At 32.2% G+C, this 72089-nt stretch overlaps 2 protein-coding genes across 3 annotated transcripts; one reads left to right on the top strand and one right to left on the bottom strand.

Moving 5' to 3' along the window:
* Nucleotides 1-22368: 22368 nt before the first annotated feature.
* Nucleotides 22369-50867, bottom strand: LOC127736074 (uncharacterized). Of its 2 annotated transcripts, none has more exons than XM_052246573.1 (6): nucleotides 50713-50867; nucleotides 27502-27611; nucleotides 26454-26751; nucleotides 25728-25916; nucleotides 24059-24504; nucleotides 22369-23272 (listed from the first exon to the last, which is right to left on the bottom strand). In XM_052246573.1, exons 2-6 carry the CDS (start codon nucleotides 27588-27590, stop codon nucleotides 22945-22947), a joined length of 1350 nt encoding a protein of 449 aa, XP_052102533.1. In that variant the 5' UTR covers nucleotides 27591-27611; nucleotides 50713-50867; the 3' UTR covers nucleotides 22369-22944. The 2 variants fall into 2 exon arrangements, with proteins under 2 accessions (XP_052102533.1, XP_052102534.1); XM_052246574.1 differs by lacking the exon at nucleotides 50713-50867 and adding an exon at nucleotides 50381-50616.
* A 254-nt stretch (nucleotides 50868-51121) lies between these two features.
* Nucleotides 51122-53987, top strand: LOC127733621 (small integral membrane protein 8-like). Its single transcript, XM_052242941.1, has 2 exons — nucleotides 51122-51329; nucleotides 53746-53987. Exons 1-2 carry the CDS (start codon nucleotides 51216-51218, stop codon nucleotides 53902-53904), a joined length of 273 nt encoding a protein of 90 aa, XP_052098901.1. The 5' UTR covers nucleotides 51122-51215; the 3' UTR covers nucleotides 53905-53987.
* Nucleotides 53988-72089: the final 18102 nt, after the last annotated feature.

Here is a 72089-nt window from a genome sequence, read left to right as displayed (position 1 = left end):
GTTATGTATATGATATGATATATTTGTCATTTGATTGTGATAGAACATTTGTGCAAGCATTTTTCTATCGTTGTAAATACTAAGAGACATTTTCTGTTTGATTTCTGCGTGAGGTCTTTGTGGTTTATTTGGATGACATATTATTTCGCTTTTCCCCTTTACATTCCGGTCCCGCTAGATTGTTTCTGTTCATTTAATTATTTTTTGTTTAATATCAGCCGTGACATATGCTTTTAAGATTAAAACATTGGGATTGATATTACGACTACTCAATCCGATCAAAGTTTCATAAAGAGATAACGGGCAAAATTATGTCGTGTGATTTTGATTATTAACTTATGAAAAAAAAACGGTTATATCATATTCAACCTTGTCATTTGTGCAAAATGGGTCAGGACAAAACAAGAAAATGTTCACACATGAAGTCCATGAGCTGTGTTTCTAAAAGCACTTCTTTGATCTATTTCTTTATACCATGCATTAGTTTTATAATCATTAAAAAAAATGCTATACCATGCATTAGTTTTATATTCATAAAAAAAAGCATCACGAGTATCAAAAATTTACCACAAATCCCCTCAGAAACCTTTAGAATTGTTAATTTCTACACATTATAAGGAATTGTTAGTAGATTATCATAGCTGATTATTGAAGGCTTTGGAATGGTCATCTTCCGAGATGATCGTGGATATTACGAGCGACAAAAGCCCAACCATCGTTTTTATTTAAAACAGAAAACTGCAATACAAAGACTATGCACTATTGAAGCATTTCAAAAATACAAAACAAATGTACCAATAAACAATGGCAGACGTATAACAATAAAGAATGCTCTAAACCTTAAGGGAGTTTGCTTGTCAGTTTCAAAATAATTAGCTTTTCAAAACACTAGTTTATTATGATAGGGTATTAATAAAGGAATCAAAGGAGCAAAAAAAATATATAGGTCAATGTGCTTGTTTTCGAGATATTAGCCACTGAAATTTTGGCGGGAAAATGTTCTCTCTTGACTTTTCATAGCTTTATCATTGACAAGTTTAAGTTCTCAAAAACTATTATAAATTAATTAAAATTTTATAAGACTTTTACAGATGGCTTATCATTATACATGTAAAAGATTTATAAAAAGAAAAATGGGGGTCAATGGGCATATTTTTTTTTAAGGCATTCAAATGGATAAAACCAGAGGATTCCGAAAATCTGACATAAATTCCAAAACATGACAAGCGAACATCCTTAACTTTGAGAAAAACAAAAATCTCATATAAAACTTGGAATTGAAATTGTGTATACAGACCCTTAATAAAATAAATTGGGATCAACTTATTGATTGGACTTGGATTTGATATGACTTTTGATGTGGATACTTCTCTAGTCTTAACCCCTGCCTTGGGTAGAATCGGGTATAGAAATTCATGCAAAAGAGGGACCTCTGTTTGGGATATATAAATACGCAGTCACGTCGGCTTGGAATGGGAACGTTAAATATTGAAGGACAGTAAACATACAGCATATCATCCTGCTTTGTAATACGCATAAGTTAATGCAATCTGAATAAAATCCGATGTTGTGATCGAGAGAATCGTAGCGAAAATTAACAGCTGATTTTAATGAGATTGAAGTTAATGAAACCAGATCGATGGACAGACGTAGTTAAACGAAGTTCTCCAGTCACAATCTTGGCAGAGCGTAAATATGGACTTGTCTTTACAATTTCGATACCAACATAAGAGTTGGGTGTACTCAGTCACAATGTATCAACCAGAATGAGAGTATTTATCAGCGATACCGCGATGTCGACTTTCTGCAGGTCTTTACTAAACGTTCGTATATAGACTTAGTTATCGAAAATTTGTTATATGAAACAAGTTTCTTGTAATTATAATGTTAAGGAAATTATTGAACCAAAACTTACATATATACTAAACTATACGTCCTCTATGGACGATTGTTTTACATTTATGTCGAACCTATAACGTATAATCGACAAAAAATATTTCATTTAGTGATTGTTGATCGCAAACTGATTGAATTTCGGGTTTGTTGCCGATGTTAAAAAGATCGTGTCATTGATAAACTATTAACTCAGAATACAGGAGCACGTAAAAAATACGTGAGTGGATAGAGCGATGTTTTTTTTTTAATTTTCCCTGCGTTTCCATTTGTTAATTAGACTTGCCTTAACAATTGTTAAATAATTTGGTGTATTAAACTGTTCATTCAGAATCAACCAACTCTATAAACCTTCAAGTGCACGTTTGTTTACAACAGAGAGGCGAAAGATACCAAGGGACATTCAAACTCATAAGTCGAAAAGAACTGACAACGTCATGGCAAAACAAAAGAACCAAAACATTAACAACAGTACACAAAACACAACATAGAAAACTAAAAACTGAGCAACATGAACCCCGCAAAAAACTGGGGGTTATCTCAGGTGCTCCGGAAGGGTAAGCAGATCCTGCTTTAATCACAATTTTTTTCCCTCGCACTTGCGCTGTGCGGTTGCCTAAGTTCTATCGAGAGGTCTCGTGGTCAAGGTCATTCCATAGGGAAAAGCTATCGGTAAATAAGAGTACGGGAAGACAATAATTTAATAGCAATAAAATTGAGAATGGAAATGGGGAATGTGTCAAAGAGACAACAACCCAACCATAGAACAGACAACAGCAGAAGGTCACCAACAGGTCTTCAATGCAGCTAGAAATTCCCGCACCCGGAGGCGTCCTTCAGCTGGCCCCTAAACAAATATATATACTAGTTCAGTGATAATGAACGCAATACTAAACTCCAAATTGTACACAAGAAACTAAAATTAAAAATAATACAAGACTAACAAAGGCTAGGGGCTCCTGACTTGGGACAGGCGCAAAAATGCGGCGGGGTTAAACATGTTTATGAGATCTCAACCCTCCCCCTATACCTCTAGCCAATGTAGAAAAGTAAACGCATAACAATACGCACATTAAAATTCAGTTCAAGAGAAGTCCGAGTCTGATGTCGGAAGATGTAACCAAAGAAAATAAACAAAATGACAATAATACATAAATAACAACAGACTACTAGCAGTTAACTGACATGCCAGCTCCAGACTTCAATTAAACTGATTGAAAGATTATGTCTTCATCATATGAATATCAGGCACAATCCTTCCCGTTAGGGGTTTAGTATCAGTACATTTCTGAAATTTGGACAAGATAGATTTTCTTTTACAAGAAAGTCTATGTATCCTTTTTTTGTATAGTATAACTTCAAAATTCAAGCATATACAACATATTCATCTTTTTTTTAAAACTTGAAGTGTCATATGACTAATATTTTCTAAATCATCATTCATTTGAATAAGTTTACCAGAGACATATATATGTTAGCGAGCGGCAATAAGTGAAATTAGGCATTAAGCTTAAATCCTAGGCAATAAGCTAACGCCTAGGCATTAAGTTATTGCCTGAAATTTCCAGGCATTAAGCTTATTTCCTGAAATCTAATGATGATTATTCAGCCTATTGCCAAACATCATTTCAGGCAATAAGTGAACTTTGAGAATTTGCTTATCTTCCAAATACATGTACATTCGTTGAAATATTCTTGATAAATAATATTTTAAAATTAAATTTCAAAAATTAATAAAAACTTATTTAAGAGAACTTCAATTTTAAGTATTATTTCGTATTCAAAACAGAATTACTCGTTTTTTTCTTTCTGATATTTTTCTTCAATGGTCAAGTTGGTTTAAGCTGGTCAAAAATACACAACTGAAGATATGAAATTTTGCAAGTCACATCATCTTTTCATCTGCTTTATTGAATATGTAAGTTTTCGTAAATATTCATCTAGTCTTTTCACTTCTTTATCTAGATTATTAGCATTTAAGCAACAACAAATTTCTTGAATCTTTGCGGAATATAAATTTGAATCAGGGAAAACAAAGATCATATATCTCAGGCAAAAGTACAATGACCATTTGGCAAAGATTAAACTTTCAAAAATCAGAAAATAAGGCAACTATAGACTATTACAATTTAAAATGATATGATATTTTTTACCATTGAAGGTTTGAAAGACTGTTAACTAAAGTAAAAGAGAATGGTTACGGAAATTTCAAAGTTAATATAAAAATAAGGAAATGTGGTATGATTGACATGAGACAAGTATCCACCAAAGTTCAAATGAAGTGGATGTAAGCAAATATAGGCAACCGTACGGCCTTCAACAATGAGAAAAACCCATACTGTATGGTCGGCTATATATAAAAGGCCCTGACGTGAAAAATATGAAACAATTCAATTGAGAAAACAAAACTGCCTAATTTATATAACAAAACAGTTTACGACAAACATGAACTACAGAAACTGTATGGTATATTGGGGAAAAAAATCACATAGAAATATGTCAAAGCTGCCTATTAATATTATAGACTGTAGATATTATAGACCGTAGATATTATAGACCGTAGATATTATAGACCGTAGATATTATAGACCGTAGATATTATAGACCGTAGATATTATAGACTGTAGATATTATAGACTGTAGATATTATAGACTGTAGATATTATAGACTGTAGATATTATAGACCGTAGATATTATAGACCGTAGATATTATAGACTGTAGATATTATAGACTGTAGATATTATAGACTGTAGATATTATAGACCGTAGACCGTAGATATTATAGACCGTAGATATTATAGACCGTAGATATTATAGACTGTAGATATTATAGACCGTAGATATTATAGACCGTAGATATTATAGACCGTAGATATTATAGACCGTAGATATTATAGACCGTAGATATTATAGACCGTAGATATTATAGACCGTAGATATTATAGACCGTAGATATTATAGACTGTAGATATTATAGACCGTAGATATTATAGACCGTAGATATTATAGACTGTAGATATTATAGACCGTAGATATTATAGACCGTAGATATTATAGACCGTAGATATTATAGACCGTAGATATTATAGACCGTAGATATTATAGACCGTAGATATTATAGACCGTAGATATTATAGACTGTAGATATTATAGACCGTAGATATTATAGACCGTAGATATTATAGACCGTAGACTGTAGATATTATAGACTGTAGATATTATAGACCGTAGAATTAAACAACCTAATGATGGCTTTGTAAACATTTCCCATGATTCCATTGTACTTTTACTTCCATTTTGTGGAAATTGTAACATGGGAAGGGAGTAGTAGTAAAACCTAGTTGTTTATCACTGGAAGCCAATACATCTCCAATCACAGGGTAGTACTGAGTGATCAAACTGAAATCTTTCATGACATGCTAACTACATGATGAGGAACAACGAATTAACAGTGGTCAATCTGTCTACTCAAAGGTATTAGACTATCACCAAGTACAAATGTTAGAACAAAAAATAAAACTGTAAAATAGTGTGTGCCATAGCTTTGCCCAATTGGTAACAAAAAAAATCAATAAAATAGTTTCTATCGATATAAAAACAAGGAGATGTAGTACGATTGCAAATGAGACAACTATCCAACAAGTTTACATGCATATATTTTAAGAGACTTATTTAATGATTTGTAACATCAATATTTTACTTATGATTTTATTTCATGTAACTGACATTCAAACTTCAGTTCTTATTATTTGATAATGTACAAAATGTTTTTTAACTTCGAATAAAATTCTTTTTATTTACTCTCATTTTCAGTTTAGGCATTAACATTAATGCCTGGACATAATTTTTAGGATTTAAGTCTAAATCCTAGGATTTAAGACTAATGCCTAACATTATTTAGGCAATAGGCTTACTGCCTAGGCGTTAGCTTATTGCCTAGGATTTAAGCTTAATGCCTAATTTCACTTATTGCCGCTAACATATATATATATGTCTCTGATTACACTTATCAATTATCTTAAATATCCAAATGATTTACAAGCTTGAAACTTACTTTTTGTGTGTAACGCTCAGGTGTAACACATGTCCATCTTCATCAACAATGTCCACACTATGTTCTTGTGCTTTAGACTTTGGATAGAAAAAAAAGTGTAACAGAAAGAAATGTTTTTCAATAAATATCCTTAGTTTGGATAATAGCTTTCTTGAAATAATACTAGTAATTGATAAAAAGTAATTTCGTATATAGAGAAAGTATATTTGAAATAATACTAGTAATTGATAAAAAGTAATTTCGTATATAGAGAAAGTATATTTGAAATAATACTAGTAATTGATAAAAAGTAATTTCGTATATAGAAAGTATATTTGAAATATTACTAGTAATTGATAAAAAGTAATTTCGTATAAAGAAGATGTAATTATTGGTATAATGTTCAGAAAGAATACAGACACACATACAATTTCCCATTTTTTATTCTGGTTGCTTTATAAATTGTGTTTCAAATATATGATCTGCACATTTAAATATTCTATAAATACGGGTAAATTAGTCTAATATTATGAATAAACTCATCATAGATACGAGGATTAAATTTTGTATTTACGCCAGACGCGCGTTTCGTCTACAAAAGACTCATCAGTGACGCTCGAATCCAAACAAGTTAAAAAAGCCAAATAAAGCACGAAGTTGAAGAGAATTGAGGACCAAAATTCCTAAAAGTTTTGCCAAATACAGCTAAGGTAATCTATTCCTGAGGTAGAAAAGCCTTAGTATTTCAAAAATTCAAAAGTTTTGTAAACAGTTAAATATATTGTTCTTTAACTCTTTTTCAACACAAATTCAATGAAATCCTTTAATTGGAATTTTTAAAAGAATGAAATTTTACACTTTCATAGTTTTTACCTTTTCATCGTTTAACTTATAATTCTTTGGCACAAGTGGACTGCAAGACACACTGTTTTCTGTAAAAAAAAAAGATTAAAACAAAAAGATAAAAAGAAAAAAGAAAAAGATTCAAACCGACATGAACCCTCTCTTATAAGATAAATTCTGCACAGATTACTAACACATTAGATACGACATAACAGATTCATACCACTAATTTTTTGTAAAATAAACATAATTCCTATTCTCCAAGTTAGGTTCCACATTGTTCTGTTTTAGCATTGTCAGTTTAAATGAATCATATTTTTTCTATATGACGAAGCCCGAGAGGAAATACTGCACTTCGACGTCACATATTTAAGAGGCTCCAGTACGTTAGTTCACTGTCTACCTTTGTAAACAAAATTAAAATTTATGCTTCAATATCTAATCTAAATATCACGTTCATCAGAAATCTTGTCAGATATCAAACAAAACATGCTTGAAGATTTTAATTTTCTGATACCATAAGAAATGTTTTTGGTACTTCGATATACATAGAACCAATAAAATCTATTGATTTTTAGGTTTATGGATGTCATACTTAAATCCAATCCACTAATACATTTCTTGTTTATATGTAAAGTATTAATTATCTATGTTCTACTAAATATTTAAAAATCTAAACTTTCGGCATTTTCAAAATGTCAGAGATTATGACTGACAATGTCTCTATGGTTTATGCAATTATTTATACAATAGAATCTCTTTGAAACAAATAATCCTTTCTGTGTGTTTTGTCTTTTGGTGTATGTAATTGTATATCTGCCTCTTAAACACTTGAGGTAAATAATATTTCTACTTGTCATGTAGAAATCTGTACTTCAAAGTAAAGTTTGGACTAGGAGTAAGTACTTAGTAATATTGATATATACGATCTCAGTCATAATGTTAACTTGTCCTAAAATTTTATTTGTTTTCTGATGTATCAACCTTAAATGTACAACTCTTTTAAACCGGGAAAAATAGAATTGATTTAAAAAAAAAAAAACAGAAAATAAAGATGGCAACTTCACATCTTCTTAGATATGGAATGACATTTTTAATATCTCAGATCAAGTGCACAATATTTGTATACGATGTTTTCGTTATGGGGGGGGGGGGGGGATGTTTTTTTTGTTGGGGGGGGTGGCGGGGGATGTTTATTGTTTTGGTTTTACATTTTGTTTTGTTTTGTTTTGTTTTGTTGTTTGCTTGTTTGTTTGTTTGGTTTGTTGTTTTTTTTTTTTTTGCATTTGTCTTTGGGAAGTGAAGCTCTTGATCTTGATAAGATAAGATATTTAGTGTAAAATCCAAACAGTCGATTTTCTACTAAATACATGAATTAACACACATCTTATTTTTTTTTAAAGTACTAGACATCATGCCTTTTCTCAAATTAGCATACTTATTATTTTATTTAGTTTTATAAAAAAGAAGAACTACTGCTTACCTCTATTATATTCATGCATATATAAGGTTAAAAAGAAGAAAAAGGTATACATGTAAAGTCACTGAACTTTAGAAAATCAATGAAAGCTCTAACAAATGTACTTTAGACAAGACTTAAATGAAGATTTATTATTAACGCCATCCGGTCACCTTAAGTGAAATTTTCTCATTGTTAAAAATCTCACATTAATTTCCCAAACACGAAACACCGATTAGAAAAAGAATAAAAAAAAATAATAGTTTGAGTTCGAAACACTCATTAGATCTTCAAAATCCAAAATCGTCACGAAGACACTCAGTGGTATTAGAGACATATATAAAACATATTATATATGATATATATGTCTGTCTGGTGGCATAAATACCGTACGCAACGTCCATTATGATATCCGGTTTGTTTGGAGATAAGTCCCGAAGGAGTTAGTCAATGAGGCATTTAGTATTAAAAATACTGTAAATATAAAAATCTGAGTTGTCTCAACCAGAGACCAAATGACATAGAAGTTAACAACTATAGGTCACCGTTCGGCCTTCAACAATGAGCAAAACCAACACCGCATAGTCATAAAAGGCCCGAAATGACAAATGTATATAACAATTATAATATCTAGTTTGATTTAAATCTACTGATAACAAATTCAATTTTCAAAGATCTAATTATAGTGTTGAATAAGTAACCTTTTAGAATAAGTTTATTTAAAGGATCGATACGTTTACCCGGATCGTATCTAAATTTCCGTGCTCGGTAAACAACATCTCCGTAAAAATTAGGATGGGCTATCCCGTTTGAAATATGTTTTCTGCAGGTATATCCAAACTTTGATGCCAAATATTTGTATCTATGGAAGAATCTAGTAAAGGTTTTAAGTAATTTGTGGTAACGAAATCCCTGACTTAACAATTTACCAATAATACATAGATTACGTTCATTGAAATCCAAAACGTCACTCAGACACGGGCATAGCGAACGAGTTGTGATATATAAACACCTTAAGATGGTGCCAAAGGAACATCACCATCCAAAAAAGTAAAATTAACAATAGGGAACGAAAAATCATCCCTTTTGTCGCATTTTTTTGTGTAGAGTTTCCACTGTAAAAGTATCTAAATCTAGGAAAGGACAGCTATTGCCGTTTATAGTTGATTTATTTAAAGTAAGTTCTTTTGGGTAAATTTCGGCAGTATATTTAGAAAATTCTTGATTATTTAACGCAAAGATATCATCAAGATAAAGGTAAGTGTCGTTGAATTTATCAATTAAATGCAATTTAGACGGGTATTTACTGAGTTTGACCATAAACTGTGATTCATAACAGTGTTATTACAGGGGCGCAATTGGTGCCCGTAGGAATACCTATTTGCCGAAACGTACATACCGGGTAAATGTTATCAAGGAGAAAATTAAAAGCTTCAATTTGCGAGCCAAGTTTTAATGTATTGACTTTTCATGTCACGATTAAGAGAAAAATTCAAATGATAAGATCATATAAACCCCTTGAGGGAACAGTAAATATCCCTAAAATTGTAATTGCTGGAATTAAACTCGGTCTTCGGAAAACGCTCAACATGCTCGATAATGAAATATTGAATAATTTTCCTTCAGTAGAACACATTAAAATAGGCCAATGTTATAATTTCTTCTTCTCTGTTAAATTTGAATAAGTCTCCTAAACTTTTACTTAAATAGTCAATGGCTTCCAACTCCTGGAAAACTAATAAAACAGCAGGAGAATCCTTCAAAAAGTTTCGCACTATTTATGAATATTTTGATATTTGGCCGATTCCTATCGACGAAACAAATTGCCCAAGTTACAGCATATCTGTCATACAAAAGGTTGTCCGCGTCTTCGGTTTCTACTTACATTTCCGGGATGGCCCTCGTACATAAGATACATAATATGACAGACAACACGCAATCCTTCATTATTTGCAAAATGATTGAAGCTAACGTAGGGAAAATCTCCACTGAAAAATAAGATGACGTTTGATATGTTAAAACGTGTAATTTTCAGTTTAATGCAGGGTATGCAATTCTCATTATGCAGTACTAAAACCGATCAAAAGCATAGTTCTGTTACCCTGATCATTCAGAGAAAACCTGACACGTATATTTGTCAAATCCATCTATCACAATCTTACCTGCATATTCGCTTCTCATGCGTGAATGGCGGTAAAATAAATTATTTACACATTTTTGTTCCCTCCTTCAAAACAGTTTTGGCTTTCACATTCATTTTCACTCTTTTAGAAAAGGAAGAGCTACGGATATGGCAAAAAGCGGAATTAAAGACAACATTTTCCAAGCAGTGTGGTCGATTGACATTGGTCTTCCGTTTCATATTTACGCTATATTTCGTATTTAATATAAATAAAGGAGCAACCATTTAACTTAAAGGGGGGAGGGGGTGGTTATATTTGTTGTCTGAGTCAGAATTTTTTTTTCGCGCAAAGCGTGAACATTTATTTTTAGTTTTTCGACGCTATCAATCAAATTATATTTTTCAAAATTTAACACTATAAGGTATGGGGAAAATCTAGATTCAGAATATTTTTTTTTTGTCATCTGCTTGACCACAATATTTTTTTTCATCAAATTAGGGATCAGAATATTTTTTTAGGAAAATACCATAACCCCCCACCCCCTCTTGAAGTTAAATGGTCGTTCCTTAAGAAGATGTGGTATGAGTGTCAATGAGACAACTCTCCATCCAAGTCATTATGTATAATCAAAGTACTGAAGTACTGAACATCGGATGACCGCAAGTTCTGGTGGATAGTCACAAGCACTTGTTTCAGAGAAAATAAATCGCATCTCTATATCTGGAAGTTAGGTTAAGGTACATAGATATATTTTTTCTGAGACAAGTTCCTGTGTGGATGATGAATAAATGACAGGGAATTTAACCTCACCGTAATAATTATTATATTGTAGTGATATAATCATTTATTATCAGAATACTCTGGTTTTTTGATATATATTATATTAATATTTGTATGCCAGTTATATATATAGCAGATCATCTTAATAACTCTACAGGCAAATTTTCATCCATTTATATATCATTCTATTCTACAAGTTATTCTAATGATAGTGCAGTGCAAGTGCATGCTGGACACTCTTCTGTAATAATTCGTTTTTCTAATAGATTGAATTTGAGTAGGCATTCATATTTTCCCGCTTTTGTTGCAAAACGTTCTGGAGATATTCTTCCGCATGCGTTAACACAAATTTTCGGTATCCATGATTTGTTATTGATATATATATTTTTTCTCATGACAAAACATTTTCGTACATTTATCTATGTTCTTAAAAATTATTTTCATGAATATTTATTGATGAAATTAATATATAACAATCGATAAGGAATGTTATTTTGCACTCGATAATATCCGCGTAATTATACGAAATACGTTCGGTTATTAGTCAAACGGAAAGGAAATTTCTGCGGCAACATAACACCGGTATGACCTCTCAAGGTCACATCCGATGTAAAAGGTTAACAATTATAGGTCAAAGCTCTGGGTCAAAGTACGGCCTTCAACACGGAGCCTTGGCTCACACCGAACAGCAAGCTATAAAGGGCCCCAAAATGACTAGTGTAAAACAATTCAAACAGAAAAACCAATGATCTAATCTATATAGAAAACGAGTAACTATAGAAACACATATGAACCACACCAACAAACGACGACCACTGAACAACAGGCTCCTGACTTAGGACAGGTGCATAAAAATGCAGCGGGTTTAAACGTGTAAACAGGCGCCAACCTTCATCCTGACCTGAGACAGTAGTGTAACATTACAACATAAAAAGACACACTATAAAATATCAATTGAAATGGTTAAGCCTTCTTACTTTGAAAGCTCATGAATACCCTTCTTTTGTTTTATATTATAATTCATGTTATCTCATTTTAGCTTCAAAGGCGATTTGGTTCTTCAGATCATCAATTATTTAGTACCGGCTGGTCACAGACAAACGAAAAATCAAGATATGGGGATCCAAACCTTGGTCTTCCAAGCAGAGGGGCGTACATGACGTACATACGCAGGTTTGGAAAAAGGGGAATGTTGTGGAACGAACTTCTTCTTTCGTTAATCAGCAAAGGAAAAATACCATCACGCTGATGCTGAACTTAATGACACGTGACAGTCTCACATTCAATTGATCGTTCGTTCAAGAGGGTACCAACGATTTGGGTAAAGTAAAAGCCATTGATTTAATTAAAAGCATTGGAATTGATTCTTTGCGTCTTCAGTTATTGTAACCCAATAATCGCATCGTGTGAACTGTGACATGGTGGAGTGAGTTTTAACGAGAAGATTTTGGCATGCTACAAAGGATGGATGTGCTTGGCATGAAGGATGGACTCTGATTTGTTCCCATTCGTCGACCATATATACGAGCCCGAGAAGTAAACTTTTGTAGATTTGAATGAACCCAGTCATTATATATAAACCCTTGCTGAGATAACTTTTTACCGGAAGCTTGGAATAATTTAGGTATTTATTATATAACACACAATAATATAGTCCGAGATTAATCTCGGACTATTAATAATATTGTTATTATCATTTTCATAATAAAATTGAGAACAGATTCTGTGGCGGATCCAGGGGGCGTCGAGGTCGTAAGCCCCCACACCACCACCACCCCTTTTAATCGCCCCACAAAATAATTATATTATGTTTTTCACGATTGATATGATTTTTTTTAGCATATATATAAAGTCGTACCTAAATTCGCTTAATGGAATTACACCCCACTATAGAAAAATCCTGGATCCGCCCCTGAGCTTATCCATACACTCACATAATAAATGATTTTTCTTTATTTGTTACAATTTAATAGTGTGTAGTTTTGTGTGATAATAATAAAATGTCTAATACTGACAGAGTATCCTCCCTTTAGTAGTGACTGTTTAAGCATTATTTAATTATACTACTGAAATGTATTTTCGTTATAAACAAAAGAAGTATACAATTTAAAATATAAAATCATAACTTACCTTTTATTTATAAATGGAAATAAGGGTCAGACTTAAACATATTTGCTATTAATTGACAATAAAAGGAATTAACTTGAAAAAGTAATATTTGCGTATATAAACCTAAATTTCAAAATGTATAATTGCCTTGAGCGTACCTGATGAATTTTAAATAAGTTTGATCGCAGACACAAGTCAAAATGATTTGTGTGAAAAATGAAGCAATGAGAATTTTCAAACGGTACAGCCGTATTCGGGGGACCATGAATTTAAATAATGTACTACTTAAGGTTCCACTAAAGTCAAAATATAGGACACTTCATAAACATCTAAACTTTGCCTGTATTTTTCAACCTATAATGAGTAAAGTCCTAAACTATGAAAACATATGTTCATTTAAACATACTCAACATATACACACTGTGTAAATTGTAAATAAACTTGAAATTGTTATGTTGTGGCCAAACCGTTTCCTTGAGGTGATCACTAAATTTTCAAAAAAATCCGGAGGCCTGCGAGACGACTTAATTTGCTTAAAATTGGTATAGACGAATACTGTTACATGTAATGCAGGGCAAGCTCATGTTGATTTGTTACATACATATGTTATAATGGCATATTTGTCCAATTTCTGTATTGTACCTTCGATATTTGTTCACCTAGATACATGAAATTAACTGAAATTGGAAAATCAATACATTTTCTGAAAAATCAACATGAGCTTGCCCTGCATTAGATATAAAAGTATTCGTTCATACCAATTTTAAACAAATTAAGTCGTCTCACAGGCCTCCAGATTTTTTTTGAAAATTTAGTGTTTACCCCAAGAACCGGTTTGGCCACAACATAACAATTTCAAGTTTATTTACAATTTACACAGTGTGTATATGTTAAGTATCTTTAAATGAACATATGTTTTCATAGTTTATGACTTTACTCATTATAGGTTGAAAAATACAGGCAGAGTTTAGATGTTTATGAAGTGTCCTATATTTTGACTTTAGTGGAACCTTAATACTTGCTCATCGCCATAAAACATCCACGAAAATCCTATAAAGTCATTATACCCCTTTTTTTTTTACATTTTTACCTATCATTTTTTGTTCACACATTGTTGTCAATATAATGGAATTTTATACGACTGTCATACAAGTGAGGGGTTTAGCTAGCTATAAAACAAGGTATAATTTATCATTTTCTATATAAGGAAATGCCTGTATCAAGTCAGGAATAGTTGTTTTCCATTCGTTTGATGTGTTTGAGCTTGATTATGCCATTTGATAAGGGACTTTTCATTTTGAATTTTCCATGGAGTTCTGTATTTTTGTTACTTAGTATTTTACTTTACTCGTGTATACGGTATGGTGCTAATCGTTAAAGGGCCATACAGTGAATTATACCCCCTTACATCCACATGTCATTTGGACCCTGTTGTATAGTTGTCTCAGTGGCATTCACACTGCATCTCTTGTTTCTTTTTTATACAAATTTTTGTCCTGTGTTTCATGATAATGCCTGAAATTAATGCTGATTCACAACTTTATATAACAAACGTTTTGATAGAACTGCTTTCCGGCTGTTTAAGTGGGTTTGATTCTATCAGAGTTAGAAAACAAGAAGAATCCAATATGCATCCAAAACTGTTAATTGGTACCGTGCTGGCTTTATGCCTATGTGGAAAAGGGTTTAAAAGTCTGTAAAGTGTACAGTTACAGCAAAAATCACAAATTTCGGTATTTGCTACAGATATACAAATACCCAGGTATGTACAAATTTATCGTTATACTATTAAGTAGTGGAGTAAAAAATCTTGGGACATCTCATTTACACAGAATATACTATCTCACACACTCATCAGGACAATTCTATTACAGTCAGGCGACATCGAGTCAAACCCTGGCCCCGCTAAAAACAGCTGTGGCATATTCCAACAATTTAAAAAGCGAAGTGATAAAGCTATACAATGCGATGATTGTAAACGATATACATATATAGATAACTAGTCATATATCAAACTACCAAAATGTGATGATAAATGGGTTTACTCAAACTGCGTAGCTCCATGCGGAATATGCTAAAGCAACATGCATATCTATTATTATGCCATCGAATGCGACAAATGCTGGATATATACGTCATGTGCAAAAGTAGCAGACGAGGAATATAAAGTTATACAAGCCACCAACTGTACTTAGATTTGTTCTACCTGTTAAACAATTGTATTAGCCAACCTATCAACATCATTTTCAAGCACATCATCTGGAATTGAAAACAGTAACCCTTACCAGATACTTGCTGACAACAAACAACATACGAATGAAGAAAACAGTTGCAAGAACCTTAAGTATAGAAACTTCGATGGAAAAGAATAAAGTTACAGGCTTATTTCTCAATTAAAAACACTGATATAGTCGCTCTACAAGAAACTAAAATTGACTCCAGCACCATGTAAAACAAGCTCATACCAGAATGCTTAGAACATGACATATATCGAAATGACAGAACTGGAAATGGAGGAGGCACAATGTTACGTGTAAAAACTTACCTTGGATCAGCACCCTTTATGGAAGTAGAAAACGGGTCAGAATCTTCATGGTTCAGAATCAACCTGCAAGGAAAACATCACTATATAGGAAGCTGATACAGACCATCTGACATTTATTTACTTAAGGACCAACTGGACAAAATCAAACAACTAGGAAATATCCATCAACAACCATTCATACAGGTACTAGGTGATTTCAACTATCGCAAAATAAACTGGGAAACCTTGCTCAACAAAGACACTAATTCCTGTCTGCGATAGTGATGGACAATCGGTTGTCGATATAATTAACGAAGCAAGCGCCAAACAGCTAGTGCTATTTCCAAACAGAGAAAACAACTAGATCTCATAATAACGACACTACCTACAGTTCACAAACATTCATACACCGGATAGACTAAGCGACCACGGCATCGTTATGGGCACACTGAAATGTACAGCGCCGAGAAAATCTAGACCTGAAAGAACATACTAGCAATACTCAAAGGGAGATTACAATCAAATGAGGTGACTAATATTTCAACGGTCACCAACACAAATAATCTGTAAAGAAAAATTTGAAAATGATTAAAACTTTCATCTTGGAAACATCAGGAGAGAACATACCATAGAAAACATCCAAAGGTAAACAGTCACTGCTATGGATTAATTACATTAAGACCCTGATATGAAAACGTAATAGGACATATGCAAACTACAAGAAGACAGAAGATTAAAAAGAAAATGGAAAGAGATTAGGTGATTGGTAAACTAAAAAGTAACTGAAAAAATGCAAAGTAACAAAAAAACCGAACTTCAAGGAAAACTCAAAACGGAAAATCCCTTATCAAATGGCAAAATCAAAAGCTCAAACACATCAAACGAATGACCAACAACTATCATATTCCTGACTTGGTACATGCATTTCCTTATGTAGAAAATAGTGGATAAAACCTGGTTTTATAACTAGCAAAACAGCAACTCACTTGTATGACAGCCGCATAGAATTCCATTATATTAATAACAATGTGTGAGAAGAACAAACAGACGAAATAGATAAAAATGTCAAAAATTGGGGTACAGCAGTCAGCTTTGTGTTACAATCTTAATCACTGTTAAAAAAAAAGCACACAACTCTTATGTTAACAACCTTACAGGAGATATACAAAAAGGACTCTAAACCATTTTGGAATCACATAAGCAACCCAAAAGACTGACAAACAAGGAATTCCACGATAACTAACTAAAGACTCAAAGTAGCAAAAACAGACAAAGAAATAGGCTGAAACACTGAACCAATAATTTACAAATGTCTTCACACGATCGGAGTACAAATCTATACCACACCAGCCATCACTAGTAGATAAAATGAGAAAAATCACAGTAACCAAAAAGGGAGTCGAAAAAATAATGAAAGGTTTAAATATCATTAAAGCAATGGGCCCAGATAGCATCCGCCCAAGAGTACTACAAGAAATGGAAACTGAACCCTCGGAGGTAATGGCTATCTTCATTGAACTATCCATCCACAAGGGAACCATACGAATTGAGTTGAAACGCGCCAACATATGTCCACTATTTAAGAAAGACGATAGATCAATTCAAAGTATACAGACCGGTCTCACTCACATGTATTTTATCATATGTAAACTTTTGGAACATTTTATTTGCTCAAATTTGATGCAGTATTTCGAAAAGAACAACATTCTCAATAACAGGCAACATGCTTTCAGACAACAGGTAGATATTTTATTATAGATTTTGAAAGGGCAACTACACGGTACCACACGAACTACTTACTGAAAAATTATTGCACCAGGGTTTTCGATATCACAAACTGGCTAGTCAAAACATTTACTAAATTTTATCATCGATACAAGGACATCATTCGTAAATATAAATCAACATGCAGACATCTTATACGTTCAGGTATTTCACATCCAATATTTTATGGTAATATTCTTTTCAAATCACAAAAATGTCGGCATTCACCTCAAAAGCTAACCAAACCTTTAAACAGACTTATTCGGAAAGAATATAGTTACGATACTGTTGTCAAGTCATTAAGGATTGCATATTTTGGTATTAATATTGATTCACTCATAGGGTCTTTGCGTTGGAAATAAACACATTTATTCTAAAACCAGTTGTTGGATATATGATACGGGTTATGTTCTTCTCATATATTTTATGATGGTATGATACTAAACCCCTAATGGGAGGGATTGTACTTTATTTTCTTATGATGAAGACATAATCTTTCAATCAGTTTAATTGGGGTCTGGAGCTGGCATGTCAGTAACTGCTAGTAGTCCTTTGTTCATTTATGTATCATTGTCATTTTGCTTAGTTTCTTTTATTAACTATTCTGACATCGGACTCGGACTTCTTTTAAACTGAATTTTAACTGTGCGTATTGTTATGTGTTTCTTTATTCTACATTGGCTAGAGGTATAGGGGAGGGTTGAGATCTCACAAAACATGTTTAACCCCGCCGCATTTATGCGCCTCTTCCAAGTCAGGAGCCTCTGGCCTTTGTTAGTCTTGTATGTTTTTTAATTTTAGTTCATTTATATGTTTTGGAGTTTAGTGTGACGTCCTTTTTCACTAAACTAGTACACAATTTTATTTAGGGGCCAGCTGAGGACCACCTCCGGGTGCGGGATTTTCTCGCTGCGTTGAAGACCCATTGGTGGTCTTCAACTGTTGTCTGCTCTTTGGTTGGGTTGTTGTCTCTTTGACATATTCCCCATTTCCATTCTCAATTTTACTTAAAACTTCACAAATATGCGTACCAAAAAACAGCATGAAGTAGATAGACTCATTCTCGTCTAACTTGAGGTCGCAATGCGTAGTTGTAAATGGGAGTAAATCAGGCGATTCAGCTTTACTTTCAGGAGTCCCCCAGGGAACAGTTCTCGGGACTATTATATTCCTCGTTCACATTAAAGACAAAGCGGAACATGTGACATCGGAGATCAAACTATTTAAAGACGACTGTGTGTGATATAGAGAAATAAACAACAATCAAGACACAATGGAGCTACAGTTAGTCCTATAATATAAGACTTCGGAGTTTCATATCATTTACATTCAACGTTTTTTATCGGATATTTTTTTTTTATTATCAATGTTGAAACCCGAAATTCGTTGGGAAAATGCTACGAGAAAATAGCATCTATCGATAAGACTTCGGGTTTCAACATTGATAGTAAAAAAAAAATATCCGCTGATAAAAAACGTTGAATGTAAATGATATGAAACTCCGAAGTCTTATATTATAGGACTAGAGCCACAGTAAGACATAGACACCTTAGGTACATGAGCTGAAATTTGGGGAATGGGTTTCCGACCTGTAAAATATAATATGATGACACTAAGTCGCAAAACGAAGACCACATAATTTAAGTACACTTTGAAAGGCATAGAACTGGATTTTTTTAAAATCAATAACATACCCGGGAGTGAGCATCAGTAGCGATTAACATTGGGGAAAACACACCGAGGACTCCGGATATGCAACAAATCTTATAGAACACTTGGACTGTCAAGACGAATATTTTCATCATGCCCTATGGAGGGAAAGCTACGGGCGTACAAGGGACTACTTAGACCAGTCTTGAATATGCGACTTACATCAAATATACTTACAAGACAAACTAGAAAATGTCCAGAAAATAGTAGCGAGATTCATAACATCTAATTAAATTCGACTTCCTACCAAATACAATTAGATATTGAAACCTTTTACGTCCGGATATCATCATCAAGATGCAATTCGCGGAAGAACCAGCTAAATGTAAGTTGTTCACAGAAATTGTTAGGGGTACGTTAAACATTGACAAACACGTGATGTCGTAATGTCTTCAGAAGTGATATCGTATACAATCAACATTAAGATCAAGATTTCAGTGTTCTTATTGTCAACTTCCCATTTTTATAGAAATAACATACCATGTGACCATTTTTTTACTGATGTGTTTGTGAATCCAAGTTGATAAGAGTAAGTAGTGTTAGCTGAAATATTCTTCCAAATAAAATACTTCAGATGCTCGTAAGAGTTATCACGTTGGTAATTGCACTAATATGAGGTGCTCTTAGTGGAAAACGAATTACTGGATTGGATTTACTAGGAAGAACAACTGAAATTATCACTTCTCAAGTTCTTTGGTGGATATCATTCTTTACTCTGGTGACATTTTATCTCGGTCATAGATCGCATTCCTCTAATTTCAATCTGACCTTAGTAAAGAGGGTCTGGATGGTGGGTCATTCATTTCTTTTTCCTTAATTTTATTTATTCTTTATTATTCCCGTACCAATGAAGTCGATAGGGCTATAGGTTTGCACGCCATCCGTCAGTCCGGCAAATCAGTTTTCCACACTTTTTTCTTCGTTCTTAAAGATATTGATTTGATATTTTGTGTATAGTTTAATCATGACTAGCAAGTTACAGATCAAGGGCTAATGATTATGTGCAGAGTTATGGTCCTTGGAATTCACGCAAGTAATCAGTTTTCCGCACTTTTTTTCGTCATGCTTAAAGATATTGATTTGATATTTGGTATATGGTTTGACCATGACAAGTTACAGATCAAGTTTGAAATTTGTTCGGGTCTGATGATTTTGTGCAGAGTTATTGTCCTTGGACTTCGAAAATTCAGCCATGCAAATTAATAATCAGTTTTCCGCACTTTTTTTCGTCATGCTTAAAGATATTGATTTGATATTTGGTATATGGTTTGACCATGACAAGTTACAGATCAAGTTTGAAATTTGTTCGGGTCTGATGATTTTGTGCAGAGTTATTGTCCTTGGACTTCGAAAATTCAGCCATGCAAATTAATAATCAGTTTTCCACACTTTTTTTCGTCATGCTTGAAGATATTGATTTGATTTTTTTTTATATAGTTTACACCATGACAAATGATAGACAAGTTAGCATTTTGTTCAAGTACAATGAATTTTCAACCGGTAGGGGACTATGTTTTGCCATGCAATACTCTCAGAGTGCTTGTTTATTTTGGTCATCATTCTCTTATTCTTTTTTTCTCCTTTATTCTGCACTGTTTGCACATAATTCTCTATTATGTTAACCCCTTCCAGATCATCTGTAAAAGTCAAAGATTTTTTTTTACCTGGACATTTGAAATATTAAGTGACCATCAATATACTACCTTATTGTTAGTACCAATGTAATCATGCAAAATGACCAAAGTACCATGGATCAGTAACCTTCCATTTTCACTGAACAAGTACACATTTTTATTTAGGGGCCAGCTGAGGCCCACCTTCGGGTGCGGGATATTCTCGCTCCATTGATGACCCATTGGTAGCCTTCTGCTTCTGCTCTTTGGTCAGGTTGTTGTCTCTTTGACATATTCACCATTTTCATTCTCAATTTTATACTATATAACAAAATATCACAAAATATATGTGTAAAAAGCTTAATTATTTAAATCTTTTATACCTGAAACAGGTCCTTTACAAAAATAAAAAATAGATGATAGAAAAATTACACATTCTCTACTCATGTATTGTAGTAAAAGTATGGAACCCCCTGCACATCCAAGCACAGATGACCTTCTGCTGTTGTCTGTTCTATGGTCGGGTTGTTGTCTCTTTGACACATTCCCCATTTCCATTCTCAATTTTACAGATAAAACTAATGTCATTTCTATATTTCACATTATGATGTAGTTTACAATAACATTTATGACTGCTCCTAAGTAATACCACTCTTTGTGAAATGCAGGCTGTGTAAAACCAAACAAGGTAAAATTGTCATTTGCTTGTGGTTGTAGTTAGGAATATGTCAGGTCAGTTATAAGAGTCAGAATAATGTATGACACATCTTCCTGTCATCTAGCATGTTGAAAAAATTCTTCCTATTATGTCAGTCCACCATTTAGAAGGTTTGGTATTCTTTTCACATCATAATTTGTTGAGGATTTACTGCTTGGCATGACATATCTATTTATCCGGACCACAAGGATTAACAATGCAGTAATACAATTTACAAATCTTTGGAATATTAGAGAAAATAATTCTTGAAAGGTAACTGTTAGACAACATCAGACATGAGAATTGTTCAGATTATACAGAGGCAGAACTCTTGAATTGAATGATAAATGTTAAATACCCTAAAATTAACAAACAAATCTTTCTTTTTATTTTCTGTCTACAATATTATGGGGCATTCTGTGTTTGTCCGTCCATTCCCTAATTTGGTTTATATCATTCATTTAAAAAGTCTACATCTCAATGAACATAAGTACCAAGTTACAATTTGATGTGACCACATTCAACTTGTTAACAAAACTTTAATCTGATTTAAGGATGGATGGATGGACAGACAGACAGACTATTATAGAAGGGAATTAAAATATCAAAATATCAAATTGTTTATATAAAAATAAAAATATGTGGTATGATTGCTAGCAGAGACCAAATGGTGTAGAAGTTAACAACTATAGGTCAATGTACATCTTTCAACATGTAATATTTGCTAATTTCGTTAAGACCTTTAATATGACAAACAATGATTGGTAAAGGCAGTGTCTTTAAAATAAACATCAACTTCATAAGGAAAACTAAATCCATTGTTTTATTATCTTTTATTGTTCAGTACATTTTATACATTTGCCACTTTGTCCCTGGCATCTTTGAATCTTTTTTTTTTTTTTGCAGAAAAATATATATTTAACAACAACAAACAAGAAAAAAAAGGTTTTTACCTTGTACATTTAATTTTGTCAATTATAAAATAATAATCCAGTTATTTCACAAAATATTTGATTTCCAAACATGACTTTAAAATTTCAAGTGCAAGTTGCATATCATTTTTTTAAAGCGTGCTTCTCTTTTCGATTTTAAATACAATTTCTAAAATTAACTGAAAGTCCCATATATATGGTGTCTGAGTAGAAGTAACAAGTTTACATTCACTTTGCTTTATATGCACTGATCTTTGTAAAATATATGGTAACAAATTGAATTCTGTTGTTTTAACTGAATTCCTGTTTCTATGTGTTTGTTTATATTTGCCTGACCATGTCCATATCACATCAAATCTTGAGTCGGCACTGAACTAACTGTTGATTTAACAGCTTTCTGTTGAACCTCCTATCTGATACAAGTCAATTTGATCAAAATGCATCCAACAAATTACACTGTTTTCAAGGAGGTTTTATATCGTCACTTTTACAAACAAAATTCAATATTTTATCAAACTTTTCATTCATTCTATATTCTAATTCAGATAATTGTTTAGTTAGATCTAATTTTAATGATTCTTCTGTTTCCTGAGGTTGTATATCATCCTTTTTACATGTACAAGTTAGAATTTGGTCTAATCTTTCATTCAATCTCTCTTCTAATTTAGTTAGCTGTTTATCAACATAAAGTTTAAGTCTTTCTTCTGTTTTCTGTAACTGTTCTTCTATAGCTGAACCAACAGATTCATCTCCTTGTATTGTTTTCTCTTCTTTTTCTTTTTTCATTTCACTATAAAATAAAGCATGCAAATAACTAAAAACAATATAAATCTTATATTCCTTGGTAACTCAAACAACCATTTTCTTCATGTTCTTTATCCCAACTCAAACTTTTTAAAGACAATGTAAAAATAAAAAAAAAGTTGTGTCACTTTTTTTGTAATTGCATGTAAAAGATTGATTGTTACACATCTTGTATTTATGAGAATTGTGTACAGTAAAAAACTGTCCAAATAAGCATCTGAGCCATTATATGTCTAAAGATTTCATCCATTTACGATACAGTTTATGTCCTCGATATAAACAGGCTGATTAAGAACTTGACATATTGTACCAGTACCTGTCTATTGTTGAACACTGTATGTTGCTTCTCTTGATTGTTTGTGTTGTTAGGTTGCTGTTTCACAGAGGTATACCTCCAATTAACTTTCTGCATATTAAGCATGAAATAATGTGCCCATGTTGGAATAAAATATATATGCTCCACATGACTATTGCTTATGGTGACAAGGGTAAGTGTTTCTTGATTTGAGGCTTAAATGTTTGTAAATATACGAAATGATTCCTAAATGTCTGTCTGAATGTGTTCAACCCAGATCAATGTTAGTTGTATTACACATTTAATTTACGTGAGTTATTGTTATCTTCAGTGCATTGATGAATATGAACACAAACATACACTGCAATGGACCAAATATTTGTCCAGATGCACATTTTTTGTTTTCACTTCTACGTTATTTTTGTTTTAATAAATTGTTGAGGCCAAACAGACAAACTTATTTTATTTTATACAGACCTAATTGATATTGTATTCTTCTGTGGAGCATCTCTCTGCTTTGACACAGTACTGCAGATTTCCTTTAACATACTGAACATTCCAGAATCACTTTGTCCACTTTCAACACCATTCAATAAATTACTCAACCTGCTTTTCTGTGGTAATGTATGAGGAGGGTCATTTTTAGTCTTTTCAACATTTTCATCTTTCCTGCATGGAGTTCTGACATCATCCGATGTATTATCTGTCGTCACTGATTCCATTTCTGTTGAACTTTTAGAATCAGAATCATTTATTACTTTTTCTTTACTTTTTGCTTCATTCGGTTTGGGAGAATTTGACTGCCTAACAGATGGTGACATATTTAAATTTCCCATCAGAGCAGACATCAATCCCATCATTCCTAAATTTCCCATATTCATACTACTTCCTGTTGACATGGCTGCTGTCATGGATTGTTGATTCTGTAAAATATTACAAAAAATTAATCTATGATAAATTAGTTTGAATCATCCCTAAATTCGCTTGATAAATTATGTAAATATGGCAAACAGTTAACAAAGTAAAAATTAATACCATTTATAAAATATAACAGTTGAAAGTAAAATTTAAATTAAGTATAAAAAAAACCGAAGTGTAGGTCTCTTATAATCTGAGAAATAAACATTGATGGTAAATTCAAAAATATGAATCAATGAAGTGGAAAATATGTTCAGAGTTACCTGCTTTTCATGGGAGACTGTTTATATGACATTAATACATCTTTTTAACAAGATTAAACATTAGAAAAGAACCTCAATTGTAATACTTAACACAATTCAATGGAGTATAAAATGTAGGTCAAAGTGGCAAACTTTTTCCAGAAGGCTGCATTACTCCCCTAGAAGCATCCTTGACTCAATTTATATGTCACTTTGGATTTTTGATCTAATTACATTAGTTTCTTAATGAAAGTGAATAAAAAAAATTTAAAGAGACTCTCTAGATATATAGATGCAGCCTTACATTAAGTTATATGATGATGAGAACAGAATGTGGACATAAAACTCAATATAAGTAATCAGGCTTAAAAACTTGATCAAAGAAACTCCACTATAAACTATGGGTCATGTGACCACCATCTTATGGCAAATGGTTATATAAGTTTCTCCAAGTTGCATCTGCATAAAAAATTATATGACCCAATCTTTATTAATTCCTGAGAAATAGCTAATGACACATTTATGGATTCATTTTTTGAAATTGTACTGTTATAAATTAAGCTGTTAGTCCCGATTGAATCTTTTCACATTTTTCATGTCAGGGCCTTTTATAGCAGACTATATAGTATGGGTTTTTCTCTTTGTTGAAGACCATAGTGTGACCTATAATTGCTTATATATCAAGTCATTTGAACTCTGGTAGATAATTGTCTCATTGGTTTTCTTTAACTAGGGGCTGTTTTTAAAGATTGACTGGAACCTATCCAATCTCCTACAGAGAGCAGTTAAAATGTCAGAGCAATCTCAGAATACTTCATATATAAGACTGTCATGACTGTATTGGTATGTCAATGTAAACATTAAATAAAGGCACATACGATAAAATGGGAAAGCAAATTACTTGTATATCTTCCCCTGACCAAAACAATCAAGATCTTATCATGGTTATGACAAATGAACATTAAGTAATACTTTAAATATCAAACCTTTTGATATGCCTCCATACTATTATAAAGACCTTTGGCACTTTCAGGAATATCACCTAAGTAATCTTTAACTTTCTCCAAATCAATGGTTCTCCCTAAGAAAGGGTTGTCTTCCTTTTTATCAGCAATGCTAATGTTTAGTTTTATCTTATATAACTTGATAGTATCAACATCAGTCTTTGCTGGTAACTGAAAAAAAGGTTTTATTATTGTAGATTTGTCTAAGAGAAAATTGAATTTTGATATTTTAAATCTTAATTACAAATAGATTATCATCATCATCTGTATTTTTTTTATTTTCCATTTTCAACATTAAAATATAAGAACATTTTTTTTTTAGGCTGGACAAAACTCTTAGAATATTTATTATGGCCTTTTTATTTTTCTGAAGAAATATTTTACATTGCTGAATAACTACATGTACGTACTTGTTGGTCTAATTTACTAAAACAAAATAAAAAGAGAGAATAAAGAGAAGTCACCAAGGATTTAATCTAGTACCCTGATATTATATATATGTATTGCTATTGTACATGTTGGCATTAGGAAAGGCTTCAATATGTTTTATTTGCCAAATAAATTATTATGAAGTAAATATAGCAATAAAGGCAATAATCTTTGTGATACATTATTTAGCTACAAGTATATGTACTGAGTCAGTAATAATTGAAAGTCACCAAAAACACAAAATGACTGAACAAGACTTTTATTTTTTCTGATACAAACCTTTAAAGAGATATTATCACAGATGAAATCTATTTTTGATGAACATCTATAGATTGTCCCCCCTTCATCACTAGCTACAGAATGTCCTCTCATACAAAACAAATAACCCTCGGTTCTATGGTAAATCTCAATTGTTTTCCTATCACTTAGTATTTCAAGGTATTTAACTGACACTGTTTTTCCTGGACAACTTTTCAGATACAGGACACAACTATCACTGTCCTTCTCAGGTCTGGAGAAAACGATGGGAGATAACTCTGAGTCTTCATCTTCAGTCAGTGAAGTATTTTCTTCATTTCTGAAATATACTTTTCAATTAAAACTTTACCTCTTTAATTCAAACATAAGTAATATCAAATTCACTATCTGCTTCTTTCAAAGATCATGAAGATAAACATATTTATCAAAATTAACTTGTGACACTACCATACATGCCATACATGCAATTATTTCTTTCAAGGCAGCAGAAAAAGTAGAACTGTGAGCTATTGCTCACTAATGATACCATTGATGTGAGCTATTGCTCACTAATGATACCATTGCTGTGAGCTATTGCTCACTAATGATACCATTGCTTTAAATATTTGGTAAACAAAAAGATGAAGAGCAATGGACAATGATAGTTTGAAAAGGCAACACACATTAATATTATAGCATGATCATATGAAGCAGCAAGACCGAAGACAAATTTCAGGAAGCTCTTATTTGTAGTTCCCTAGAAAAAAGTGCAAACAATTTATAAAATGATGACTTTTAATTGCCAGCATTCTTAACAATACTTGAACACTGAAACAAAAGAAATTGAACAAATCACAGACTTAAAAGTAATAGTATAATGAGAACTGAGAATAGTTTAATACCCCTTGTGTAACCATTGAAATCAATTACAAATATACCAGTAAGACATTTGCCTCATTTGACATAAAAGTGCTACAGTCTTGAATTTCCAAAAATGAATATATATAAACATACATTGTAATTACGTAATGTCACATAACTCTTTTTGCTTGAAATTCACAGAGCTTAAAAATGCAAAAAATTTACTTACTGATCATTTTCATATTTCACCAACAAACTATCAATATCCCCTTGGAAAGTCCAGGAAGTTTTTATTGTTAGCTGTTTATTGAGTGCCATTATGGTTCATTCTTCTTAAACCTGTAAAAAAAACAAACTTAGAACTAAAACAAACCTTAACAAACAAAACATTTTTGTATGGGCCATTTTCAACTTGTTATTACATGTATATGTGGGAGTTTCAGGATTTTTACAGCACATTCATCTATCTTCAAGGATGTGCATGTACATGTATCATGTCATCATAAGCCGATAGAAGTTAGTTTTGACTGCAAGACATTCATGTTGGGAAAAATAACAAACAAATTGCCTTTCTTACAAATACTCAAAGGACTTATCTCATTTGCTTACCAAGTTTCAAAGAGTATAGAACTATTTCTTAATGTTACATATATGAATAACCGTTAAATTCGTTAAATAAGCCGCAGGTTTTTTTCTCTGTCATTGTCCCTGCGTGTTATACTCAGGTGCGCTTTATGTACGTATATTTTCAGTGTTTCAGGGCAAGTGTGAAAAAAAAATTATATCTGGATTTTTTTTATGGAGACCTTCAGATTGTCAAGTGCTTGCAGTGACTTGATAAATTATTCATGTGGCATATTTTGTTATGAATAAAATTATATATACTTTATCATTTGTTCTTTATTTCATTGTTGGCTTACGAAGTTGATAACCATGTGTGTTCATTACATAAACAAAGAAAGATAACTGTGTTTGAAAGAGGTACCATAGAGGATATTAATTGTGTATTTACAATAAATATGTAATGGTTTGTTGTTTTAATGTGTTTTTAAATAAAATCTCCTAAAGGAATAATAAAGGAAGTGATTGTGTTTCTTTCCAATATTTCAAGTCTCTTTTAATGACGATGGTGATAACCATGTGCTGAAATGAACCCTTTAAAGTGTTTCATAAACAAAGAAAGATAAGCGTGTTTGAAAAGAGGTACCATACAGGATATACTATTGAGGAGTAACTGCTTTTCGTTTTATTGTGTTTCAAAATGAAATATCTTCAGGAAATATTGTAGCCACATATTATCGGATGTATGAAATGAAGAAAAGAATATTAATTTTCATAATTTAATATGCTAAGACATTTATATATCGCCGTCTTATTTGAATTCTCCTTTCCGTGGCCCATCTCACTTTCAGTTAAAAATAGACAATGACTTGCAGAAACTGAATGGTTTTGTTCGTAGTATTCAACCAAGTTTAAATTTAAAAATGTTTGAAGCTATTAAACTAAAACTTTTATTTTATAGACAACAATAAAATTCTTCAAATTTAATTTGATAATTTGTTTTCCCCTGGCTTATGTGTGACCAGTTAACATGTGGCTACAGGTATACCTGGTATTACGTAATAATCAAGGTAAACAATGGCAGTTTTATGGCTTGAGTGACCTTTAATGAATACATTTTCAAGAAAGATTAAAATCCTTGATTCCAATTGAAACAATTAACGAGCAATCAACACCAAACTAATTTTAATCAAAACAACAAGTTCAATGGACACCCACGCTGTCAACACATGGCCATTGTTGACAAAAAAAACTAATGAATCTGGCGTCATTAAAACAATAAGAAAAGTATAATAATTTTATTAACATTTTTTATTTTAATATGAAACAAATAAATATAATCAAAATGCCTTTCAACTTTCTCAACAATCTGAAAATAGAAATGAAACATGTTACGCAGTGAGTTACAAAAACGAGTGAACATTCATTACTCTAAGGTCAGTAGAATGCATACTACATTTTCATTAGGGTGCGCTTTATATTCAGGTGCGTTTTATGTAAGGAAAAAAACACTTCTTCCCCCAAAAAACGGCCGTGCGCCTTATTTAGGGGTGCGTTTTATTTTCCGCAAAATACGGAACTTTAATTTTAAAAGACAATGCCGATCTGTAGAAGTTCAAGGTTTTTTCTAGTAACTCCCCCTATTTTGTTTATTTCATGGACATTACCAGGTATTAAATAACTGAAATAGTAAGGCTGTTCTTAGTGATCCCAACTTCCGAAGTAGACTTTTTTCCACTTTTCAAATAATTCAAAGAGCATTCATGAATCCTGAATTTTCTCATTACTTGTCATACTTGTGTAACAGGAGGGTCGGGCTTGGATTCTTCCGTCCCCTCTAGTTAGTTATTTCTGTCGTGTTAATAACTGAGATATATGACTCTATTCACCAAATATACTAATAGCTATATAGTGTGCTGACGATGGATGCCAAGTGAGATCATTAGACTATCTCAGTTCTTATAGTTCTTCTCAGGGAACTGAGCTATGACAGTAGGATAAAAAGATAATAAAGATGTTTATATTTGTATTAAATAAACATGATGTTAAGTAACAAAAACAGTATACAATATCAACAAATGTAAACTTGTCTAAAAGGTAAATTAAATTCAACAGTTTATAAGTTTAACAATAGTAAAATAATATTCTGAGTAGTATAACAATTACTTACATTTCAAGATAAATTGAGTATTCGAGTGGACCCAAAGTTTTATAACCCGTTTTTGTATTGACTTATTATTTATAGCTTTTGATTTATATTTAGAACTGTATTAAATACTTATTTATTTTAAATGTTAAAGACTGTAAAAGAACACGCTGTGGTAGTGAATAGGAAAGGACTTTCAAAATTATAGAAATAACTTTTCTACATCTTTGGTCTACAACCTAGGCAAACCTAGTATCAGTAAAAACTGATTATAAATATGTGTGAGCCTTACATTAGCTACTGGTCTGAAGACAAACTATTATTTGAACTTAGATGATATAACTAAATTAATTATTTACGGTACAAAGGTTACATATAATTTTTCCTTCTTCAAAAATATTTAAATATACTCAGAATTTTTCCAAGATAATTTATGACTAATTATAAAAAGTGATAATCTATAAAGATCATACATTACAACTTTAATTTACTTAAACAATATTAAACTAATAACAAAATCAAATAAGCGCAAGGGAGATAATTATCCTTTATCTTATAGCGAAATTGTTACATTCCTCCCCCCTAAGAATCAATTTATATGAAACATATACATTATTCTTGATAAACATATATATCTATTTTTAAACAATTTAGCTAATATTTAAACATATGAAATTAAATAAAGAAAAAAAAATATTTTTCAGACATTACTCATAATGGCTGAAGCAGACCAAATGATAGTAATGGAAGATAGAGAAATACTTCGTCTAGATGATGATTTGAGAGAAACATTTCCACAAAATGGCATGCATTGCGACGTAACCGGGTGTAACACCGTACTTTTCCGGAACTACTCACGTTACATAAAACATTGGAAACTTGTACATTTAGAAAATATTCCTATGTATAAATGTACTATGTGCAACAGGAAATTTAAATACAGGTGTGAACTGGGCCGACATTTTAGAACGTGCCACCTATTAGAAAAAGATATTGCGGCAGAACGTACTGCATCAGTAAATTCTATATCATGTGCTAATAAACGATTTATAAATCCTAAGGGAAAATTACCTAAAAAAAAGTTATAATTGTTAATATTGCATTTTACCTTTTTCAGTATGTCTGGAATTTCAGTGGCAAACTTTGTAATACCCTCTGAAGAAGAAATTCCAGAGTATTGGCCTGATGAAGGGATGCCTTGTGAGGTAAAGGGGTGTGAAACCCCTGTAATCAAAAGCATAGGCATGTATTGTAAGCACTGGCTCCGCTTTCACACCAAGAAAACGTCCATCATTGTATGTCGTCTGTGTCAGAGGAAATTAGGGAGAAGATGCTACCTACTCCAGCATTTAAGAGATTTTCACAAACTCAACATTAAAGCCCGAACGGAAGAAGTGGTAAATACCATCCCTCAACTAGTAGACAACATGAATTATATCGACCCCGGCAAAACAGTTAAACGTATTTTAAAACCGAAGGTAAATGTACAGGCAAGGGAAGCAGCAAAGAAAGAAAGACTCGTCCTTAGAGAGAGAGTTAATAGTAAGGAACTATTTCCAAACCTCCATGGAGCTATCATCGTTCCCCACATTGGCCACCAAATTTTGTAACAGGAGGGTCGGGCTTGGATTCTTCCGTCCCCTCTAGTTAGTTATTTCTGTCGTGTTAATAACTGAGATATATGACTCTATTCACCAAATATACTAATAGCTATATAGTGTGCTGACGATGGATGCCAAGTGAGATCATTAGACTATCTCAGTTCTTATAGTTCTTCTCAGGGAACTGAGCTATGACAGTAGGATAAAAAGATAATAAAGATGTTTATATTTGTATTAAATAAACATGATGTTAAGTAACAAAAACAGTATACAATATCAACAAATGTAAACTTGTCTAAAAGGTAAATTAAATTCAACAGTTTATAAGTTTAACAATAGTAAAATAATATTCTGAGTAGTATAACAATTACTTACATTTCAAGATAAATTGAGTATTCGAGTGGACCCAAAGTTTTATAACCCGTTTTTGTATTGACTTATTATTTATAGCTTTTGATTTATATTTAGAACTGTATTAAATACTTATTTATTTTAAATGTTAAAGACTGTAAAAGAACACGCTGTGGTAGTGAATAGGAAAGGACTTTCAAAATTATAGAAATAACTTTTCTACATCTTTGGTCTACAACCTAGGCAAACCTAGTATCAGTAAAAACTGATTATAAATATGTGTGAGCCTTACATTAGCTACTGGTCTGAAGACAAACTATTATTTGAACTTAGATGATATAACTAAATTAATTATTTACGGTACAAAGGTTACATATAATTTTTCCTTCTTCAAAAATATTTAAATATACTCAGAATTTTTCCAAGATAATTTATGACTAATTATAAAAAGTGATAATCTATGAAGATCATACATTACAACTTTAATTTACTTAAACAATATTAAACTAATAACAAAATCAAATAAGCGCAAGGGAGATAATTATCCTTTATCTTATAGCGAAATTGTCAACACATGGCCATTGTTGACAAAAACAACTAATGAATCTGGCGTCATTAAAACAATAAGAAAAGTATAATAATTTTATTAACATTTTTTATTTTAATATGAAACAAATAAATATAATCAAAATGCCTTTCAACTTTCTCAACAATCTGAAAATAGAAATGAAACATGTTACGCAGTGAGTTACAAAAACGAGTGAACATTCATTACTCTAAGGTCAGTAGAATGCATGGGCGTGTTTTATTGGTCTCTTCTGCACATCTCCAGAATGTCTTCTGGTGAAGAGTCCAAAAAAATGAATCAGGACCTCTTCTGGAGATATTCTACGGAAGATCAAAAAAACAAAAATTCAATTTGCCGTCGAATATAGCAGATTTTTGTTATGTTGGGTGATATAAATGAAGTTTACGATGATTTTATAGAAAATTAAGATACGTCCGGTAGACATGACTGTAAAAGTGTGCTCTGTTCGTGACATTTTTCTTTGTTCTTTCTTCTAACTCAATTTTGCTAGACAAATCACTATTTGATTTTTAAGAACAATCTTAAACTGCACTAAAATTCGTCAATGTTTGTCTCGATTATGATAAAAAAGGACATCTTGTCTATCCAATTTTTTTTTAAAGTAACCAAACTGGATTATTTTTGTATAAAGCAAAGATATCGGAAAGTTCTCAAAATCATTTTTCTCTGGTGGTCCTTGAAGAAAATCTTCTGGTCCTAACTATTATTTCTATTGCAAAATTTCGATGGTCAAAATCTTCGGACCACCACTTTTCAAAAATTTTCATTGTATATGGATCTTCATATGCAAGTATACAATGTATACCAGACATTTCTTAGACTCTTTTTATTCTTTTTTTTTTTAATAAATCCGTTGGTTGTGTACTGATTGATACTTCAGTCTGGGAGAACAAGATTTATTTCAGTACTAGTTGTAATTAGCTTTAAATAATTTTCCAGTAATTGCAAATACTCTTATTTCGGTGCTTTAATTTGTGTCTATTGTCTTAATGTAAGTTTTTTGTGTGTGTCTCGTACCGATTTTTCGAGTTAATCTAATTGCAATTGATTTGTGCAGGTTGTTCTTATATTGTACTATTACACCACTGTCCCAGCTTCGGGGAGGGTTGAGCGCTCACAAACATGTTCTTGTACTGTTACACCACTGTCCAAGGTTAGGGGGCGGGTTGGGCCGGATCCCGCTAACATGTTTAACCCCGCCACATTCTGTATGTATGTGCCTGTCCCAAGTCGGGAGCCTGTAATTCAGTGGTTGTCGTTTGTTGCTGTGTTACATATTTGTTTTTCGTTCATTTTTTTGTACATTAATTAGACCGTTAGTTTTCTCGTTTGAATTGTTTTACATTTGTGATTTCGGGGCCTTTTATAGCTGACTATGCGGTATGGGCTTTGCTTATTGTTGAAGGCCGTATGGTGACCTATAGCTGTTAATTGCTGTGTCATTTGGTCTCTTGTGGATGGTTGTCTCATTGGCAATCTTCGTTTTTATATCAACCCTGCCATATTCTTTGTGTGCCTGTCCCAAGTCAAGAGCCTGTAGTTTAGTGGTTGTCGTTGGTTCATTTCTCGACTCATATTTGATATTTTGTAAATTATTTTGTTATGTATAATTAGGCCGTTAATTTTTTCGTTTGAATTGTTTCTCACACTTTTCACGTCGGGCCTTTTATAGACGACTTTTAATACAGTATCGAGTTTTGTTATTGTTGAAGGCCTTAATTACTGTTGCCTATAATTGCTTACATCCACTTCATATCTAAACTCCGGTGGATAGTTGCCTCATTAGCAATCATACATCTCTTCGTTTTTTTTATTATATACCTGACTTTTAAAATCGTGTTTTCCTGAACCGAGTCCTGAACATGCATGACATATTTGTCACTGGGCGTTAAAAATTAGCAACAAACAATCAATCAATTTAAACTTGTGTTAATTAAGAAGAAAAACCATATGATATTTATTCATTTATTGGGGATGGGGACAGGAGGATTTCATATATGAATATGGTTGCCTGGTAAGAGCTGAAAAATAGGCATAATTAGCGACAGATTAAAAAAGTTAATAATACCCTCTTCCCTTCCCCATCCTTCATCTATAATTTAAACTGACCACCACGGAATAGCCCAACTTAGTGTTGAAAGTAGCGTTAAACACCAATCAATCAAAATCCTTTCCCTAGAATATCAAATTGTCGTCCCTTAACTGTTATTGTCCGTGTAGTTCTTATATTTATCCAGCTTATCGTCCTACAGGGATGTCCTACTAAGACTGTCATACCATAAAAACGTTTATAACACAGCTCACATTCTAATATATCTGCATTCATAAATTTATCAATGTCATTTAGACTAAACGACGCCATGTTTGTTATGTGCCTCTGCCGTCTAAACTACCTATCAAAAAAGAAGAGGTGGAAGAGAGCCAGAAGATCTTCCCTATGCAAAAAAACAGAAATGGACCTCTTCTGGCTCACTACCGAAGAACAAAAAAACACGCCCCATACTACATTTTCATTAGGGTGCGCTTTATATTCAGGTGCGTTTTATGTAAGGAAAAAAACACTTCTTCCCCCAAAAAACGGCCGTGCGCCTTATTTAGGGGTGCGTTTTATTTTCCGCAAAATACGGAACTTTAATTTTAAAAGACAATGCCGATCTGTAGAAGTTCAAGGTTTTTTCTAGTAACTCCCCCTATTTTGTTTATTTCATGGACATTACCAGGTATTAAATAACTGAAATAGTAAGGCTGTTCTTAGTGATCCCAACTTCCGAAGTAGACTTTTTTCCACTTTTCAAATAATTCAAAGAGCATTCATGAATCCTGAATTTTCTCATTACTTGTCATACTTGAATAATGATTCTTGGATAATTTTTCTCCTCAACAAACAATATTTCAATCTTCGACATTTCTTGATGGTTTGATTTGGTATTTTTAGTAACAATAGGCCATATACCATTCCTGGTGGCTTGAAACATCTTTCTCATAATCAAACAAAAATAAAAGGTCAAACAGGGTATTCATAAAGCAGACAGCAATACAATAGTATAGGATTAAACACATTTATTTTAACTTTATTGTTATTACCAATCATCAATAATCATCATCATAAATCTTTTGTAGTTATACTGTCCTTTGGGTCCTTTAATGGTATTGTATTGTACATAATGGACCTGAGACAAAATGGTATATGGGCAAAAAGGTTTAGGGCGAACAGGTTTTAGGTGAACGGGTATGTGGGCAAACATGATTCTTCTCCTTCTTTGGGTCAACAAGGCTTCAATACTGAAGAATACATGTTGTTTGCGCAAGTGTGATTGACAAAAATTCATACAAATTCATAATATTAATTAAATAACAATTTAAGTGTTTGTAAAGCTATAGATAGATTGTGATTAAAATTAAACATTTTATGTAGATGTTTTGTTTGAGATTCACAAGATTGTTTATTTGAATCTGGAGAGAACAGCTGTGGTAAATGATGGTCTGAAGGAGTAAGTTCCATCGTACAATTGTTTGAGGGAAGTACGACCATTTGTAAGTGTAATTTGAAGTTTGGATACATTGTATGTCTGTATGGTTTTGTCTTGTTCTATTGTCGGTTTGTGGGTCCTAGATAGGACAACTATATTCTAGTTTGGGTCATATACTAGTGCCTGGTATGCTCCAGAGCTCCAGATAAGAATTCACAAATTGGGGTTTTTACCCACCATTTTTTTATGTAATTGGGTGATAAAGTTTTTTAATTGCATTATCAATTCCAATTCACCCCTCAAGCAAATATCAAATTGGGTTTTTCACCACCAAGCTCCTTAATGTATTGGGTTTTTTCATCAACACAATATTGAATATTTAGGCATGTTATAATCACATTATATCAACCCCAGATGTGTTTCCATCAAATGTGTTTCTTTCTTTGTAGAATATGTGCTAGCTGTTTTATTTGGTTTATTCACTGACGAGCAATTGTACATTTCATTTGTGTCCCGTTTTAAACGTTCTGTCAGTTTTGTATTTTCTCAAAACTTATGTAAACTGCAGCTGGTGTCACTAGTTGGACAGGAACTAATTGCCTTTCTAGATCCCATATGATCACCCTACAGTTTAATTATAGTTGGGGTAGGTGTGGCTAAGTTTTTAGATTTTTGTGTAATATATGTGAAATTTAGGTGCTGTAAGAAAGTTTTGCCAGTCCTTTCACCTATTTGCCAGATCTACTTTTTAATAAAAATAAAAAGTAGTTTCCAGATTTAAGATATACCCCAAAACCTTGAGTTTTATAGGGTGGTTTATAATGACGGAGACCACATTCAACTTAAATTTACAAATAATCCTGCAACATCAAGTAAATAAATGACAATGTTATACTGCACTTGCCAATAAGACAACTATCTTAAGCATCTAGAACAATTAGACCAAAACAAAGAAAGTGTCAAGCTGCATTGACGTAAAAAACGGATATGTGCATGTATTCACTCATCAACTAAAATGAAAAAAATAATATATAAACTGTTTTCGTTTAATTCAATTTACATAAATCTGGGTTAAGTTGTCCCTTATCAGAACTTTTGGTTTCCGATGCTTTCAAACTACATATCATGTCATAATTGATTTGGCCTTTCACTTTTTCCAATTGATTTCGTTTTTGACGGAACCCCGTGTTTATCGCTCTAGCAATGTTCTCGTTATGGTACGCAAACACGCCCGTGCGTTCAATGGCCGCTTCCTAAAATCACTAGCTGAGTCTTGTTATCATCATAACTTTCCCTCAGCTATCAAAAAGAAGCCGAAAACATGCTTCTATTCAATATTTTTACCGGACATTTACTTTCGTTTTAATTCATTGTATGTTATGATAAATCCCGAGCAATTCGAAAAAATATGACAGCATGTCACACGCTAATTGGATAAACACCGAGAAGATCGAAATGTTTTCATAAACACGTGTACCTTTTGAGCAACGGAAAATTCGATAAGTAGACGTCAGCGTGTGTTAATTCAGAACCAAGTTATTTGAGACCCGGAAGTGATTCTGGAACCAATACATGTCTTAATACCATATATATAAGGCTACTAAGAACCAAAATTTTGGAAACGGTATACATGTATTATTAGTTTGATCGAGGAAGTGTATATATATTTAATAATCATTGGTCAAGTCAGTATCTCACTCCTGATGACTTATTAACAACGAATTATATTACAAAAACAATCAATAATAGTAAATAAAAATCGGTTGGTGTTAATTTGAATTAAAAAGTGTTATCTCCCTTTAACTGTTACTGTGACATAGCTTAACATATGTGATTTTCATTATTTTATTACCTTTCAATTTCATTTACATATAAAAAAAAAGATCCAAAATTTAATTACTGAATGTCAAAAATCTTTTTATACTAAATTCAAATTAATTCTGTTATTGAAATAATGTGGTCACTTTAATGAGGTTAACGTAAAGATTTTTTTCAGCTGAAGAATACATCGGGATTTGGCCTTTATTTTTGCTGGAATTCGGGATTTACACTTATCGGGACTCGGGAATGGATGCTTTCATTTTCGTTAATTCGATTTTAACCGTTTATTTTTGCTAGGATGACAACATCTCCCCACCCACCCCACCCCTCAATATAATATGTGTAACAATGTGCCAATTGTAAAATTCGTGGTATGTTTTATCATGTGATCTAATTTTTTAACGTTAGATACAGGTGCGGACCCAGGATTTAAAAAGAGAAATATCTTCGCATTTTTTCACATTGCATGAACATACAGTAATTGCAATTTTGTTGGATGAGGAGGGGGACCTCGATAATAAACAAAAATATGAGAAAATTCAGATCAGAAGTAAATCCTTTATTTTCACTCTTCTGACGTCAAAGTTGAGGTGTTGTAACTTTTTTGAGTCCTCGACGTCGGAAGTTGCAGCAAAACGCAGCCTGAGACCACAAAGAAACAGACATATACTGAGTTACTTGCATTTTCTGCTTTTAAAAAATAAATACATTCTGATGTAATCTGCACGGAAGACCCCATTTAGACAATGGAAGAAAGATGTAAAGAATGGTTATCAACTTTTTCTTTGCTGTATCGTATATTAATCCTCCAATTTCCTCGTACTTCTCTTAACACTGTCTTCCAATGAGGCATAAATTTTACTTTTAACTTTGAAAAGCGTTGATCGTACGAACACTTTTAGTATGAAGAGTATCGTACTTAATAATGCTTTGATCAAACACCAACCTGTGTCAACAACTTTGAAGTTTAGAAGAAGAACGTATATCAAACTATTCCTTAGAAATGTTCCAACATTTTATTATATCCGTATGTGTCTTTAATATTGGCCTTTTCAAGGCAGACCATTTTTATCTCATCGAGTGCGGGAGGTCATGGGTTCGATCCCCAGTCGGGTCCAAACAAATACTTTAAAATTTTTATTACCGCTGATCCGCCTACTGGTTCGCGACATTTAGGAGAAGGAGCAAATACTGGTCGGCTCGGATTCCGAATAAAATGTCCATTTATAGATCCTTAATTGTGGCAACCCTTTAAACATTGATTCACAATAACGGGAATGAGAACATACTTCAACACACTTTTTTTCTATTATATAGTTAAAAAATAAAGCTGTGTTTTGTATACTGTTTGTATTTTTGGTCTTTGTCTTTGTCTTCCTTTTTTATCATGGCGTTGTCAGTCTACTTTCGACTTATGAGTTCGAATGTCCCTTTGGTAACTTTCGCCTCTCTTTTTTTAAATAACTTTACTAAAGATTAAGAGATGAGGGGGAGACAAACAAATTATTTTTAGCAAGAGAAGGTTATTGGGTAGGCAATCGAAAGCCTTGGACAAATCTATTAATATCGCCACTACATATTTAATATGTTGATATAAAGCCTTTTTTCCAGTCTTCTACTATTTTTTATAAAGGTGATTGTCATATGTATCATTTTCGAAACACTGACAGAAAAGTGTGAAAAATGTGACCCTTTATTAGTCGAGAATAGCTTGAATGTTAACCAAAAATTCTTGCTGTTAAGTCCTCTTACACATCTTTCCAGGAAATAGTTTCTGATTGGTTTCTTTTTATTTTTCAAAACCTAATTTCATTGTTTTCAATAAGATTCGCTTTATTCAATTATTTTTACAATTTGATATTTATTATACGCCATCCTTTTTATATATATATTTTCCTACATATATTTCCTATATTTTTGTGGATTACGTTATAATAGTTATTGACCAAGCAAGTCGGTATATGTCATTTAATCTGCACGGCTCGGGTAACCCTACTTGACCCGAACGACGTAGGAGTAACAATCCAGTGGTTCATTGTCGTTTGTTGCTGTCTGTCATGTTTTTTTTGTTTATTGTTTTATCATAAATCAGACCGTTGTTTTTCTTGTTTGCATTGTTTTACATTGTGCCATGTCTCTTATAGCTTGTTATTCGGTATGGGATTTGATCATTGTTGAAGGGCGTGCGGTGAACTATAGTTGATTCCATCAACGTCATTTGGTCCCTGGTGGATAGTTTTCTCATTAGCAATCATACCAGATGTCCTTATTTTTTAATTTAATTTAACGCTGAACGTTATAAAGTCACCCATCATCATTTTCCTCACGTGTCTATTATTGGTATCAATATATAGAAAATAAAAGTATTTGAAAACCATGTTTTTAGCACATTTATAAATATGCCTTTATTATCTGTCAAGTATCTATTGAAATAAAGAAATACATGTTTTATACAGTGACACTTCTACACCATGCAAACTACAAATGCAATAAGAGCAAGTATGGATAAATTAAGTGAACACATCTTTTTTTATACAAATAATATCCGCTTATTGTTTAGATGTCAACCATGGATTCTGTTAACTGCCAAATATAACTTTGGATATCATCTAGATGTGGGGAATGCGAGTTATTGCAACAGCAACCCGACGATTAAAAATAACCAAAAGACATCTAGAGGGCAACATATGGACCTGTTTGTTTACTCTTATTTTTGCCCAGCAACAAAACAATAAAATGAGAACAACAGATATGCATTTTGTTTATTTTCTTTTGTTTCCAATTCTGACATCGGACTCGGACTTCTCTTAAACTGAGTTTTACTGTGCGTACTGTTGTACGTTTGTTTTTTCTACATTGGCTAGAGGTATAGGGGGAGAGTTGAGATCTCAAAAAACATGTTTAACCCCGCCGCATTTTTGCGCCTGTCCCAAGTCAGGAGCCTCTGGCCTTTGTTAGTCTTGTGTCATTTTAAATTTTAGTTTTTTGTGTATAATTTGGAGTTTAGTATGACGTCCATTATCACTGAACTAGTATACATATTTGTTTCGGGGCCCGCTGAAGGACGCCTCCGGGTGCGGGAGTTTCTCGCTGCATTGAAGACCCATTGGTGGCCTTCGGCTGTTGTCTGCTCTATGGTCGGGTTGTTGTCTCTTTGACACATTCCCCATTTCCATTCTCAATTTTATTCATGTATTTTTTTAAAGTGCCAGTCTTTGTAAGAATCAGGCAATTTAGGAGAATTTCAAAACATGACCGAAAAAAACCCACCGACCTAACCATCCTGTTTTGAAGTTACTCTCATCCTGAGTTAGAAATGGTAGGTCTTTCGTTTCTGTGTGTCTGGTAATTCGAGAAATCTCTAAATAACTTTTGGTTAGAATGATAGCAAATTACGGAATTAGCTCCCCTTAATTGTTAATTTCTAGTGCATTTCAACCAAATTATATCTTGAAATACCAGAACAGGAAAAGGAAACGAATGTTATTTTCATGCACCATTATACATTTTGAACATAAATTAATGTAAACTTGCGTGGGTTTTTGTTTGTCATGTTTTCACCACTGCCTGATTCTTAGGCAGATTGACACTTAAAGAAAATTTTATCACCCTTCTTTTCGTATTGGTATATGAACATTTTTTGCAGAATTTTTAGTCAATTTAAAACAAGTTGCACGGCAGGATTCGACTCTTAATTTATAGTTACAAATTCATTCTATATACATGTGATCAATGTCGCTATTGTCTTTCATTGTAATAATCATTCGGCATTAAAGACTATATTGTCCTTACAGATTTCACGAATGACATTGAGCATTTCCAGAAATTAACGAATCCCTTGAAATAGTTATCACAGATTTTGGTAATTCGTGATCATGAAATAAAACCGTTATCACAGATTTTCGGATTAAATCCGTCATAAAGAATTCCAAAATTTGTTTTAACGTAGTGTTCTACAAATATTTTATCACAAATTACAAAAATATATGATAACGTATATAATCTGTGATCACAAATTACAACAATATGTAATATCTAATTCCACAAATTCGTTATCACTTATTTAATGCGTGATAACGAATTGTACAATTCATGATAACGATTTCAATTCGTGATCAGAAGTTTTTTAAATTTCGTGGTATATTTTTTGGTGGTCATAAACGGGCTTTCGTATGTATGCAAACTCATGTGATGTTGTCTAACTGTGTAAAATGTCACCACTGTCCGCCCAGTCGTAAAGTTGCGCTTACAGAGCATATGGGCAGGCAGACATCCAGTCGGAATGACTGAGATTCCTATTTACCCTCCTCCCCCTCATAAAAAAGTTTGTAACTGCCATTTGAATATTGATTCAATGTGAAAGAATGATTGGCCGACTGAGTTCCATTTTTTTTCTTGTAAAATTAAAATTAAATCACTTTCTACTCGTTTAATTTTATTCTGTTGTATCTTTAAATAAAATTCAGCCAAATAGACATTTTCAAAACGCTAAGATTTCGCAATGAAACTTACCAGATGTGCCAAAGATTTTCTCATATGCCCTGTCATAATCAGTCTGTTTTATTGAATGTTCCCGAAGTCTGATGATTAGATCCATCATTGAACCGTTGTCCGGTATACCCAATTCTTTGCAGAAACGTCGAACTCTTGAAACCTTCAAATAAAGAAGAATATATGATTGACGTTGGCCGTACATATATGTTACATATAACGTTTCAATACGGTATTAAAGCTGAAAATGACTCTTTTACATAGAAATTACTATCATATATTTGATCAATAATTCATATTAACTGAATTTTTCAAAATATTGACCAAGTAGTGATAGAGGGTTGTCGAGCTAGACATGCTTACACTTTTGATCTAACGGTTTCGTATGGTTCAAGGAAACATTTAGTTTCATTATTTGTTTTAAATACGCGTTTATATTTGCCTTGTTCCATTATATTTTGTCCATCGTTCCTAAGATTGGAGGGGTGTTTCTCCCAAATTTTAGTCGTTGCGATTCTTCTTCAAACCGTTTATTTGATCTGATCTATGAACTATATCATTTGAAATTGTAGTTATATAAGAGTTTCCTTTCATTTCTTACATAAACAAATTATAAGTTAAAAATAACAACCAATATGCACTTCACTGGCTGCCATATTATAAGTGGATTCTGATTACATTCAGAACACTACTTTTAAATTATGTTGTTACAAAATGTATTACATGTATCAGGAAAATACATACACCGGAACCTACCCTGGAAATATGATAATATTTGAAAACTCTTAGTAGGATGTGAAAAAGACAGAACAAATACTGTAAAGTGTATTACAAAAGTATACATGACTCGCATAAAAATACATTACGTGTACCTTTTCATCCCTTAAACTTTTTAAAACTTCGTCAGGAACTGGTTCAGTCTCGTCTGGAATGTGAAGTCTTCTTGGACATTTTAAACTTTCAGTATTAAAGACATGGTTGCTTCGTCTTGATTCATTTCCAATCCAAGGTGCCCAAAATTCGTAGTTTGGCACTATCTCATTTAGTCGGTTTCCTGTAACATGTCAACAAATGAATAAGTGTAGGTTTGGGTCGTCCGCAAACATGTTTAACCCCGCCACATTTTGTATGTGCCTGTCACAAGCCAGGAGCCTGTAATTCAGTAGTTGTCGTTTGTTGCTGTATATCATATTTGTTTTTTTGTTTATTGTTTTGTTCATAAATCAGGCCTTTAGTTTTCTCGTTTGAATTATTTTACATTTGTCATTTCAGAGCCTTTTATAGCTTGCATTGCGGTATGGGTTTTACTCATCGTTGAAGGCCATACGGTGACCTATATATAGTTGCTAACCTTCTACGTCATTTGCTTTTTGGTGGAGAGTTGTCTCATTGGCTACCATACCACATCTTCTTATTTTTATATTTATTTCAATAATGTGTTTCATCAACAAAAATCTAATACACAATTTGGTTTTATCATATTACTGACAGGTTTAATGCAATGAGGCAGCATTCCTTTATATTTCGATTTTTTTTGGGGACATATTTGCACTCGTTTACTAAGTTGCCTCATCAATATACATACGATTAACAAGTGAAAATGTTTACCATGTCGGACTCCAGGACTTATCAACTCTTGTTCCACTTTCTTCCAAAATGAATCCATATCAACTGTTTCGGGTAATTCTGTAAAATCTGCCGGTGCAACCGTATCTGAAACTGTACCAGACATGACAATGCAATCAAATCGTTAAATTATTTCTACTGCAAGTCTGAGAAGCTAAGCCTCAAAAATGAAGCAAAGACATATTCAAGGGAATGATTAAAATATCTGTGACTGGAGTATTGGTGTATAACTATTCTGTCAACTCACTGGTTCCTTAAATGTCATTGCAAGTGAATTTAAACAACATTTTAATATGAAGGTGGGAAACCAAACACATACTTTTGTTTTATTATTTTACTACCTATTTCTTCTGCATGGTGTAAATAAATAAATATAAAGCTTTTACTCCAATTCATGTTGTATCTCGAGAACATTGCCGGAGATCTTATAGTTATTTTCATTTAGGAAATATTGTGTGTAATGATATTAATTAAGGACGTATAGCAAGTTAGTAATATGCAGTGATTTGTAATTATATCCTTCTTTGGTTTGTTATATCAAAGTTAGAAGAATATACGTGACACAGAATAAAGGAAGTCAATCAAATTTGCGTAACTGTAAGGAAAAAGGTTGTCTAGAAGGTTGTCTAGAATGGATCAAGTGTGACAAATTGTATAAAGTGAAGGATTTATTCTTCGAACCGCATGCTTTAAAACGATAATCACAAAAACGTGAAATCCGACCTAGACTAAATAAGGGGACTTTTTAAAATTTGTGTGAACACAATTATATCATATATCATATATATATATATGGATAACTAATACTTATACCAACCGGCATGTCGAAAACAAGTCTTTCGTATACCGTCCATCATAATCGTTGTCGGATAGAAGCCACACAGATAGCAGTAGAAAGAATATGAATGCTCAGTTAGTGCTTCAAACATCAAATAAGCATTCGTTAGGTCATGAAGCCTCAGATTTTCGTCTAGTGTATCTGCCAGCATGTTTATCGTTCTACTAATTGCCACATGATTCTATAAGAAGAGTAAACATTTCCTTATTAAATATTTCAATCAAACTTTCTGTTTCGTGATCCATCATCTTAATAGAAAACTGCAAAATAAGTCGGCTTAATAAATTCTTCTACATCCAGGTCCATGTGCTCCACAGAGATTCAAATAGTAAACAATCATATCATAACCACGTTTGAGCTTAAGGCCTCCTCTGATCATTTGAAGGTCCCTATTTAAATTGGTTACTTAAATTACATTAAATATTGTTTCATCTCGGCCTCTAGTAGGTGTTCTACCACCAATCTTTCAATTCTTTTAACTTGTTCCCTTACTACTATCAAAGAAATCATTATCATTTGTGAAAAAGCATATGAAAGAAATGAAATAAACTATTTTGGAGTGTAAAAAATTCTTTGGATGTTTTATATATAAATAATTGGGTTGGGTGCCCGCAAACATGTTTAACCCTGCCACATTCTGTATTTGCCTGTCCCAAGTCTGGAACCTGTAAATCAGTGGTTGTCGTTGGTTGCTGTATATCATATTTGTTTTTCGTAAATTCTTTTGTACATAAATCAGGCCGTTAGTTTTCTCGTTTGAATTATTTTACAATTCATTTCGGGGCATTTGATAGCTTTCTTTGCGGTATTGGTTTTGTTCATTGACGAAGGTCGTATGGTGACCTATAGTTGCTTACTTTTATATCATTTTGGTTCCTGGTGGAAAGTTTTCTCCTTGGCTATCATACCACCACATCTTCTTATTTTTATAAAGATTACTAAAATTTACATGTTTGGTTCTGGATTGACTAGGTGTTGGTTCTGGATTTACATGTTTGGTTCTGGATTGACACGTTATATATATACCATATACAGACTTGGTTCTGGATTGATAAGGTGTTGGTTCTGGATTTACATGTTTGGTTCGATTGACACGTTATATATATACCATATACAGACTTGGTTCTGGATTGACAAGGTGTTGGTTCTAGATTTACATGTTTGGTTCTGGATTGACACGTTATATTTATACCATATACAGACTTGGTTCTGGATTGACAAGGTGTTGGTTCTGGATTTACATGTTTGGTTCTGAATTAACACGTTATATTTATACCATATACAGACTTGGTTCTGGATTGACAAGGTGTTGGTTCTGGATTGACAAGGTTTTGGTTCTGGATTGACACGTTATATTTATACCATATACAGACTTGGTTCTGGATTGACAAGGTGTTGGTTCTGGATTTACATGTTTGGTTCTGAATTAACACGTTATATTTATACCATATACAGACTTGGTTCTGGATTGACAAGGTGTTGGTTCTAGATTTACATGTTTGGTTTTGGATTGACACGTTATATTTATACCATATACAGACTTGGTTATGGATTGACCAGGTGTTGGTTCTAGATTTACATGTTTGGTTCTGGATTGACGCGTTTTATATATATACCATATACAGACTTGGTTATGGATTGACAAGGTGTTGGTTCTAGATTTACATGTTTGGTTCTGGATTGACAAGGTGTTGGTTCTAGATTTACATATTTGGTTCTGGATTAACACGTTATATTTATACCATGTACAAACTTGATTCTGGATTGACAAGGCGTTGGTTCTAGATTTTCTTGTTTGGTTCTGGATTTACATGTTTGGTTCTGAATTAACACGTTATATTTATACCATATACAGACTTGGTTCTGGATTGACAAGGTGTGAGTTCTAGATTTACATGTTTGGTTCTGTATTAACACGTTATATATGTACAATATACAGCCTTGGTTCTGGATTGACAAGGTGTTGGTTCTAGATTTACATGTTTGGTTCTGGATTGACAAGGTGTTGGTTCTAGATTTACATGTTTGGTTCTGGACTAACACATAATATTTATACCATGTACAGACTTGGTTCCGGATTGACAAGGCGTTGGTTCTAGATTTACTTGTTTGGTTCTGAATTTACATGTTTGGTTCTGAATTAACACGTTATATTTATACCATATACAGACTTGGTTCTGGATTGACAAGGTGTTGGTTCTAGATTTACATATTTGGTTCTGGATTGACACGTTATATATGTACCATATACAGACATGGTTTTGGATTGACAAGGTGTTGGTTCTAGATTTTCATGTTTGGTTTTGGATTGACACGTTATATATATACCATATACAGACTTGGTTCTGGATTGACAAGGTGTTGGTTCTAGATTTACAAGTTTAGTTCTGGATTGACAAGGTGTTGGTTCTAGATTTACATGTTTGGTTCTTGATTAACACGTTATATTTATACCATGTACAGACTTGATTCTGGATTGACAAGGCGTTGGTTCTAGATTTACTTTTTTGGTTCTGGATTTATATGTTTGGTTCTGAATTAACACGTTGTATTTTTACCATATACAGACTTGGTTCTGGATTGACAAGGTGTTGGTTCTAGATTTACATGTTTGGTTCTGGATTAACACATTATACATATACCATGTACAGACTTGGTTTTGGATAAACATGGTGTTGGTTCTAGATTTACATGTTTGGTTCTGGATTTTAACGTTTTTGTATAGCATATACAGACTTGGTTCAGGATTGACAAGGTGTTGGTTCTATAGATTTACATGTTTGGTTCTGGATTCACATGTTATATAGATACCATATACAGACTTGGTTCTAGATTTACATGTTTGGTTCTGGATGCTTACGTTATATCTATACCATAAACAGATTAAATCATTTGGTTCTGAATTAACATGGTGTTGGTTCTAGATTTACATGTTTGGTTCTGGATTGACACGTTATATTTATACCATATACAGACTTGGTTCTGGATTGACAAGGTTTTGGTTCTGGATTGACACGTTATATTTATACCATAAACAGACTTGGTTTTGGATTGACACGTTATATTTATACCATATACAGACTTGGTTCTGGATTGACTAGGTGTTGGTTCTGGATTTACATGTTTGGTTCTGGATTGACACGTTATATATATACCATATACAGACTTGGTTCTGGATTAACAATGCGTTGGTTCTAAATTTGCATGTTTGGTTCTGGATTAGCACGTTATATATATTCCATATACAGACTTGGTTCATATATACACCTTATATATATATATAGACATAGGTGTATCGTTGTTCAGTCTTTTTCGAAGGGAAAGAAGATTTTAAAAATTCAGAGGGGAAAAATACAGTGTAAGTATAACAATAAATTACAGAGATTTACGTTACAATAACATGAGGGTCTGGATGGGGTATTCATAGAGAAATATGGCAAAAAAATATAACACGTATAATGAATAGAGAAAAATGAGCAGAAAATATAAAGAATAGAGAATAACTGGAAAATAAAAGAATTGTGTAATACTTTACTGATTAGAGAAATGAACGATGTACAGAATAAAGAAATCCTCCAATTACAGAAAATTTTAATTGTAAAATTATTTAAGCGTTATTCTTACAGATAAAGAAAAATGCCCTAAAAATTGAAAGAAGACAGAAATTAAGGATCCCCCATCCATACCCTCTTACATGGCTTCATCCTTATTTTACTTAAGGGGACGGGCATTTGATATTCTGGGTTTTTGTGGATTGGCTATTTATTTACATCTGTTCATGGCTACGCATGCATATTTTTTTAGCGGATTTCCCCCCCCCCCACCCCTCCCCCGAAAATCAAATAGTCGTCCACTAAACAGAACGAAGAAAAAAATCGCTTTCGTTTTGACGCTTTAATAATGTAGACATTTAGTAGATAATCATATTAATTTTTTTTGTCATTTAAAGATTTTTAATCATTTACATGCCTACATAAATAAACTACGTCAAATTAATCTTTCTCTTTAAATTCCAACCTCTGTTTTACTCATAAATAGTTTCACCTTCTGGTCAATGAACTTAAGTTATTTCAATCAAAGTAATTTTCACGGGGGAGAAAATGCTTGTGTAATAGTAATCGTATTTTAATATTTTAGAAATACTCATAAATGTAGTAATTATAGACATTGTGTCATGATCGTTCTGTCTGATATCTTTGAAAAAAACACATATTACATTCTAATTTTGAATAAGACTAATTTAATATGTATAAAACTGGGACTAATAGATTAATGTTTCAATTAGTCCCAGATATAAAATAAATACACATTTTTTTTTACTTTACTGGTACAGTGAAGCGTTCATCAACCCAATACCTAAGCTTTCAGTAATTTCTTTTTTTTTGGTACAATTGTATCTTCAAAAATAAGGTCAACAAGCGTTTGTAAATAATTACGATAGAACTGGAACCAAATATTCATGAGGGTCTGGATGGGGGTTCCTTTATATCTTTATTCTTTAATTTTTTAGATCATTTCTCTATATTTATTATTTATTTTGCATGCCCATTATTCTTTATTCTTTATAATTGTTCACCATACTCTTCTCTATTTTTTTATTATCATTTTTGCCAATTTTTCTCTATTCTTAATTTATTCTGCACCTTTTTTTTACCATTATTCTCTTTTCTGTAAACCCCATCCAGACTCCCATTCATCAGTGCCAAACAGAACATAAATTTATGTGTCTTTAACAGAGAAAGATATTTAAATGTTGCCATTTAATTCGTGCATTTTTTTATTATCAGTTCAGCAGTTTAATGATGTCCATTGATAATTGTGTAGAAAGTGTGTTTATATCAGCTACTTAATTTGATAATAAGTCCTGTATCGTGACAGTTCACATTATCTTTTGGGTAGATATATATGTCCATTAGTAGGCTATTATGCATGTGTAACATATGGTTCTATTTTCACTTCCGGCTCTTAATTGACATAGGTTCTGTTTTCACACACGCTGATGGGTACTGTTGGAAAATTCCAACAGGGACCCATTGCTACTTGATGCAGGGCTCTATTTTTAGAACGAAAGGACATTTCCAATTATAAATATTATAAAAATAGATTTACGCGACGACTGTAATCAAGTAAGGGTAAATAACGCAAACGATAGCGAATAAAAGCGTTAAGAACCCATGTTTTTGGCATATAATTGGGTTTTCCTTTGACTTAATTGAGTTATTGAACCCTGCAATGGGCAATTGCATTGGGTTTTTAATTATTTTTATTGCGTGATCACGCAAATACGCAGCTTATCTGGAGCTCTGAAATTTGCTCTTGATTTTTTTTTAATTGTTTGCATCTTTTGAGAGTGAACGGATCAAGATTTGGATTTTACTACAAATCTCTTCAATTATGTGCCAATAGACCACTTTCGAGTTTGTTACATTTCCGTCAAAATCTTTGGTTTCAGTGTACATCATTCGTGCGTTTAGGGGCATTCGTTGTCACTTCCTTCCAATGATGAGCGATTGGTTGAAAAAATATGGTGCTATATTGCAAGAATTATTCGGCAAATTAAATTCTTATAATTGATTATCAGCACTGCTGTGATTAGGGAATTTTGATTACGTACCTACAGAACAATCGTTATTTCTAGTTTATCCTGCATAATGATGATCACGAAGACCCTTGATGATCTTTAATAGTGCCGGGATACCCGCGTTCCCCTCTATCTGGTAAATAACGTCATAAAGGCGCACATAATTGACGAACTTTTCCAGCAAAGTACTTAACTCGAAAGTGGTCTATTGTCAAAATCTGTGGCAAGTCCATCACAATGACATCTGTTTGTATGTTGGTATTATTATTGTCTTTTGCCCAGTCCTGTATAAAATATGTTAATTGTGTGTCACATACATGTGCAAAATGTGAATGATATTGATATATATATTTAGTTATAATTACCATGAACCATTATACTTTTGTTTGTAATCACTCAGACCTTCCAGGCGTCTTTAACTGACAATTTAGTTTGCTTATCAGTGTATTTTAATGGCATCTTCGTTAGCTACTATTTTCAGTTTTGTGCCTTCCAAATCAACAGACCTCCAAACATTCACTGAGGTGAGACAACCCCAGAAAAAAATATTGACATTTTATGAGATTGCAAATGAAAAGTATTCTTTATACTTCTTTATAAGGAAAAAGTTTTTCATATAAGAAAGTTCGTTTTTATTTATATTTCTAAACAGACATTTCATATCTATACTGTTTTGAAAAACTATGATGCTATATTATTTAATTTTAACTACACGAAAAATTCGAAAACTATTGTAATACAAACATTAAAAATATTTTCTTGACATACGGGCAATTTAAAAATGGCTGCGCCCATGAAAATAAACATGAACTCAAAGTCATTTGAAGCTGAAATGAAACTTTAAATATATTTATAGCTAAGTAAGAAAATGGGGACAGACGTAAGCAAAGATGCTAAAACTTCCAAAGAGCCACAAGGCCTGGGATCATTACGAACAACCTCATTTTTCAGAGTGGTTAATTTTGAGCTGTTTGCCAAGCAGGTACTTGATTACTTTTTTATGTGTTTCTCCAAGGAATCGTATAGTAATCAATGGTGTCATCTCTCCTTTTCTTCCATTTAATTAGCAGTTTAATCATCAAACAGACCAATGATAAATTACTAGTGCATGTGTGGTCCATTTACCTTAATTTATTTGATCAAATCGGCACCTGGTCAAATTGGCATCTGGACAAATCGGCACCTATTTAAAGTCATTTCAGAATTTAGTTGGGTCATTTCGGCACCAAATAATATTTTTCACCTTTTTCTGTTTTTTAATTATTAGTTAGAATATGTAAGTTAATTATTTGAAGTTTTCTCAAAATTCTATGACTGATGACAGTGATGTATTAATTTGTTTTCTTTTTAATTAATTATATATTTAATTTATAACTTATACATGTATCAATTAAATAATTAACATTTTATTGTTTTAACTCTATACAGGTACATGTAGTTATTGATTGTTTTTTTTCAAAAAACTTAAATAAAAAACAATGTTGGCTTCAGCTTCACGGTGAATGTATGTTTACATATAAAAAATAATATATATCTTATCTACTGTATTAAAATGCACATGTACCAGTATTCATGAAGCTACTACATGTACAGTGTTTGAAAGACGAATCATCCGTTTAGGTCGTACTTCAGGGAAAAAAAATTATAATAAACAATAATTCTGGCCATCCCTGGCCCCTTCTTTGTTTTAATATTTTTTCAACATATTTAACAATGTTACATGGGTGCCGAAATCAAATGAACTACTTCTGGTGCCTATTTAACCAGGTGACCTGTGACTAGAATTCACGGCAAATTTGTAATATCATTGTCAACTCAACTGTCGAAATGTGTCCTCTTTCCCAACTATATATAAAAAAGATGTGGTATGATTGCCAATGAGACAACTCTCCACAATAGACCAAATGACACAGAAATTAACAACTATACATATGTAGGTCACCGTACGGCCTTCAACAATGAGCAAAGCCCATACTGCATAGTCAGCTATAAAAGGCCCCGAAATGACAAATGTAAAACAATTCAAACGAGAAAACTGTCGGCCTAATTTATGTACAAAATAATGAATGATAAACAAATGTGTAACACAGCAACAAACGACAACCACTGAATTACAGGCTCCTGACTCGGGACAGGCACATTCAGAATGTGGCGGGGTTAAACATGTTAGCGGGTGCCCAACCCTCCCCTAACCTGGGACAGTGGTGTAACAGTACAACAATAGAACAAACTACAAAAATCAGTTGAAAAAGGCTTAACTCATCAGATGGATACAAAAAGAAATATATGTACATCTAACAAAAATAAAGAGTAGACGTGGACGGGTACTTGTACATCCCATCAACAAAAAGACACTTAGTGCAGATCTGAGAGTACTCACAGTTACTGACAGCTAGTTCAAAGCAAATAACAACTAATAAAAAAAAAACTATGTTGTCCTTTTATACCAGCATGTCTACAAGTATTTTTAAAACACTGTAAAGGATCAAAAGATATGTATTCTTTACTGACTAGAAATAATATTATTCCTACTGGACAGTTAAAGTTGGTTAAAATTGTAGGTGAACAAAAACCTGAACTGGAAAAATATTTTCAGACTGCCTTTTGCTGTTACTAAAAATAGTAAATTACTTGTTGGAAATAAAGGAAAAAAAAAAAATCATGCATCTAAGACTAAATTTATGTATGTAAATTCCTCCGTTATGCGAATTTGAAGCACCCCCAGAAAGCTGCAAGGGTACAGTGGAATCCCTGTACACTCCCTATAAGGATTAATGGAGATGTGTCACTAACTATCAATAGTATTGCTGCTATTGCACAAGTGGATAGTTGGGACTGGTTTTAATCAGACTGTAGGAATATACACCTGACACGTTTAAAAAAAATATTGAAGCAAAATTCGAATTTTAAGGCATCTTTTTCTGTTTAAGATACATGTATTGGGAATAACGAATTTATTCATTAATTTTATAAACGTGTAGAGGAAAAGCTATAACTGCTGAAATACATTTTTTTTTTAATTTTCTGTTTGAAAGTAATATTCCAACATGACTAAGGTATTGATTTTTTTTATCTAACTGTGAACATGTTGAATGTTGTCCAATTTTTCCATTTTTTTTTTTAATTCAAATAATTCAGGCATTGATTGGGAAGGCATGGGTCATTTGATTAATTTGATACAGTTTAAAATAGGTGGCTATAAATGAGATTAAAAAATGACCAATAATTTTTCAACATCTTCAATAGTACACTGGCCCATTAAAAATTGGTAAAAGGGTTAAATGGTCCATTGAAATTTGACTTTCCATTTTACTTTACAAGTGCATTTACAGGTTGTTTTTTCTTGTTGAAAATATATCATACAATTACTTAGAACATTTTTTTTTACTCTTTTTCAGAATAAATTTACAATGTCTATGGGTACAGTAATGTTAATTGGATGTATTTCATATATTGTTTACATGAATGTGACAGACAGTAAAAAGAAGAAAAGTTATGTGGCTATAAACCCAGATGGTACTTTAGAAAGTCGTGTGCGGACTTCAAAATGGGATTGACTGTTTAACCGAAATCTGTATTTACATTTTATAGGTGTTTTCAAGAGTTCATTGTTTGCTAATAAAATTTTAACTTTTTAAAAGTGTTTATCATTGATTCATGGTCTTTGAAAGGACCATAGAAAAAATGGCATGAATATGATTTTTCAATGAAAATGACCTGATATGTTACAAGAGATTCTTGCAAAAAAAGAAAGTAAGGAATTCCAGCATAGGCAAATTGAAACCTGTAAATGTATTCATATCAATCACAGTTGTAATGTTAATACCAGAGAAAATGGTTTCACTCATTTAAAAAAGAAAAGTAAAATAGTACTGGTATTTTTTTTTTGTGAATGTTCCAGCAAAATAGAAAGATTTAGACTGACATTTTCCTAAAGTATCAGAAATGAAGATTTGTTTAAACTTTAACATATATATCAGTAAATGAATTGTTGCATTGATTTAGAAAAGATGGACTAAAGATGTGAAAAAAGATAACAGTTTTAAGGTGACTTGGTTTTTTTTCTTATTTTAAATTATTTCCCCATTATATATCTATATATATATATCTTATAGGATAATAAGAATACAGTTGCATTAAAAAGTTACTTCCCTTTGTACTAATCTAAACTTTCTACCTTCTAGGCATTCAGCCTGTTTAGGTTTGCCTTTAAGCCAGTTCAAAAACTTTACAGTAATCAAATTAAATACACAGGGCCATGGTAGCAGAGTGGTCCATATAGTTGAACTACTGTATCACTATCCTGTCAACACTGAGGTTGTGAGTTTCAAAACCTGCTGGACTCCAATTTTAATTGACTATGATTGTCAGTTTTCCTACCAAAAGGCCAATAGTTCTCTCCGGGGACTCTGGCTTCCTCCAACAATAAAAACTGACCGCCACGAAAAAGCACAATAATGCTGAAAGTTAATCAATTATAAATACAGCTCAATAAAATAAATAATTTTAAGGTTTATTTCAATTTTAACTGGAATTTTTAAGCAGTTGTACAAATAAGAAATTTTTTTTTAGCATTTTTTTGTTTTTCAGACTCATCATTGTACTAAGTTTAATAAAAAAAGCATTATATCCTACAAATTTTTTTTTATCTGGTTATGCTTGTAATTTCTACTTAAAAACTTCTGTTGAGCATTGAAACATGCTTTGTACATCAGTTATAAATATATGTTCACGGCAACTTATCTGTTCAAAGTTCCTGTTATTGGCCTTATATTAATTTTAGATATTTCATACAAAATATAAGCTTTGAGTATATCAGATTTAACTATTTTTTCCAAATCATTATTTTCATTGTTATTGTCGAGCCTGCGACTTTTGTCGCCGAAAACTCTACATAGGGATAATGATCCGGCGGCAGCGGCGGCGTTAGCTAACTTCTTATAAGCTTTATATTTTAGAAGCTAGAAGATCTGGATGCTTCAGACTTTGTATATAGATGCCTTATGTTATGAAGTTTCCGTCTGTCATATGTCCATTGTCCTTGACCTCATTTTCATGGTTCAGTTAACATTTTTTGTAATGTTAATTTCTTATTATGAGTAATAGGATAACTATATTTAGTATGTGCAAGGTCCTCATGCCCGTCAGAAAATTTTCATTTGACCTTGACCTCATTTCATGGATCAGTGAACAAGGTTAACTTTTTGTGGTCAAATCCATATTTCAGATACTATAAGCAGTAGGTCTGCTATATTTGGTATGTGGAATGATTGTAAGGTGTACATGTCCAACTGGTAGGTGTCATCTGACCTTGACCTCATTGTCATGGTTCAGTGGTCAAAGTTAAGCTTTTGAGTTTTGGTCTTTTTTCCTAATACTATATGCAATAGGTCAACTATATTTGGTGTATGGAAATATTTTATAATGTACATGTCAGTCTCGCAGGTTTTATTTGTCCTTGACCTCATTTTCACAGTTCATGTCTCAGTGTTAAGTTTTTGTGTTTTTGTATGTTTTTCTTCAACTATAAGCAATAGATCAACTATATTTGTTGTATGGAAGGATTGTAAGGTGTATAAGTCTGTCTGGAAGGTTATTTGACCTTGACCTCATTTTCATGGTTCATTGGTCAATGTTAAGTTTTCATGGTTAAGTTTGTTTCTTATATACTATAAGCAATAGGTCAACTATATTTAATGCATAAATTGATTGTAAGGTGTACATGTCTGTCTGGCATGGTTCATCTGACCTTTACCTCATTTTCATGGTTCATTGGTCAATGTTATTTTTTCTTGGTTAAGACTGTTTCTTAGAAACTATTAGCAATAGGTCAACTATGTTTGGTTTATTGAATGATTGTAAGGTGTACATGTATTTCTCGTTTGGTTTATCTGACCTTGACCTCATTTTCTTGGATCATGTTAAGTTTATGTGTTACTTGTAGTAAAGCTTTATACTTAGGACTATAAACATAAAATCAATGGTTAGTAAAGAAGGCGAGACATTTCAGCGTGTGCACTCTTGTTTATCTTGGGAATTACTTCACAACTGTTACTATATATATATATCTACATGCTTTAATTATTAGGGCCCTGCATCGAGGATGCGGGAGCCCTATAGTTTTCACTTTGTCCCCCTGGCTGTCAACAATCTTTGTAAACCCAAAAAAAATCCATAAGTAAAGGTAGGAGGCCAATGAATTTTTGCACAGATATTGTGCAGATTATGTAGATGTGCGTTATATATTTGTGTGGATTTTTGCTATTACAAAATGATTCTGTGTCCAAATTATTGGTTTCTTACCATTTACGAAAACGCCCACCAAATTACATAGTGCTTGGATTTTAACAGATATATATTAACCGAGAACACATCCTGAATTAATTGCTGATGTCAAAATTAATGAAGATTGACAAGATATGAACATTTGCTTTGTATGCATTTAGTCTCTTTGCATCATATAAAAATGTGCAAGCGGTACCCTTGCTAACACGACAGTTTCCTCAAGCTGGATTTAGAAAGTATCTGTCTTGCAGGGTTCATCTGACCTTGGCTTCATTTGCATAGATCATTGATATTATCTGATACTTGCAGTAAAACCTTTATTTAAAATACTATCAGCACAAAATCAATCATGGTCAGTAAAGAAGTTGAAACATTTCAGTTTGTGCACTCTTTCTGAATTTTTAAATGCCTGTATTTCATATATCAGTCTTTCTTATTACTATGGATTAAAGGAGATTTGGGGTATATATCAAGTTGAAAGCAATCAATGACACAAAAAATAAAGATACAAAAGATGCATGTTAAGGGCATACGATACACTGTGATTTGTTTACGAAAACTTCCATACAAGTTATTTTTCACCTGGTCAATTCAAATATGTTATAAAAATATACCTTCATGTACTAAATTTTGGGTTAAATTGGGTCGAAATTTTGGACATTTACTGGAAATTTCGGTTTCTTTGACATTTCTATCCGGGCCTTTGGATAGACATACTTAACTTTTTTGTTTCAAAAGATAAAACACATGCTGATTTTTGTAAAACGATTTGCCAATTGGAATATCTTCTTTACAAAAGTATCATCTTAAGTTGTGTAGCAATTATTTAGAAATAATTCAATTTTATTAAATTTTCAAAATTTTAGAAAAAACCGGCATTTTTGCTGTAATATTTATCTAATTTAAGAAAACTTCATCGGTGATAGTAAATTAGAAAATTATTTCAACCTCAAAACTGACTTTGTAGGCTTATTTATCAATTAAAGATTTTAATATAAGAAGGGCTATATGTAAAATTAGAATAGGTTCTCGTGATCTTAGAATTGAGGAAAGATAGATATAGTAAAAAATACATAGAGAGAACTCAGCGACTATGTCATTACTGCTCATCACATGCATCAAATTCTATTGAAGATGAGACCCATTTTACAGTAAGTTGTGCTTTATATAACGAACAGAGAACATTATTATTTGATAAAGTAAACAGTTTTTGTACTAATTTTAAAGAATTACCCAAAGATAAAACAATATTTCTGGCTGTTCACAAATGAGCATTTACCAACTCTTATGTGCCTAGGAAATTATATTATTCAGTGTTTAGAAATAAGATCCTGTTCGAAACAAAATATATAAATGATATTTTATTATTATGAGATATGTTGTAATAGTTATATAAGACACATGATGTGTTAGGCTCTGATCCTGTCCATGACCTGATAGAATTATATTAGGTTCTTGTTTTTGTATATGTTTTTTTTTCCAATCATATTGTGCATATTGTTGTTGTATAATGATGCCCTTTATGGGTTCTTGATTAGAATAATAAAATTCTTATTTTTAGGCCCTTATAGTAAGATGAATAAAAAGAGATCCGAGGTAAACTTCAATGAGGCAGCAACCCAACAACAAAAATGACCAAAAAGACATTTTAAGGTCAACACAGTCTTCAATAACAAACACGTGTCCATACAATAAACCAGACTAAATTGTCCAGAGTCTACAAACGTTCTGAAAAATTTAAAAGGAAACAATCAAAGATTTTCCACTAACACCTAAGTCTCCAATTAAAGAAAAAAAAATCTAGATATAACTGCATTGCAGTTTCTTTAGATATGCTTCGGTGATTTGAATTTTTTTAATTTTTATAATGTTTGTATGTCGAATTTTATGATTAGGCTTGTGTATTTAAGAAGTACTTAATTGATCATTGATATTTGATATCTAAGTACAAAATACAAATGTACGTTTTATACAACGCCTAGCACTATTTTTGTTCTTTATTATGCAAATCCAAATGGTAATCTCTATATTTATAGCCATAGATCATATGTTAGTGGTACTGGTTATTATAGATTACTTCCTTTATTTCTAGGAAACGTTCAATTTCATTTACATATAATACTTACACGACTAAACATCACGAATTATATCGTTTTAATTAAATTCAGAAAAACGCCTAATGACAATTGCAGTCCTCAGACAACCTGAACCATTTCAACCTTTTATCTAGTTTTGACCAAACCTCTGTTTTTAATCTTTGGTAGATTCTGAAATGATTATGTCGCTTATATAAGTATCACGAGGAACAAAGAAAATAGAATATTGTTTTTATTTTCAGTTTATTATTTTTGCGTGTCGACAATTTTGTACACCTGTCTAATAGTTATGGCTTGGTAATATTTGAGTTTTATTTTAGAGATAAAGATTGGTGTTCACAGGCACTTGTTTCTATCCATGGGAAGCCCCACTATTAAGGTCCTGACATGAAATATATGAATCGTTTCAATTGAGAGTAGCTAACGGCCTGATTTATAACAAAACAATATACGAAAAACCAATATGACAGACATAAACCAACCACAACCACTGAACTACAGGCTCCTGACTAGGGACAATCATGTAAAAATGTGGTGGGGTTTAACATGTTTGTGAGCGCTTTAACCTTTCCCCTACCTGGGACAGTGGTGTTACACCACAGTTTGAGAACACTATAAAAATCAGTTGAAAAGTTAGTTTTAAAGAGAATTTTAAAATTCACTTGATAGTTATTGAATAAAAGTAATTGCTACGTCAGTATTTTCCAAAACTTTGATGTTAGCCGTTCTCAGGTCGGTACAGACAGGTCACCTCGAATCACCCATAAAAAAGAAAATGAGGTATGTTTGCCAATGTGACAACCACCGATCAAATGACGTAGTTCCTTTTGTTGCGATAATTTAAAAGTTGATATTTGGTCAGTACCACGCAATACTTGAAAAGGGCGCGATATTTTGTGTAAGGTTTGAACGTCCAATGTGGACTCAGAAAGTTTTTCCCTCCTGATCAACAGTAATTGTATGCCACATGGTAGCGAATACTTATAACCATGTATTCGAAAAGGATGTGAAATCCGATTCCTTGTGTATAGGGAGCGTGTTACGCTCTCTACACGTTACAGAATCATTGCCGTGAAAAAGTAAAATTAAAAAAATACCGAACTCCAATGGAAATTCAAAACGGAAAGTTCTTTATAAAAAGGCAAAATCAAAAGCCCAAACACATCAAACGAATGGAAAACAACTGTCATATTAATGACTTGGTACAGACATTTCCTAATGTAGAAAATGGTGGATTAAACCTGGTTTTATAGCTAGCTAAACCTCTCACTTGTATGACAGTCGCATATTATTCCATTATATTGACAACAATGTGTGAGCCAAAAAAACCCAGACATAATTGGTAAAAATGTCAAAAATTTGGGTACAGTAGTCAGCAGTCAGCATTGTAATACAATCTTAATCACTATAGAAACAAATAACTATTTTAACAAAGAAAAACAAAATGGCATATAGACACTCTATAGATAAAGTACATAAGCAAAAAGGAAAGACAAGAATACAAAATTGACCATAGCACAATAACACAATGGCAACATATCTTTATACACTGTAAAACAGTGATCCTAAACACAAATCTAAACACTTTTCTGTATATGCTTTTAAACACGTTTAGCATCTAAACATGTTTAGATTTCAACAAGTGTTTAGATTTTAACAAGTGTTTAGATGTCAGATGTTTAGAAATGTATGCAGGAACTACTTGTGGTACAGCACTATAGTCTATAGATTGAATAGTGCATTGTATTGGAGAATATACAATACATGTGAACATTTCTGCTTAAATGTCCTTGCAATGATTTTATCCATCATTCGTCCTCATCAATATAGTATACCAAAGCTGGAAGACTGTAGTAATAATAATAATAGGGTTACACATTTTATTCTTCCTGCAGGCACAGTAAGTCTGTTAACCACAAGACCAGGCTTAACCTACCATTGTTCTTAAAGGAAAATGCATGTACCAAGTCAGGAATATGACAGTTTTTATTTTTTATTTGTTCTGTTGGTTGATGTTGTCAAGTGTTTGATTTTGTCAGAATTTATGGACCTCTCCCTTTTTGAATACATCTTAGAGTTTGGTACTATTACTTATACTTTTTTTATTCTAGCCTCTAGGATAAAATACAATCTATTCAAATTATTTCAATTTTTTATTTAAGTCTCACTTAATGCAAACAGAAAATACAATTACAAATTCTGATACAATCTATACAGATTCCCCTGATACAATCTATACAGATTCCCCTGATACAACCTATACAGATTCCCTTGATACAACCTATACAGATTCCCTTGATACAATCTATACAGATTCCCCTGATACAATCTATACAGATTCCCTTGATACAATCTATACAGATTCCCTTGATACAATCTATACAGATTCCCTTGATACAATCTATACAGATTCCCCTGATACAATCTATACAGATTCCCTTGATACAATCTATACAGATTCCCTTGATACAATCTATACAGATTCCCTTGATACAATCTATACAGATTCCCTTGATACAATCTATACAGATTCCCCTGATACAATCTATACAGATTCCCTTGATACAATCTATACAGATTCCCTTGATACAATCTATACAGATTCCCTTGATACAATCTATACAGATTCCCTTGATACAATCTATACAGATTCCCCTGATACAATCTATACAGATTCCCCTGATACAATCTATACAGATTCCCCTGATACAATCTATACAGATTCCCTTGATACAATCTATACAGATTCCCTTGATACAATCTATACAGATTCCCTTTGATACAATCTATACAGATTCCCCTGATACAATCTATACAGATTCCCTTGATACAATCTATACAGATTCCCTTGATACAATCTATACAGATTCCCTTGATACAATCTTATACAGATTCCCTTGATACAATCTATAGATTCCCTTGATACAATCTATACAGATTTATGAGAGACAATAACAACTAAAAAAAATTTCCCTTGTACAATTCTTTAAATTTTCATCACCAATTTCATTAGTTTTAATAGATTTAATAAAAAAAAATTGCCATAGATCGTCATAAATATAATGAATATAGATTCCATATTGGTCTGTTGAACGGAAAAAGTTCTGCCTTTATTCAAAATAACCTCTTTATCCAGCGACAAACATAAAATTTCCGCCCTTCTATTGTTTACCCACTTTGGAAATCCTATTGGATCTCATTGTTGACTTGGCCCCGTTAAGCATATTCAAGAAACATGTGCCACTTAAACGTAGGCAAACCACAATCGATCAATCCCATTTGTTAGTAGGACCCATGATGATGGGGGTGTCCATATGACTGTCGGAAATGTATACATACATAACATGATCGATTGCTAGCTGTTAGCGTAACGTATACAAATATGCATCACCTACACGAGAACAATACTAACTTAACAAAGAATTCAAGTTAAATCAGACTCGGATATGGGATTGTGAATTTGGACTATCACAGAAACAAAGCATATCTTATACTCAAATTGCTATTCAAAATCGATAATTGTAGAATTTCATTCATAAATATGCCATGAATATTACAGAAAGAGGTGTGTGCTAAATGCGTCAATGAGACGTTTCTATAACAATAAAACATATCTTAAAGTTTCAACAATAAACAAGTGTTTGCGTCATATGTCAAGCCCAATATTGCCTGTAGTCTAGCAAAGCTTTAAACTTGATATACTTATAGTCTACTATAGATCAGTCACCAACACCCAAATTTGTTACAGACAATGCACAATATAAATGTTGTTATTCAACATAATTATCTCCTTGAATGGAACAACAAAATGTACAGAGAAGTATGTTTACCAAAAATACTGTAATTTAATAAAAGCACATACCTCTATGATATATATATGTATAATAGTACAAGTGCAAGTAAAACAATACTAAATAATACCACCAGAAAGAATATACATAATAACAATAAAGGTCATCTCTTAGAGGTGGCTTTCCTTCTGAATATAATTTTACGCCCTTGACATCCGAAATATTTCACAAAACAACGTAATGAATAGTGTAGAAAACAGTCTTCAAGTGGAATCACAGAAGTTTATATAAACTCATCATAGATGCCAGGATTAAATTTTGTATATTTTAATTTTCATATTATAGAATTTACAGGAAGTATCATTTCTCATTTATAATTGGTAAAATTAGAACAAAAACAATATGAATACTTTTTTGTAGGGTCCACAGAAAGCCGTGTTTGGCTGGGTGCGATAGTACTCTATTTCATGATCCTATAATACTATGAAATAGTATTTCTGTGGTTCATGAACAGTAATATAAAAATGAAATTAGTCGAGATATATCATCGAAATTCTGAATTACTGCGACATCTGACTCTGTCGTCTTTATATACCCTGGTATTTTTGGTTGCAGTCCTTGGGGCTCAAAGGCACTATGCAAATAAGCAGAATTTAAATGACATGCAATATGGTATATTTAATTTGGGGCTTATGTCAATAAAGGTGAGTGGGTGAATATAATTGCGCTTTGAAGAGTGGGAGACTCAATTAACTAAGATTGATTCAGTCTCTAGCCTATTCACTATTATTTCATAATAGAAAGGGAACATTCTTATGAGGAAACATTATACATTCTGACGTCATGTACTTATCAAATTTAAATGCCTTAAACATGAAAATCTTCTGTTTAAATTGCATATATTTGAATAAAATCAACTGTATTTTTACATTTTTCCCTAAAAAGTGCAGATTTTCTAACTCCACAAAGACGAATTGACAATTTGTTACATCACTAATTTAACAAAATTGTGAACAGTACATGTTTTAAGAGTAAAACAGTTGATGACTGATCATGAGTTATCCATATGCGCAAATGAAATCAATAATATATCATTCTAGGTTATTTAAAGAAAACTGTGTCGAGGTCATTATATGAACTAAATCTGCAGATATATGATATTGAGAAGCTTTTCACTTCTTGTAAATTAAGTTAAACACTTTAAAATTATGTTAAAGTATGTAGATGTGTCATTACTTTTAATATTTTCATAATAGTTACTTAAAAGTTCGAGAGACGGAAGATATCGAAGGTTATTAAAATCGTAATTCGATGAAAAAACTGGCAACATACTGGCAAAAAAAAAAAACGACCAAAAGACAAACAAAGTATACAAAACACAACATAGAAAACTAGACTGAGCAACACAAACCAAAAAAAAAAAAACGGGGGTGATCTCAGGTGCTCCGGAAATGTAAGCAGATAAAAGAAGTTTTTGAAAATTTTGTGTTAATGGCGAATATAGTTTTTGTTGCTACAACATATCGATAAGCATATCGAGAAAAGCATCGTGAAAAGTCAGTTTATACATATCATTATCATCATGTCCCTGTTGATTTATCATGTATATTATTTGATTCATTAATACAACCCATAATTTTATATAATAGTGAAATTTGGTGTATGGAAGAATATTACTTCATTTTTAGAGCCACATACAGAGCCAAAATACATGGAACTAACTATGGTTTTTTATCCTCGACTTTCTTGGAATTAAAAAAAACCTCGTGTAATAATGCTGCAAAGTCTGAGTTGGGACGGTTCCCACTTGACTCATTTATAAAAACTCAAGTTTTATTGAATTTTTGTAGAATTAACTGTCAGGATATAAACCCTCTTGTTGAAGAAACTTTCAAAGTAAATAAGCCTATGTCTGAAGATGGAGTATATACGTTATAGCTTGCTGTTCGGTGTGAGCAAAGGCTCCGTGTTGAAGACCGTACTTCGACCTTTAACGGTTTACTTTTATAAATTTTGACTTGGATGGAGAGTTGTCTCATTGGCACTCATACCACATCTTCTTATATCTATTGGTATACTTTTGCAAAGCACATTTATACAGAATTTAGTATTGATGAAGAAGAATATGTTGATTTTGATAACCGTTTTAAACTAATAAAAAATCCACTTAAAAAACTATTGAACATATTGTTAAAGTTCAAAACCTTACCTTTATAGTAAACTTTAAAATGAAATAAAATTGGAATACTACTTGCACAATTTAAAAAAATTTGAATGTCGTCAACTTTCAACAAAATTCCGTATAAGTGACCATAACTTGAGATATGCCAATGCTTATACAACTGCATACCAAATATCATTGACCTACCACTAGTGGTTCCCAATAAACTGACCTAATCACAAACTAATGTAAACTAAGTAAAGTTTCAAAGTCAATAGACCTTGACTGAGGGGGCAGGGCTAAATAATCTCCATGGTAATGAGATGTGCCAATGTTAATACAACTGCATACCAAATATCATTGACCTACCACTAGTGGTTCACCATGAACTAGACCTAATCACAAACTAATACATTGTTGACGCCGCCGTCGCTGCCGCCGACGCCGCCGACGCCGGACACAGCATACCTATGTCTCGCTTTTTGACTCCGTAAAGGCGAGACAAAAAAATAATAAATAAAAATGCCGCTTTCAATACTTTATTATAAATAAATATGGTAGACTTTTGTGAAATTATTTTATTTATAATAACATTTGCTAATATTTTGTTTATTGTATTTTGGTAAGCATACAATGTTCTCTGCTCTTTGGTCGGGTTGTTGTCTCTTTGACACATTCCCCATTTCCATTCTCAATTTTATTTTATACAATGTTGACTTTACAATATGAACGTAGTTCAAGGAAACAGATTTTGCATGCATTAACAAGATTGTCTTCTAAATATTAATTTTGATGCATAATTGAAAATTTAGCACATTTTTGTTAAATTTTGTATCGAAAGACATCGTTAACATGAATAAATTAATTTTTATCTGATAGACAAAATATCAAATCCTTCCAATAAAATTTTGGTTTTGGTTAAGAATGTCCTGATAATTGCTCATAATTTGTCAAAATTGAAGTGTTTCATAAATAGGTATCTATAATCAAATGTTCTGAAATACACTGAAGTGTTGTTAAAACCTCATATGATACTGTGAATTTTAGAACAGACTGAAGGACTGCGATAAAAATTCATAAGACATTGGTCCTACCTCTTTTTCGTTTGAATCAAACAAGTTCGGTTTTTTAAGTTTATTTCATTATAAAGAATAACGAAACATTTCCTTTAGTTAGTTTTTGTAAGTAAACATCTAGTCTCAGCATCTAGTACAGTCTAGGTTCCTCCTACTACAAATTGTACCAGTAGATTTTGGAATTCTAATTTGTACTGGATTTTAATTAGTATGAATCAGAATTCCAATGTCTACTAGTTCATATTGGAAATCCGATCCGTATTAGAAGGATTCTGGATCCTACTGGATTCCAATTTGTACTGTAACATACACATACTAGAATACGAGAGAAGCTATATATATATATATTTCTCTAATTCTTCGTCAATTTATCCCTTTCTGCACCCATTGTATAAAAAAAATTTAATCAACGTGTGGATCGTTTGATCTCAGTTCTTCATTGGTTAAAATCCGATTATGACGTCGAATTTTCTTGCTTTCCTCTGAATTTCCTATTGTGACGGCATGAAAAAAGGCGACCATGCCTGATGACGTCACATAGAAAGAACACATGTTTTTGCAGATCATTCGAAAAGAAGGAATAAATTTGCCTGCGTTTTGTTTGAAAATCATTAGAGAAACAGATTCCACCACCAAATCTCGTGTAATACGATATTTATCCATTCTCGACAGTTAAATTTTAAATATTTAAAACGCTCGGCGAGCCTCGCGTTTTAAATTTGAAAATTTAACTGTCTCGAGTGGATAAATATCGTATCACACTTGATGCAGTGGAAGAATCTATATATATCAGATTCATGATAACAGATTAACTTTGCTGCGTGTTTGAACACTATACTTTAACAATTGATTACTGCCATTTCAGCCGGGAGGTTATGTAAAGCTCTGTCATCTCCTAAAAACTGTAGATCCCCAGCTTTGCGTCGAATGACTTTTATTACTACCCTCCCCATAAACTGCCATGTGTAATGAATTCACTTGCAAATGCATTATCTGACCAATATGTAGCATCACATTTCAAATCGTTTAACCATATTCAAAAACATATTTAATTTTCTTTGTAAAGTAAATTAATTCCCTTCTATACATTTTACAATAATATACATTTGATGGTTAATAAATCAACAGGGTTTTTTAATGTAAAAAGCTCCTGTTGTCTGATGACAACCCAATAGTGTTACTTACTTGCAATAAAAAAAACAGTGAAGAGTTTGCTGTTATTTATTTAATAATAGAAAAATCGATAATTTGTATTGAGTTTTAGACGAATGATATTTCTGTCCACTAGCAAGTACTTCTAAAGCAAAGAAACTCATTCTGTTAATATATATAATTCTAAGCGAATGATTTACTTGTTATAAATAATGCAGATAAAAACAAAAATATTTTGGTGATTTTTCTTCGAAGTTTTTTCGTGTATCCTATACACTCTAGAAAAGGATATAAGAGGAGAGCCAACTACTCACTACTCCTTGTGTAAGAGAAGGAAAATAAGCTGATGGTGAAGAAATTATCATTCTCATACAATATATCTGTAACACAACAAAACGTGATCTACACCACAACCGCTTGTGATTGTAACGGAAACTTTCAGTATGAAAATATTATATGTGTGTGAATATACGCATTTAAACGGTTATGTCTGTTCAGATTTAACAAAATGAAAAGAAAATATATTTACCAACGAAAAATTATTGTTCGGTTTTCACAAATATTAGTTCAGGTCGTCATGGTTTATTGTGTATATGTGTGCAATGTCCGTGATTTATCGCATTTAAGCATTATAAGTATTATTCGAATATTGCCCGTATCAATTTGCCTTATAAAATAGTTAGGAATATATATATTTATACTGCACACCTTAATGGTATGTAGAATATATTTTGAATACGATCTCTTTCTTTTTGTCTTTGTCTGAGTTCATTCTTCTTTTTTTTCAATTATAACTGGCATGACACTACCGACTCCGTGAGTAGCTGAATTAGAGAGCAGTTATCTGCATTTTTTTTTTTACATTTTCTGCCGCTTCGTTTAAAAAAATATGCAAAATATCACGGCAATCTCATTAAACTGTATGATTTTTGCATATTTAAAATACATGAATCTAAAGCTTACATCGAGTATATCAAGATAAACACCTTATACATATATTTTTAAAAATATTTATCATTGACCCCATTAACATTTTGTAAAAGTTATTCTATATGGGCGTTTCGAAAGTTGATATCCCCTTTTCGACAAAGTACGTAAGCTAAATGTCCTTCAGATTAAAAGACAGTTATTAAAACCCATTATATGTGCCAGGCCAATGTTGATTTCTGACAAACAACTCTTCTCAATTTTAAATGCTTCAAAGTTTGGTTTCTGTACTCTTACAATCAATTGAATAAATAAAACAAGTTCGCCTGGTATATAAACGATTGTTGCTAAATATAATGCCTCTATCTCGTGTAGCAGCAAGCAAAACACACGGAATCATGGAGCACTTACGAAATATTAATGGTGCTCCAATTTGGATAATTTGTGTTCTAATTCTATACATTGACCTGACCTCTGCAGCAGGTATGTTCATTTGTTATATACTGGATATATTGACCATTCTAATCAAATAAAAAGTACAATGGTAATCCCCAAAGGGTAAAAACCATACTTGGTCAAACAATGTTGATTTATTAGACCATAATGAAAAAACCATTACAGGATCATAACGAATTCTCACTGTATATTGAAGCGAGTACTAGCACACAAAAATTCATCAAACTAGTCCTGGCATATATTATATAATACAGTAATAGCGTCTACAATTTTGATAGTAAATTGAACGTTGTCGACAATGAGATAGTTGTGGTTTCTTGACATTTGAAGAAACAGCAAGTTTTCTGTACACTCATTGTCTTCGGTGGTTTCAAATTTTGAAGAGCAGTACATTATTATCCAAAACAAAATATCTTTCTAAAAAGACTGATCATAAAATAGTATATGCATAGTAACGTTTTTACTAATTTTAAAAGACTGGTCCCAATGGAGACGAGGAAAAAAATTTTAAATCCATAACGGCTTTGGAAATATATTTTATCCCACAAAGTAAACTATAGTAACAGTCAACAGAATATAATTATGGATTTCTGCATACAATACGGACAGGCTTTGGTTCATATGAATGTAATGTCGATAATATATATCGAAAATAACTTCTTTATATACTGATGTTTTCTGTTGTTATTAACGTTTGTTTTGGTAGTCAATATCCTACAGTCATTTTAGGACAAAGTAAATGCTGACATATCTCATTGTTTGTATTGTATTATGAAAAATTATTGATGTTGTAATGTTTATGCCCTTTGGGGCCCATAATTGGAAATAAAATATCTTATCTTATCTTATCTTATCTTATAACTGAAAAACAAACGATTTCATGAATGTTCCCAATCTAAACGATATGTCTTATTCTAAATGTCCTCCGATTCTAGATAAGTTATGAATAAATTTAACAGGGACTTTCAAAGGTCTATCATGAACACCAAATTGTATAAAGGATATGAAACTTGACTAATTTAGATTGCAAATCGACACGACAGTAACAACTTTCTGTCAGGGCCTGAAAATGTAGATTTTATCTTATTATCTTCAAGAGTTCACCGAAGAATATCAAAATATGAAATGCAAACAGACAAGGAAAATCTCCTGAGTGACGGTTCCGGGAGATAATTGTATCGACACCACATCCATGTACATATCACTTACCCATGAACATTACTTATGAACGTGAAAGTTGCATTATTCGAAATTCCAAGGTTTTCGACCGGCATATATTGCTGAGGTCGTATTTGGCACAATTTGGAATTTTAAATCTCCTCGACTTCTTATTTGATTACGCATTCTTACCTTTTTATTCGAGCGCTGCTGTTGAGCCTTATGAGTCTTCTGGCGAACCACACTTTAAGTCTGATATCTTTGATGATTTTTTAGTCCAATCTGGGCCGAAGTTATAAATGCTTTGTGAAATGGTACACAACAATAATAATAATGATAATGATAATGATAAATGATAATTATAATGATAAATGAAAATTATAAAATGTGAAATGGTACAAACAATAATAATAATAATAATGATAATGATAATGATAATGATAATGATAATGATAAATGAAAATTATAATAATAAGAAAATGAATAAATAAAGAAATGATACACATAAATTATTCTGATTCAGCTGAAGGATATATATAAACATATTATACATATAAAAATAGGAAGATATGGTATATGGTTTCTGTTTGACAAAAAATAAAAACCTAAACAGCATATGAACAATAACAATAACAACACACATTACATAGACACACTTTGCATTTCATAATGTTAAAGGTATAGTTTGGGAAATGTTGAAGTATCATACGAGTTATTCACCAAAACATAGGTTGAATAAGCGCTAAAGATATTAAGATAAATAGGGGAAATCATGAACAAATGATATTCTTAGACACACAAATAATCTTTTGGAATTGATATTTGAAATTAACTAAGACTTTGAGCCACTTAAGTAAGTTGTTAAAAAGATCTTTGTGATACTTAATAAATTAACTAAGACTTTGAGCCACTTAAGTTGTTAAGAAGATCTCTGTGATACTCAATAAAAAATAAAAATCGATAAAACAAAAGCATTGTAGTCAGAGGAAGCAAAGCACGAAAGGGATGCAAAAAAAAATACAATAAGCAAATCCATACTAACAGATGATTAAAATGAATAAAAATATATAAATAGTGGATACAACAGATCAGATTTTGTATCAAATTCCTTTAAAAAGAAGTTTCATAATTTTATATTTTTCACGTAAATAACTGCCAGTCATTCACTTGTTGATAATAATGCTTGACCTTGGTGTAGGGTTTAAAGTAACTCTTGCATGGAGATAACATTATCGTTGGGTTTCATTTTCTACTATAGTTGAAAGAGTAAATTAAAAAGAAAAAGAAAAAAATAAGCACAAGCTCGTTTCGTATATGATGTTTATATTGTACAAATACCCTCTTTATGTCACAGTTTCTCCTTAATTTTGTCTACACCTTCGTGATGAGAGTTCTTTTTTATGATAATTTACGGAATATATATTCTTTTGAATGATAATTTTTGAAGAAGAAGACCAACTAAAGTGCACGTGAATGTCTCCTTGGTATATCTTCCGCCTCTTTTTTCAAAGTTATTTAAAGGGTGGGTGTAAAACAGGTTTTCAATTATTTGTAAAGCTTTGGTATCATTCTTAAAGAAAATTATATTTGATTATATAAAACGTGCACTATGAGAGCTTCAGGTGCAGATGTATGATTTCAAATGCTATGTACTTTGGTTGTTTAAACATTGTATTCATAATACGAATATAGGTTACAAATATTTAAGTAATTAAATTGTATAGAATTTAAATTTTCAATAACCACAGATTTTATCACACTCGTATGACACCACTTTTCATAAGACAGAAAATAGCTGTATTCATAAAGCTACTGACCCTTAAATCATGCACCGCAGGGTTAGGAAAAGTGAAATCTACCAAACGATTGTGACAACAGCCTTGGAATACTTATTTTAGTCGCTATTCATTTCATAAAAAGCAATTTATTTGAAAAAGTAAAAAAAAAGAAGAAAAATGTTGTGAAATAAATCAGAATTAATGGTATTTTGTATATTGACACCTCATTCAGACGGTTGGTTCGATCTTTCAATACTGTTCAACAATTTGATTAGTAAATTATTTGTTTTTTAATTTATTTATAAGTAACATGAGTGAAATATTTGGTTCCTCTGTCATGGCAGTTAGAACGACTTTGCTTGTGCTTACACCTTTCCTATGTCTAGTCGTAAAATACATACTCATTCCGAAGAGCTACTAAATTACTGTGCTACCGGGTTAATTTTTCCACAATCATTGGTTGGAATTAAATTTTTTAGGGGATTGTTTTACGTACTCATCTTTTAAAAACAATATGAGGGTCGATTACTCGGTTAAATCTCGGTTTAATCTGTTGCTATGCAAAATCAGAAAAAAAAATAAAACAGATGATTCATCGAATGAACTTTCCGCAGCCTTCTTATAGAGTTGATAACCAGAACTCCTATTTTTGATACATCATGCACACAGATAATTTTATGCCAAATAATATGAATGAATGAATAACGAATAACTCTTTGCTTCTGTACGTATATATATTTAGAATCATTTTATAAATTGAGACTAGGGATAATTTCCCTGATTTTTCCTTTAAGTGTTTAAAACTGTTATAATTTTAATAGCTTCTTCGTGTTTGATTGATAAAAATATCACTTTTTCATTT

The sequence above is a fragment of the Mytilus californianus genome, unplaced genomic scaffold (genome assembly GCF_021869535.1).
Source record: "Mytilus californianus isolate M0D057914Y unplaced genomic scaffold, xbMytCali1.0.p SCAF_3, whole genome shotgun sequence".
In the NCBI taxonomy this organism is placed as follows: domain Eukaryota; kingdom Metazoa; phylum Mollusca; class Bivalvia; order Mytilida; family Mytilidae; genus Mytilus; species Mytilus californianus.
Note: the sequence above shows the minus strand (reverse complement) of the source record. Positions and strands in the feature narration are given on the sequence as shown.

Bases quoted from the DNA above. Each gene is read 5' to 3' on its own strand.
- LOC127736074 (XM_052246573.1), bottom strand. From the start codon at position 27,590: ATGGCACTCAATAAACAGCTAACAATAAAAACTTCCTGGACTTTCCAA. The intron at 25,917-26,453 runs GTTTGTATCAGA...CCTTTTTTTCAG, and splicing joins GTGATAATATCTCTTTAAAG to TTACCAGCAAAGACTGATGT. The intron at 23,273-24,058 runs GTCTGTATAAAA...TTTATTTTATAG, and splicing joins AAGAATACAATATCAATTAG to TGAAATGAAAAAAGAAAAAG.
- LOC127733621 (XM_052242941.1), top strand. From the start codon at position 51,216: ATGGGGACAGACGTAAGCAAAGATGCTAAAACTTCCAAAGAGCCACAA. The intron at 51,330-53,745 runs GTACTTGATTAC...ACTCTTTTTCAG, and splicing joins TTGAGCTGTTTGCCAAGCAG to AATAAATTTACAATGTCTAT.